Here is a 57,895-nt window from a genome sequence, read left to right as displayed (position 1 = left end):
TGAAAGCTGGAACAACATTATCAAGGCGCTGGGGATTTCTTCATAACGACCAATCTGATTCCAGTGTCTTCACCAACGGCGCAATGTGGGCACTAGTCTTCCTCATTTTTGGAGGGAATTTCGATTAATTACAGACAATCACTATCAAGTGTAGCGACAAATGCAGCTTGTTTGCGTGGCATTTTTTCAACTGAAATTTAAATGAATATTTCCCGAAAGTAGCATATTAAATTTTGGATTCATAAAAATACTCGTCTCGTTATGCGACAGTATCGGGTGATGATGGGCAAAGGGAAGTAACTCTAAATTTTTGTTTTCTGAACGAATAAAGAGGGACAACCGTATTACAAGTTTATTAAAATCCGAAAATGGATGTATTAAACAATAAATATATATTGGTTTAAATTAATAAAAGTTTCGAAGTTTTATCAAGTTTCAATCCCATGGACTTTTTTTATCCAGCTGAGAAATAATTCAAGGGTTCTACATTAAACGCTTAACCTAGAGACAGTCGTGTGATAAAAAGTTATCTGCATGATTTATGAAATTTTGATAGTAAAAAAAGTGTATAATTTTTCATGTAGAAAATACGGTACTGGTTCAGCTTTTCTGAAATTTTGCAACAACACATACATGCAATAGGAATATTTATAACATGTAATGCACATATAATGAGACTGACTCCGAACATTCTCTTTATGAAAGGTCACATATGTAGTCAATCATTTCTGTTTAAAGTTAACTAGAACGTTCAACCAAGTAACAATAAATCAAAAAAACAAAGGGGACATTACTGGCTGCGACATGCATTCAGATAATTGAGCGATCAATAGAATTCTGCCTATAAGATACATGGGCTCAAGACAATGAAGAAATCTTGAAAGTAAAATTAATGTTTCCTCCATTGCCGGAAACCCATGAATGGTCTGTTCTTTGTCATGTATCGGTTTCGCATTTGCAAAATAATATATGTAAAATATTAAAGACAATAAATAAAACGTTTTTGCTTACCGATAGTCTATATGACACAAATACAACTTTAAAAATGTAGTATTTTTTGTAAAATTTTGTCAAAAGACACACATTTGATGAATTTTCAAAATTTGTGACGAACTTGATGAATTAAGTACATTAATGTGGAATCCTATTCTATAGCGTTTTCCCTCTTTCATTTGACCGGTATGGTCAAAATATTTATATAGAGGTATATTTAAACAATAAAATGCTTTCTTTGGTTTTTCATACGGGCACATGTATATATGAAGGTAGCGAGCATTGCAGAAAAATACATAACCTGCGTTAATTTGGAAAATAATTGGACTCATCATAAAGAGTAAGTAAAGGTAATTAAATAATTGTTGATGTACATCAGTATATGTTAGATAGAAGAAATACATAGCCAATTTTGAATATTTATATACAACATGTACATGGGAATTTGAGTCTGACGTCATGATTATTTCGTGCAGTCCGTGAATTTTTAAAGGTTGCTGAACAGTCAACTGGTTAGAACTGGACTATGTAGATTTCAGTCCTGTCAGTTCCCATAAAGCTATGAATCGCAATCGGTGTTCTTAATAGATGAGAATATACTCAGTGAGTGTTGAGATATTAAGCATCATGATACAGCAATTTTGGTAAACTGGTGATCAGTCTTTACATATTTATATTTGTATTTTTTTAATGACGGTAATCTCTGATTACATCAAATGTAACAAACGTATTATTGGATTATACGACATATAAATAGATTACAAATCTTTGATTTTAATCAAGTTGAAATAAACTGAGAGGTATAATTATGAATAATGTCTCAGACTAACTTAACAGTAGTTATTTACTGGGTATGAGGACAAGATTAAACAGAGAAAAAACTTCCAACGGCCTTATTTGTTGGACATGATGACACAAATAATGCCAAAGGTTGAAGGCCTAGGCCAAGGCTTTTGTCCGAAGGTACAATCGTTATGATTCTTTGGAGACCAAAAACTGGAACTATCCATTTTTAGGGAATAGTAATGCATAATTTGAATGTACAGACATGCATGAAATAAATCAAATTAATTGATTATATTAGTTTAATAAAAACAATTTTCAAAAAGCCATCACTTATGAAGACCTTATTGCCTACAGATGCCGAAACTCTTCGTTAATTTCTTATTTGAGAAAGAAACCATCAAGTTCTTCTGGTGTATATTGTAGTCGCATTGATTTCTCATCCTTAGACACAAATCCATTTATTACTGTAAAGCGGATATTTTCCCCCTAAAACCTTTATAACGCCTTAATAATTACATGTATGTGGTTAAGAAGCCTGAAATATGCACAGGTACGTAGAAAGGCGTTTTAATAACATATTTCATATAGCAAATAACATCATAAGATTGTACCTGTGCTAAGCTTATAACGCTAATAGATTTTGGTAAACACTAAAAAAATTAAATTGATGCTTGGATTGATATACATACATGTATACTGTATACTTTTGACTGACCGATTTCTGTATATTATATAAATCTATGATATTTGTATATTCATATGCCATTGTTACAAAATCTTACAAAATCCCTCAAATTTCTATGTCAAAACATCATCATATTTATTGAAAAAAGCATGAATTTAAATATTTTAAGCATTTTGCTGATTTCTGAAAATAATAACACTAGTTTAGTGAGAAAAATTTGTTGTTTATTGCAATGTTTATCGAAAAAAGGATATAATGAAATTACATACAAAAAGTCACAGTTTTATCAATTTTAACTTCTCGTGGCAATAAAATATTGGAATGTGTCTGAAGAGTAATTAAAATTAATAAACTGTCCGTGAAAGGTCCCCATAAAATTACTGGTCAGGTTCACTGGCAGTTTAAGTGTGGCCCACACTCGCTGTCTCTGACCAATAGTGGCTGCATTGTTACAGATCAAGTCAGAATCAATCTAATTTGAAGCGCATTTATCAAAATTGATGCAGATTTTCTCAGCGGTATGTCTTTTAATTCGTGAAAACATCATATGGTATTTATTACAATTTTCAAAAATTAGTCTGGTCACCTTTTGTCTGGGGGGTAAAATATTGACACCCGTCCCCCGCCGTCTGGGGGTGATTAGTGAGTGCTGACCCGTGGCTAACGAGTCCTGGGGTACATTTTGATCCGGACAGGTCAAGTATGAATTCAGAAAATTGAGTAAATGTGTGGACTTAATCAAGTGTTCGCTTACTTTTACAAATGAACATGAATTAACGGACACTCAAAAACCTCATGTTGAGCCGACCGAGTTTGTTTCATTGTAAAATGAATAGACACGATGTGGTATCAGAATACAGAAAGAGATATGGTTTTCCATACTTGAGAAAAGACGAAGAGAATTTCCCCCAAAATATATGAATACTAAGAAAAAAAATTAATCCTCTCCTTCTTTAATCAAAGGGCAATAACTCTATTGACTCTTATCAGAAAAATAAACTTGGCTAGCGTGACTAACAGAGAAAATACTCCTCAAATTACAGGGTAAACAGATTATAGTAGATATTGTTAGCAAAAGTTTCCTGTCTTTTGCAAAATAATATTCATCCGCGTTTAACAAATAAACCCAGCACTAAAAATTCTTCGTTAACAATAGCTGGTTCAGAAGGATGTCTCAGTGGTAAAAACTATGACTGGCATAAAAAAAAAAAATTAAAATTGACTTCTGTGGTTGGAAAAACATTTTATCGTGATCTAATGACAGTTTTTAATTTTCTGATCGATTATAACTATCGTTAAATTTTCATGGATCAATTTGAAATCCATTATCGAAAAAAATATGATGAATTCTATAGTGGCTCCTCTTTGGCCTTTGAAGTTCGCCAAGGATTGGTTTTTTTAATTTCCAGAAATTGAAACGACATGATTTTAGAAAAAAAATATGTACAGAATGCATCAGGGTACGTTTTCATTAGTAAAGATAACACCGTTTTAATGTACAAACCATCCCGTTTCTCTTATTTATTTTAATAGATGTCAATACAAAATACCTTTTGACATTTACATGTACCTTGATCATACAGAAAAGTACATTAATATCAGTTTAAAGATTTACGCACATGGTCGTTAAAATTGTTGCTTTCAAAAATCGATCCGAATTTGCTTACAGAGAGATCGTAATGGCTAAAATATCAATACACTGATAGAAAAAAGAACATTAAGCTGAAATAAATAGTTATCTAGAGTTAAATCAAATTGATTTATTGTGTCTCGAGAGTTGCATAATGATTTTGAGAGATTCTACAAATTGTTTACTAAAATACTTATACACAAGCATATTCATTCTAAATACATGTATCTATGACTACTTCAGTTGGGCAGAGATTGTTGTATTTTAGCCTTATTTCAGTAACTGACAAAGTGGGCTAATTTAACGAAGACATCGGTCCGGTATTACCATGTATTTCATAACATAAATTCTTCAAAGTGTTTACAATCATCAACTGAATGGATCCATAATTAGCCTAATTCTATTTTGAATATAGAGGTTAATAGAGACCTCTATCTGTATTTCACAAACTTACAATCTGAAACTCGACCCGGGAGCAAGTAGCCTGGGGGTGGAGGTGTAGTCTTGTCACGTCTGACTCAGTCTGCTGGGGTTAATCCAAGTTGGAACTGGATCGAAAGTCGTGGCCATTTTGTCGAAAGTCTTTTGAGTTCTAATTGCAATGTATCATTCAGTTTTGAAAATCTAAGTAATCAGCGCTTGACAGTAATTTTGCAGTCATCGCGAGCAGCTATACATTTGTTTGAATAGAGTTCTAAATGGTCGTAGAGAAATTCTTCAGTAAATTGTCATTTTGCACGCACAATAATAATGGCAGTTTACTTTGAGTTATACAGAGATATGTGACCAGCAAGGTCAGGTGAGATTGTATGTATTGATTGAAAACATTAGACTTGGTCTCAATTATCTTGATATGGGGTACCCACTTTTCGGCACCTAAACACAAAGTGAGTTGAACGAAAATTGATGCACCTTGCTCCCAACCTTTAAGGATTTTATGTTTACTAATGTACAAAGAATGTATAAATTTTCTATATGATTTGAAAGATTAATTGTTGTTAAAAAAAAGAAGACCATATTTTGCGAAAATCCATTTTGTTTGATTTTACTTAATCTATAAAATTTATGCCCATAAATATTAGTAAATATCGCAGCATATTTATTTTTTTACATAATTTCAGTCAATCTGTTTGATGATATTTTTCACCGCCAATATCAGACAGAAAAGAAACAATAATTATTGAATTAAAGAAATTTTCAAATCTTTGACTGACTGAGGAATAACGCATGCATTATCGTCAATAGAGGTTTTTATCTTTGTGGGTTTTTTTTTCAAGTTTATCTTTCCTCCCTACATAAATAATTGAAATAAGAAAAATAATAATTCAATATATGTGTATGTACATTTATGTATGCGAAACTCACAAAATGAAATGCATCATGGGCTTCATTCATCATATTTGAAGCTTAAAAAAAATAAAATTTGGATAGAAATCCGACTCGACGTGTAAATTCACGAAACTGTATATCCTTAGTAACATGATATTGAATACTTTTTAGTTAGTTTTTACTCAATTTTATATCTTCATTTTGGCAGTGAGACACAAACGTATCCAACTCTTTGCAGTGTTTGCTATGAATTGTGGTTTTTTTTTCCATTTTTGTATTCAACGTGCAAGTCAACCTGCACTTTGATACCTAATTATCATCTTTCACAGATAAACTTGATAAAAAAGTCAGTATCAAAAAACATTGGTAACTAACATTTTACATGCAATGTTTAGCTATAGCCCAAATCCGAATCAGGTTCAAGTTATATAATAGAATCATTTTAACAAGACCTTTGACTTTCGGCAGGATTCAACTATCTTTTTCTTACATCAGAACAAGTTAAAATGACGCTGGTTTCAAGAGAAATGAGCATAGATTGCGTAGTCTTAGCTCAAAAGCCAGACAAATCTTGTTGTTTACAAAGAGCCATCGTCATGGCTGAGTGGCAAGCAATGAAATAGACGTCAAATTGATTTTTGACACAACTACCCAAAGTCCAAGCCGATATTTGTAGTATGTTCTTCTTTTTTTTTCTTATTTTGGCCAATTTGTTAGTCGGTGCGAAGTAAAGCAAGTAGTTTTCTGGAGATAGTAACTATCGTCGACTCTGAAAGTGTAATAATCAATGCATGTAAAATTGTACACTTGTGTTTTCAAAGTTGAGACAGTCATCCGGATAACTCCGTAAAAGCCAGGTTTGTCCTAATGCTGACCTAATAAACAGCTGCAGCTGATGTAAACTTACATGTACCTAACAAAGAAAATTAATAACAACCATTCAACATTATCATTGTTTTATTACAAATGTAATTACAAAAATATACGATTGCAATATTAACAATTCGAAATAGCATTTGGCACATAATGTATCTACGGATCAAAGATCAAGTTTTGTGTTTGTCCTTTGGCAAGCAGACCTTCCCGATACAATAACATCTGAAATCGACAATCTGATATGCAAATAATTGTTCTGCTGACAAAGTTCATATTTCCTCGTACATTTCCGACGAAAAAGAGTTAATGGCACTCTACACTGGATTCGATAGAAAAAATAGTCCGAAACCAGATTGCGTTTGTAATCAGATGAAAGCTTATTGCGTAGAGATATAAATCTTTATCACTCAATAAACAGGGAATAAATGAATGAAAATAAATATACAGAATTCTGAACACAATCGAACGAGGTTATTTGTTCTCCATCAGACAACACATTCCGGATGTAAGCTGCTGTCATCGATGTCATCCACGGTATAGCTACCGGAAGTAGTTGTACTGAGGTCATCGTCATCTTCGTTCGTCATCATACTTCCATCCAAAATGTCCGACATGGAGTTAAAATGCGTAAATCGTTTTGGTCTATACGCAGAATAAGGAATATCACGAATATCAACATAGTCGCCGTACTCGTTCACTCGTCGGTCTGCATACTTCCGATGGTCATTTTCCACGGGAATGTCTTTTCTGTTATCCCTGAATTTCGGTCTGATATCTCCCAAATTAACGACTTTGTTTGAACACTGTTTCAGTCTTAAATGCTCTTGCTTGTTAACATGCGGATACAACTGCTTTAACAAATCTGAAAACATACAAAGAAACTCCATTAAAAACAAATTCAAATGACTGTTGGCAGACAGGCCTGCACAGTATCTATGTAATTTGGAAATTACAATTTCATTGATCAACTGTTACTTGTTGAACAAAGAAGGCCAAAATAGAACATTTATATGCCAAAAAATAAAATTTGAAAATTACAAGTTTTATCAATGTTTCTGGTTTAATTTTACATGTTGACTAAACATGATCATGATAAAACATTTATTTGACAACAATTTAGAAATTGGAAAATTCCAATTTGATCAATTGTTTTGGTATCAATTTACATCTTGATCAAACAAGGCATCGATAAAACATTTAATTGCTGTGAGATCAGATTCTTATTTTACCTAGTTCCTGACACTGTGACAGACCTCCGCTACTGTGGATGTCACTCTCACTTCCGCCCCGCCCACTGTCAGAGGTGTTCGATTCTATAGAGGTCTCACTGTCGTTGTCACCATGGGGCTGCAACAAAAATGTCCATTTATTTACAAATTCACAATCATTAAATGGAAATGACAATATCTAGCCTATTATCATGTTCAATTTTATTTAAATTTATGAAATAACGGTATTCTTATTATTTATCAGATATTTTACTATCAAAGACAAAGTAACTGTTTAAATAGATATTCTCATATTGACATATATTTTGATACAAAGCTTTCCATCCTTCGTATTGATCCAAACTCAGGTAATTGTTGTTTTAACATACATGTATTGTCTAAACAATATAACAATACAGAGTCATTAGTCACAGATGGAGATAGAAACACGTGCTCACCTGATTAGAATGCATGTTGATGATGTTCTGGTGTAGCTGTAGCTTCCCCAGCTGTGAGTGAGGCTGAGTGTTGTATGAGGAGGGGCTGGGGACCGCCTTAACCTGGGCCACCCTGGGGTTCTGGGGAGGCATGATTGTGTCCAGAATCTGCAAAATGAAAGCATATCAATATAGTGTCAGTATATTATAGTAATATATCACTTATCATATGCAGAATAAAACCAGAAAAGTCAATATAGTGTCAGTATTATAGTAATTTATCACTTATTGCCCAAAAATCTCTTTGGAGGAGAGAAGGGATTTAGAATCTATCACTTTATCTCTCAAGTATCCCTTTTCGGGGTAGGGCTAGGATTGTAAAATTTATTCAGTAAGGGGTAATAGACAGAATAAGATGCATGTATTAAACGATACTCTGGGCTGAAGATCAGAGGATTTCTCTTTTAAAAGGAGGCCATGATCTTCTGTTGCGTTAACGAGGAAATAAAGATGCCAAGAATAATTCTATACACGAGCTTGGACTCAAGAGATTGCAGACAGAGGACATGATAACACGGGTCGTTTAGCTAAAAAGGATTGAAATTCAATACAGAACATGCTTAGGGTCCATCTGCCAACTCGGCGTAATTCCTCATTCAGTAATATTAACAGAGTGAGACTTAGATAGAGGTGTTTAGATAATTTTGAACAAAGATGCCCGGTTTCTTTTCAGGATTAGATGAAAAGCCTAGACGATTTGAAACGTCGCTTTCATTATCATGTAAATCTTCTCCGGAGGTACCGTATGAGCGAAAGAAAAAATGACACATCCATAATATCAATATTTACCCTTATCTAAAAACGAAGACAGGGTAAGAAACATGTCGTGCTTGTCATTTGTAAAAAATGAAAATATCTTAAAACGGGTAGGGGTGGGGGGTCCGGGGACAATGTATATCCACACATTCCAGTCTGACATGCGATTGTCGTGATCGAACGATATCAGAAAGTTATCGGCACGGGACAACCGGGCACTGTTTTTACATGTTGCCCTCGGTGGGTTTGTTGACAGGCTAATCCCACCCTGTCCACTACAGATTCCCCGTGTCAATTACGGACCCCGATAAGGGGCCACTTTATCTTTTTGAAGTTGTTTTGATCACGTGACCCCCTGACCAAAAGGTGTCGAGCGGACTGAAATCTTTTGTCAAAAATTGATAAAACACGACTGAGCCCACGATTCGGAAACGCTTAATCCTTTTAATATTTAATAAATGTGTTTGAAGTTTGCTGTCAAAAAATCTGAGTCATCTTATCCCAGTTGAAGTGTTTTTTTGTTTTATTTGTAATGGCCTACTGTTTCTCCTTTGCTTTTAGAACCCTATTCTCTTGGCAAACTTTAACAAACTAAGTAGTTTCTTATTTTCCAAAGTACATAGGTTTCTGTGTACAATATGTCACATTTAAACACGCGTAAATTGGTGTCCAAATTTTAAAGCTTTTACTATGAATGGTTCGTTATGGAATGTTTTATCAGTGGAGAGCAATCCTAGTTTACAAAAGCTGAGTCAATAACCATTATTTCTATTGTACGGGAACCCTTTGTCTGGATCCAGGGCAAGTGGAGAAGCAAAATAACTTTTCGGAAACACAGGCTAATTTTTAAATGAATGTTATTATAAAACAACAAATAATCATGGGCTAAACTTGTAGGACAATGCTAATCAAGTATAATTTTCAGAATTTTTTTAACAATGGCCACGCCACAACAGAACGCATTAGCTTTGTAATAACACTTAAAAATTTGGGTTAAAGTTATTGCAAACAATCAAAGAAAATATAAGTTATACCACAATTATATGTCAAGAAATACAAAGAGTGTTTAGCGATATATAAGTTTAAATGCTAAATAATGAGCAAAAATGTTTTAATTGCTGCCAAACGAAGTTCGTTTTCTATAAAGGCAAACAACAACTACTACAAAGAGGGAAGGTGATTAAGATACCTATGTTTACGCTAACTTAAGTACCGTTTCCCTTTCGAAGCCTTTTTTATCATTTATCACAGTTATTACTTGGTTAAATGGACTGTAACAGAACTCAAAAATAAAGTTCGAAGTGACATCATCGCTAACATAGCTGCACAAATGGATTCTATAGATTTTTTTCAAAACCACATATTTTTAAAACGCTATTTCACATTCGTAAAAATAGTTTTCCTAATTGATTTTCTGTTTCCAAAAAGAAGAGGTGATTTGTAACTTACCCTATCAACTTCCTGTTTGGGTGGGTTTTTCTGATACAAATGTCGTTCCATTTCAAGGGTGTCATATTTCTTTTCCTCATCCATGGAGAAACTAACACGTTTTTCTCCCCTTCCGTTCTTTCCCGCGTGATCAATGGCGTCGTATTGTTCTTTACCGTCGCTCGGCGTGGGATGGTTCCTGGATATTACTATGCCGTTGTTGTTCTTTTCCAGAGCTTGCTTCTGCATATCGTTGCGTCTGATGAGGAAGATGATGAGAATGATGCTTCCTGCGGCCACAACGGTTACACAGGCGATGATTACAGCAATCATCAAGTAATTATCATCATTGGGAGTTCGTGGAGCGACAGGGGCCAATATTTGATGAGACAGGACTATAATTGTTAATGAAACGTTTGAGGACAATTTGGGAACGCCTTGGTCCTCAACCATAACAGATATGGGGTATCGATTGACGAAATCGGATGTTAACGGTCTGTTAAGCTTCATTTCTCCACTGTCTTGGTCTATTGAGATGAAACTAATGGTTTTTGCAGCGAAAGAGTACACAAGTTTTGCATTGTTGTCATAGTCCCGATCTTTGGCCTCCACCTTGCCAATAATACTGTTAATAGGCAGATCAAATAAAAATGCAATAGTTTTATTCTCTGCGTTAGGGAATATGATTTCTGGGTAATTGTCGTTTTCGTCCGAGAGGAATACTGTCACATATCCGGTACTACTTAGAGATGTCGGCGTACCCTTATCAACAACCACCACCTTGAAATTGATTCCATGCGGATGAGTTTCCCGATCTAATGCTTTCGTGGAAACTATATTCCCACTTTTTGAAATCAAAAATGGTAGATTTGGCTCGTTATCTGTGGATGCTATGAAGTCAAACGTTCCATTATTTCCTAGATCGTTGTCTTCAGCTGTTAACTGCCCCACAAACAGACCTGATGGCTGGTTTTCAGGAATAGTAAATGTGAACAGTGGGTCTGTAAATCTTGGTTTGTTATCATTCACATCTAGAATGGTTATAGCGACATTTGCGGTGGATGATTTTCTCGGATTACCCTTGTCAGTTGCAACAACTTTAAAGTTAATTTCAGAGGTATTTTCCCTGTCTGTTACAAAGTTAGCAAATATGATACCAAATGTCGGGTCAATTCCAAAAGGAAATCGCCCAGTTTGAGAAAGAGAATATTCAATTTCAGCGTTTATACCAATGTCGAAATCCAAAGCTGATACTCTCAAGACCTCAACCCCTATTTCATTGTTTTCATAAAGTTCAGCATAGTAAGTGGTCTTTAAGAACGTTGGAGAATGGTCATTCATATCCATGACCGTGACCCTAAAGGTCGAGGTCGAACTCAATGGCGGGATGCCGGAATCGACACATGTGACGTTGATTTCGTACTCGTCGACTTTCTCTCGATCCAGCTCGACGTTGACCACGACCTTGTATTCGTTGACATCCAGTTTGTCGAGTCGAAAGTTCGGGTTACTGAGGGAGCAGGTGACATGTCCATTTCGACCAGTATCCTCGTCCGTGACGCCAACGTGCGCCACAGCTGCCCCCACACTCGCCGACTCAGCGATCCTGGCTTTGGGAGCATTGGACAGCAAATTAATGTTGATTATCGGGGGGCTATTTGTTGAATCTAGAACCTTGACATACACTGTTGCTTGAGAGATCAAAGGCTGATCAGCGTTATCAGATGCTTCAATTATTACTTTAAGAACCTCACCAGAATAGTAGGTTAAAGGTTTGATCAGACTCAGATTTCCATGCGTTTCATTGATAGAGAACATTTGCTTGATGTCGTCAGATTGGTAGGGACTTAGTCGGTACATCACTTGTCCGTTTTTACCCAAGTCTTTGTCAGTAGCACTCATGTTTAGAATCACTGAATTAGCTTCCACATTTTCCTCTATCGTGATGTTGTAAGTCAACTGACTAAACGTTGGTTTGTTGTCGTTGACGTCTGTAACGTCTATATGGACGGACAAACTTCCGGTTTTCTGAGGATTTCCGCCATCGACGGCTTCAATAACTAAATCGTAAAATCCAACCTTTTCTCGATCTAATGTCCTATTCAGAATAAGCTTCAAAGCAGAACTCCCTATCAAAGAATTATCATAGCTCAAAAGGAAAGGAGAACCCGCTGGTTTCAATAGGTAAGTCTGAATTGTGTTGTTACCACTATCCAAGTCAACAGCACCCTCCACGGAGAGTGAAGAGTTTGGAATGGATGATTCCGAAATCTCTAAGTTCGTTTTACTTTTGACGAAATATGGCGTATTGTCATTAATGTCCAACACAATGACTTTTACTTTGATGATTTCGAAAAACGTTCCAATTGTCGACTGGGCACTCACGTCCAATTTAATTTCACAAATATTTGAAAATTTACAATGTGAAAGGGATTCCCTGTCTATTGTTCCGTTGGTGGAGAATGAACCGGTTCTATCGTTGATGTTAAAATACACAGCTAAAGGATTCCCCTGGGAGAGGATGTTAAAACGGATATTTTCACGATCCACATTTATCGAGTAATTCCTCTCCAAAAATTTTAAATCGTCGACAATGTTTCCAATTATATAGTTTGATGGCAGTTCTTCGTTGATTCTGTATTCCATATCATGTCCTGTCGTGTCCGAAATAAAGAGATAGACGACAATGAAAATCGCCAACTCTCTGCCGCAACAGCCCTGCATCTTGTCGTTAGACAGCTGAACACTTTATGGTGACGAAATTGAAACGCTTCAGATGGTAGATTAACGCCACTTCAATCTATCCGACATCCTGAAATATAAAAAGCGCAATGATTATTTGAAAACCAAAAATATTTAAATCCTTAATGGAAATTCATTAAATAGCGTCCTCGTATTGAAATAACTTTAAGTTACCTATTCCAATATACGTAATCACTCTAAAATATCTTGAACCAAGACACCCTTTTTCAATTTTTCTTTCTACATTACCATTACATTTATGAGGTATGATATGAAACAATCTACGAGACTCGGGTAAAAACTGTTTTGACAGTCAATAATAGAATAGCTGAAGAACAGTAGCCCTTGTATTTCAAACACTCCGGTTTTAAATATACCTTGAAATGTGACTTTTATCCTTTTGTAATTATGTTCCTCCTGTAATCCTAATGTCAACAAAGATGACAAATCGCACAGAACGAAAACTTTCACATTTAATAAGTAATCCTTTAGTCAAAACATACATTAAGAACAAGTGTATATTGACATTCTCTAATGTAATCCAGTGAGCTATTTGATCAGTATATTACTTCGACATTTACATTAATATTTAGCGAGAGCGGAATCGTGGAGAGCTAAGCCCCGCCCCCCCTACACACTCCACTAACCACGGTCCTCAGAGACAAGATCTCGCCGCTCAGGTGTTGTTTCTCTTTTTTGTTGAAATTTCCGTTAAAAAAATGAGGCGGAAAGTCATTGAAAGAAACAGAGAGAGGAGTTCCGAGGCTGATCATAGGAGCCATTTAAAATAAAGAGAAGGCAGATACTATCTAATTTACCCGTGTGTTTTACAAAATCGACAACACACGTTGTCACTGTACTGTTTCTGATCGATTTTAAAGGAATGCAAGGCTGTTACGTTTATTTGTAACTCGATAAAGAGATGTTTCACATCAATTAAATAAAGCTAACAATATGTTTTAGATGGACTATATTTATAAGCTAGTCACGAGCATTTACAAAAATCCTTGGGAACTTTTTTACGGTATTTAAAACACTTAATTACATTATGTAACATTCTGCACAATTTACACTTTTTAATCTTTATTCTGTTAATTTCCATGTCTTTTAAGACGGGTATTGAAAATTAAAAAAAATCACGGTTTGGCGCCTATGGGGTATTTCTTGCACATCTGAATTATTTTAATTACATGGGAATTCTTTAGAACCCGTGTCTAAAAGAATGAACAGCTTGGGTACCTAGATATTACAAGCAATGATTTAGTTCTAAAAGATGACAAAGGACACTACACAAATGAATAAATTTTAATTCAAAACCAGTAAAAATTTGTAAAACTTTATTTGTAGGGATACCAGATGGCTGTCAAGAATTTATTTATGACGTTTTATTTACGCAAAGAAAGACTTTTTATCGAGGGACGAAGCAAAAGAGCCCTTTAGAAATTTGAAACTTACTGTCAGAAATAACAGAGTATTAAAATATTTATTACTTTTGCAATTTACATTATAAAACACGCAGTCAAATGGTTACTCAAAGAGAGTACACATTTCGTAAGGACATACGTACACTAAATTTGGGGTCCCCTTTTTTTTCTGTGGACGAGACAGGTCTTTTATCGTACCGATCGGCCTCTTGTTCAACACTTGTAAGCCACCGAGTAATTTACCCGGAAGCTAGCCAAAAATTATGTTAACTTTTGTATCTACTAATCAAAACATATGTAATCGTTTGTCGTCCATTTTTCATTCCATCTCGTTCCTCGGGAGTTCATGAGTCATTAGGCAGCGGTAAGCGTTTTTCTTCTAACACCCTCAGAGTGGTAAGCCCAAAAACCCGACCATTTGGAACCGACGTTCCTTGTTTGTGTTTCAGATCAAATGACAATGCTCGCCTAATTCCAAAACTTACATCACCTTCGATTTGAATGATTACACTTCAATGAGATACATAAACATGTATGAAGCGAGCCCCCAAACCCAGTCTCCAGTGATATGTAACCCCTTTGTACAACTTATCGTTGGAAAATCGGGGGAAGAAGGCAAGACTTGCTCAGTAGAATAGAATACCATTCCTTTGTTTTTCTTTCCTTAAGAATATTTAAACTCGGTGGTTAATTTTCTTTTTACCCCAGTTCCTAAACAAATTAGAAGTGAAATCATGGGCAACAGGGGAATCGTCTAATTCCATTCAAAACTGATCAACTATGTCGGAGATTTTGATAAAATCGGAATAGTCTCTACCCCCACTCCATTCAAGATTAATTGACTCATTCAGGTACTAAAATTAATGTAAACCCACAATATACAACTCGAGGTATTTGAAGATTGAACACTGAATTTGGCCTGTTGACATTTTTATAAATTTTACTATCCGAATTTCCAAATTTTCCTAGCGTTACAATTGACGTACTTTCCGGGTCACTGGATAGTGTTAAGACCCAAAGGAATTCCGTTAATTGTTAAAATGAGATTAAATACGAAACTGTTACAATATCAAGTGATATGATATTTGAATTTTTAATTAAATTCTAATTCATATTTTAATCTCCTTACCACTAAGATGTTTCAAAATATCAGCGTATTAACAATACAACTGTACCCCTATTTCATTAGATAGTGTTATATTCTGCTAGAATATCTAATTAGTTTTTTCCTCTTCTCTACTTTAAGTTACCGAAAACGCTACTTTTCAGTTATTCAGAGATCCATTTTCACTCCAGATTGCATGAATTATTACGGTTAAGTAAATGTCAGATGAGAACAAGGTCTATGGATTTCAAAACGTCTCAGAAATCCAGTACACAAAAGGAAGGCATGAATTTAAATATTTCTTTCAATTACATAAAGCAGCTATCATATTTACGACATGCAAAGTTTCTTAACTAAATCTCCCCGGCGTTCTCAAGCTGTAGTTCTTTTTCAGTCATTTGAGAAAGAAAATAAGATAAATTGTATTTTGATTCCCTTCCCGTTTCTCCGTTATTTCAGCCCCCACTTGGTTCCTATAAAGAAGCTATCTCAACTCTTTTACAAACATATCGTCCTCTACAAAAATTCCTTTAAAAGCTGTGCTTAAGTGAGGCTTTATAAACCTTTTCATCACCAGTATGCAAAATCAGTAAAAAAGGATAGAATGCTGTTAAAAATGATTAATGGCCTTCATAATTTTTGCCGGTGATTGTAGCTACGAGCGAGGCCTTTCTTTGCTGTGCTGAGCCGTGCATTGTGTGCACATCTTAGAGGAGTGATGGATGCACAAAGGATGGAGTGAGGGATAAAGAGGTGTCCTCACAATGTACGACGTGCATAGACTGAGCTGATTGATTATCAATTAATGTACCTTTAGTCAGGTGTTTAACACCAGATGCATCGCAATGGATCGTCTTATAATATCACTTCTTTGATTTTTTTTAAATTTCATTCGCATGCACACAGATCCTTTCATCTGAATATCCTTCTTCGAATATTTAAGACACATGTAGATGTTACAAAATTTGATATAATAATCAGATAGGTAGATTCCATACACTTGCAAAGTTTGGTTAAAACTCAGAATGAACAGAATCATGTCAATTTTGTTACATTTACCTAAAAAATTTATAATTTTCTTGCTTTAATTTATTGCTAATTAATGATATTTGATGATTTTGATATACGACGGCATCGCATTCGTTCAGGTATCGAATTTCACTGTCATTGTTAAACATGCATTATTACCTTCCTGAAATATTCATGATAACGATTACCTATGCAACTTCTACATGTTTCACTTTTCCGAGCATTAAACTAAAGGTTTTTTTTTTTAGTTTTTAATTTTTTTTTATATTTTTTTTGTTGCTTTTCTTCGAACTCAAAATATGTTGTTTATCATAAGTTGTTTCACGGATATAAAAACATGCGTGTTTACTTATCCTGTTAAACCTTAGAACGAATATGTAATATAATACTAGTATTATTATGGAGCGATTTTAAATGAAAACATTCTTCCAAATCATATAGCAAATTGTATATCAACATTCAATCCTACTACTTATCGAACATAAAAGATAGGTCTAAAAATTAAAAGTTTCGAGTTACTATATACTTACACGTGTTAAACAGGTCCTGTTTTCCAAGTACGGTTAAAATCTGTAAAGCACCGTAAACAAACTGAACGCACTTTTCCCTGTCTGTACAGTATCCGTCAAAGTCCCGACATCCTCTGGAGGCCGATAAATAACCGTAAATGTTAATCGAACTAAAGAAACATCATGTCAGACCAATTATCTCATGCCTTGTTTTCGCGGAACAACAAAAACCTATTATACATTCCCTTTGATTGACGCGTGGAACCACTAATTATTTGTAATAGATTGTCCGATACGCCAGCACTGGCACATAGGTAAGAATTGTCACCCTTACTCACGTTAAGTGCCGAGATGCCCCGAAGGTGTGGTTCGTTAAGCGGAATTGGCCGAAAGGGTGTCGGGTACCTGCTGATCACACCGTTGAACCGAATTCTTTCTGAATATTCTTTATTAATGTCTAACAGTTTGCCATCTGAATATATGACTGACAAGTTCAATAATATCATAGCTGATCTATAGAATAATACCATGTTGTCACAAACGATTAGATAATCCCATTATTTTGCTTTTCATGAAAGAGTCGTTATATATGTACCTTTGGCCACCGTTAGTTTTAGGTATTCAATATTTCGAACATACGTGTAGTTGTAATGAAATTTCGACGATCCCTTGTGCCGAAGATTTAAAAGTAATTCATATTCTTAAAGAACATGTCACAATAAAACGACTTAAACAGACATAAAGGGGTTATGTAACGTAATAATAACGTTCTGAAAATATTGTTCCATCTTGGGTGCTGATATCATTTTAAATACAATGAAATTTTTCTCGGTGAAAGAAATTTCAAATTCATTGAATCTGAAAGAAACACTGCAATCGGTCTTCACATGTTTACTGTTCACCCTTCATACCCAATGTCATTAAACGCTGCTAAATATGGCTGAATTTGTATCTTTATTTATGATACTTTTGTTATTATGTGTAATAAGCGCAATAAAATTAACAGACAGACAGCGATTTGAGGCAGATTTTCACTGATTGATTTGTCCGATATAGACTTAATAAAAATAACATGTAACAATGGACATTTCCCGATGGATATGTTGGAACAAGATGAGATTATTGATAATCTCCGGCGAGGCGAACTTTACTGAATTTTATACAACTTCAATAAGATCATCACACCTGCTTGATACCTTAGAGAAACATACAGCAGCTTCCTTCGTCAGTTAGTCACACCCGGATTATCTTGGGTAACACTATTAGGCGGACGGGCACTGATTTTGTATTCATCTTTAATAATCTCTTAATACCTGTTAGGGTAAATAAAGTCGTAACTTATAATTGAATCGCTTTGTTATTCGTGAATGTGAAAAAGCTTGGCCGTACCGTTACAGAATTCCTTTCTTTTACCAACAGCAAACGTACAAATATGAAGATTTGGTTGAGAAGGGCTAACTGTATGTTTTTTCTGTGAATTATGTTATCGTGTTCATCTGTGTCGTAGACTAAACTGGATTAAAGGTGAATAATGCTCAGATTTTTTATTGTTAGAAGAACGTGAAATAATTTCAAAATAAATAAAGGTAAAAAATACCCCAAGAGTTGATAAAACGGTCCCTTTCCTCTTTTCAAGATTTATGTAGAAAATTTATTTAATGTAAACCCCTAAAATTAATATGAAAATGATAGAATACCAACTTACATGTTTTTACGGAAGGTATATTTATTACCGTTCATTTTATTTTCCTTTTGTGTTATTCCACTTACTTGAGGCCACACGGAACAGATAAAAAAAAACAAGATTCTTCTGTATGACCTCAAACCAAAAGAATATCAAATTTTATTTAATTTAATTTGACTACTTGTTAACAATACTTGTGAAGTTCAAATAACTTTTTCATATCTTGCAAAATGGCGCTACAAGACTTTGAAAGTAATCTAGATAAAGAGACTCTATAGAATTTCCAAAAAATTATAGTGCAATTACAGGAAGTACAAATCGAACACCCTAAATGCATTTAAATTGGATTTTAAACCCCGGAAAAATTATCTGAAATGATGATCGGTTAGAAGTCCTACCATCTCACCATCTCACCCCTCAACTAATGGCTATCTAATTTACTGGGCACTGATTATGGTTAAAGATTCGAAAAAAAAAATGCTTAAAAGAAAAAGAGCGATGGAAGCCGTGACAGAGACATTAAAATTCGGGTGAGATTTAATAGATGCTATCGTGACTGGAGGTGATAAAGCCCCGGCCCCTTGTTTCGGGGGGCGATTTCGATGTATACTTGTACCTCATTCCTTTTTTTTCATGGTCCGTGATTTTCTAATGTCCGAGATTACCCGAAGATAACACATCAAAGAAAATCGTTTTATGATGCGTATCTACTTAAAATGTTTTTGATGTGTTTATGTGAGAAAAATTACAAGTAATTACATTAATTCGAGTTCCCTTAAACACAGATATGTTCAAGGTCTATTCATAGATGTATCTACGGATTGGGAGGTTTGAAAATTAAATTTGACATTGAATACATTGAGTGCAAGAATTTTAAATGTCATTGAATTTTCTTTAAAAAATAAAGAATAGAAAATTAGAAAAAACCATACACATAAAAATTCTTCTTACCATAACATGCACACAGTATATTATTATGTTGAAATTAAATTACTTGCATCATTTAATTCACTTGAATGTACACAGTACACCTTTATCTTGGCTGAGGATATCTTATTAAAATTTTTAAAAAATAAATGAATAAAAAGGAGCCACAACAAAAGCTATTTCAATAAAAATCATTTTTTAGAATTCAATCGTTAACATGCCAAAAACCCAACTGGTTTTGAATGGCCGTGCACATGACTGATTTGTGAAATATTTGAACGATTCATGTTAGTTCTTAACGACCCATGTCGACGCCTGTAGGAAAAAAATTAAAATCATTTCGATAAACAACCGATAACTATATAGATATTTATCGACGACTTAAAATGGTATTCTGACTTTTGGGTTTTAAATCGCCGTCAAAAATGATTTCAGATACTTTTGTATAGATATTATTTCAATGTTGCTGACAGGCGACATTGATTGGCAGAAGGTGATAAGTCATTGAAAGGTCATGGGTGAGCCTGACCACGCGCGCATACCGGAACTTCAAAGTCTTTAGAAATAGTGAGACAGCGACAAGCTCTAGACATCGCATCCCAATTGATGTATATCTGTATTTTGCTTTTATTCACGACCATTCTTGGTTCGTGACTTGACTGAAACCGGACGTATGCGCGTTTGGTATACTGTACATTGAAATCACCTGTACCAAATGCCTTTGATTGATGAATGAAATAGCCAAATAAATCTATCGTCAACATTTAAAAAAAGATCAGTTTTGATGAGGTGTATTTCTTGGAACCAGCTTTTTCCTGGGTGTTAAATAAATGCTTGCTATTATTGTTGTAATCAAGTTTGGTATAATAGAGATACTTTAATCAATTTGCGATTAAAATGAAAGAAGGAAATAATTTCATACTTTCGCTATTCTTACAAACATCTTGGAATGTTGTCGTTTGGCCCAATACATCAATGTTTTGTGGCAGCTGTCCATGATCTGTACAAAAAACGCCACAGAAGTTACATGTAAACATGATCTCTCCTGTTATTTTTCTAAAACAAACGAAAAACAATCAAATTCCATGGTACCGTCAGCAGAAAAACATACGTTTTTATCCATAAAAAATTAATAATGTACAATTAATCACAATAAATTAGAAATCCAAAAACCCCAAAACAGACCCAAATTTTGACTCAGACCTGAGGAGAACAGATACCACCAAACCACAGAAAATAATTTAATGAGTTATAAACCCATGAACATCCTTTTTGTGTTAATACCGTATGCTGTGTTGGAGAAGCGTGGATGCGTTAATTTAAGCTGATTGTACGGTAACAGGCGGGGAGAGGGAGCCTTGACAGGGTGACGTGAATTAGAGGGGTAATGAAAATGATTTAATAAAGTATCCCTATGATGAATGTACATGTAGTTCAATTAAAGGTCAGGCGTCTTTGGAAAAAAAAGAAGAAGAATTTTACACTATAGTTAATTTTTTTGTTTTTAGGTATAAATTTAATTTCCGTGTTTAAGAGGAGTGCACGGTGTGTACGTGTATATACTGGTACGTGTATATACTGGTACATGTATATACTGGTACATGTACACGTATGTACATACACAAGTAAAGTGTTTAGTATGAAGCACATAATTACATGGTATTTTAAGAACCTTAAACTAATGAATGCAAAAAAGTATAACGAAACCTGTATCATTTTCTACAAAATTCCTTAATGACATTAACAACTTTAGCCTTTATCAACTGATGTTCATAAGCAACAAATAGATGTATTAACACGTATGTCCAATGTAATTCAGCTTGCATTAGAAATAATTATAACTTCAATACAATTCCCTTTTTCAAACAGTTAACTAACTACAATGACTACAAAGAATCTGGACAATAAGAATTTTGAATGAGATAGGACCCACAGAAACAATGCTCCGTGGAGAACTTTGGGCCGGTATGACTTGGGTACTTCAGACTGCTATAAGCGTGCCCTCTTCAACCGTTAAACGATATCAGACACAGAAAAGGATTGTCCGATGTCATGATCATCGATATTTTTGATTTCATTGCCATATCTTGAACGAGCAAAATTTTGATTATATAAAGATCAAATCAAAAAGAAAGATAAATCAACACTTCAGCTTGAATGACTTTGGCATTGATTCGGCGGAACAAAGGCACTGCATACAGAAAGTCAGAAAAGTAATTTCTACACGATCGCTTTTGCCGTGTTTACTTTTCAGGGTTTTCTACTGTCATTCCTTGTTTGAATATAGAAGTCAGTTTTCGAAACAGTTTTGATAGACCTGAAAAAATCTATTGCTTGTCACTGAAAGACCTTTGGGAGACCAAAAGTCGTCAATGGCAGACAGGGCCATTGAAATGTTAAAAAAGCGACTTTATATTGCTTTTTATAAGTGGGTATTTGCAAGCTTAGACATCTCCGGTATTATTCACTCGTTCAATGTGTGTCATTTTATTACATAAAAAAGTTCTAGGTAAAAAATTGATCTCGGTGAAATGGTACAGACTATCCCCTTATTCAACGAACCAAACTGCTTAAAAATATGACACAAATTATACCAATGCTACCATGAGTGAAGTTGGATAAAAATGATTGCATAAATTGCGTCCTATCTTTAATTAATTGAGACGACACATCCGGCTTTATGGTTAGTCTTTTTGAAAATTGGATAGATCTTTATGTTGGCACTTCACACTTAAACAAATATTGAATGAGATACATCTAACACTATCTCATGTATTCATTTATACCCAGAGAGGTTGATGAACGAAACATTTCACCTATTGACATCTAAAACTAAGTCCCCAAACTTCATTGAGATATCTTTACACACGCAGGGTCAAGAGGAAAAATTCGATAATCCTCCTTTAAGATTTCATCATTGAAATATCAACAAAAGTTACATCATTAGAAATTTGATACTTAGTCAGTAAATTGTGTCCACATGTGTAGTAAATAGTATCACTTGATTTAAGTCAATACTCTTATCGCGCATTGATTCGCAATGTGTGAAACGGTCCCTCCAAAATTGATAGCGTCATGCTAGGCCCTGTTTACATAATCCATTGGCCAATCGATGACAAAACAATCTCTTGATAGAGAATCGAACACTGTGTTTGATTGGGTTTAACGGGGCCTGTATATTACATTTACCCGTGACTTCAACTGTGGTTTTTGGAGGGGAAACACTTAGCAACAAATTTATGGACGAATCTATGACCACAGAACCCGGGGACACTCCCGAAACGCCTCTCTCTCTCTCTCTCTCTCTCTCTCTCTCTCTCTCTCTCTCTCTCTCTCTCTCTCTCCAAGTAATGTACTCAGATGAATTTGTCATGTTAATTTTATTTTACATGATTCTTTGTTTGATATCTTGTATAAAAACTTGTTGAAATGAGTCTTTGACCTAAACGAAATTTTATTTGAAATACATATGATTTGGATCTGCAATAAAAGTGCACTTAACACACCAATTTCATCTTCAGTAAATGCACCAGGTTATGAAATGCATAAATAAGATCCATAAAAGGGTAAAATCTTCAATTATTGCCCAACTTAATCCTACAGTGATTATAAGATAACACATTTTAACAGTTTTGAAGTGCTTTTAAATGTGTTACAGATGAACGAAAACGTTTTAAGAATTTACATAATTTTATATAGATTCTTATTTGAAGAAGGATTATGTCATATTTCCGTTTATTCTTTTCACCAATGGGTTAAAGATATAGCTAGAAAATATCGTTTTTGATTTGATTTAAATACTTTCAAGATTATTTTTGTCAAACACCTTACTTCCAAATATTTGATCAAATTAAGTTTAAAAAATTCGAAATTTTATTTCCCAGAATGATCAATATTTACTTGAAGCTGTTTGGTTAAAAAATATGTTTATTGAAAAAAACCTCGCGACATCAGGTGGAAACTCAGAATTTTTTCTCATTTTAATTAAAATACAAAATGGCACTTCAGTGTCAAGAGGGGTCGCACTAATGACCCACCCAGTACAGCATCACCTGGAATTAAACTGTCATTATCAGCCCCTGAAAGAACTTCGCCACAGATTATAGGATCAACGGATGTCTGGACTGACGAGTTCAAGTGTGGGGCCCTTCACTAGCTCATGACAAGAAGTAAACCGGGCGTGTAAGACTGTTCTGGTTGTTAACTTTCAGAGTACGCCCTGACAAACTCTTTAAAATGCTCTCTTATGCATTCTCATGCACGCTTGTAATAGAATTGACAAAATATTATTAATGTGGAAATAAAGAGACTAGCACGTGACTTTTACAAAATTTGCATCCTAATCTAAAAAGAGGAAGAAAAAATCAAATTCATTCTGAAACAAAGTTAACACGAAATTACATCTTGGCACGTTTAATAAAGGACATGTTTTGTTTTGCTTTGCCTGTTTGTTTTTGTTTAGTTTTGGGGTTTTTTGCCGACATTAGCCACACATTTCTCTCCAGCTATATAACAGTTCAGCAGATAGGATCCTATACATGCTGGTCGTAGTTTACGTTGTCGTACTTCTCATAAGTGTTCTACATGACTTGTATTCAATTTTTTGATAGCAAGGTCTTGTCAGTCTCAATTACGTGATCTTACATGTAGGGAAAAATAATGAATTTATTTCCAAATTGAGATGAAAGAGAAAATGAATTACCCAAATTTACGCTTACTTTTTAAATTTTGAAGGTACATGTATTTTGTTCAATTTTTTAAGCTTTCATGTTCAATTTTTCTTATTTTCACATATTTTGAAAATGTTACGTATCAGATATCATGAAAAAAGAAAACAAACAAAATATATAGACTGACTATTCAAGAGAGAAGAAACTTATATTTGATTGTATTTCCTCTCATTAAAAACATTCAGAGAAAATAGTTCGCTGGATTGAGTTATCTTTCTTTGAATAAGTTTGTAGATTTCCAAGGTCGTTCCTGCAATTGTACAAATCTACGTTATTGAAAATGCCACATTAATGCATTGAAATTGTATTAAAATATCTTTGTATATACATGTAGTGACACTATTTTGAGGGTAAAATGATCTGTAAAATATGTATTTGAATAGTATCAAGAAAATTCTTAGAAATTAAAAAAAAAATTAAAATCCAAACACAGAACACCGACACAGGTCGATAAGATTTACCGGTCTTATAGTGCATAAAATTACAGTAAATATAAAAAATGGAAATGGGTATCATACGGTGTTTTTTTTCAATGTAGGTTTCATAAATCAATTTGCTTCATTTTGTCCCACCACCTGTGTACAGGTAATTGCTGTGTACTACGATGACTCCTTGTAGATCGCTATCTCCTCTCTCAGATCTAGATCTTTCTTTTTTATTTCACTTGATGCACCCCATGAGTTAATACAGTCGATCACTGCTCCCCACAGCTGGGCCGACACTTGAGGCCTGGGTACATGGAGGGTGTGAGAATGGCGGTCAATGTAGGTTTTCATGCACACTGGTGGTCATTATAATATGGATATACAGCTTTCAACAATGGTATCCTTGATGTTAATAGGACAGATACATGTAATATATTAAGTGATGTGCCTACACGTAATCCCTTCAAAGCTGTTCCATGTAACTCCCCGTATTTCTGTTTAATTTCAAGCATTGGATTGAATTAAACACAAAACCAATATCAACAAAGAGTGAGAGAAAAATATATAGGAAATCATTTTTGGGTAATTTAATTTTTTTTTTTTTAAATCGAAGACCTGATTTATATGAAAAATTATGTTAATTTTAAAATACATGATTGATATGGCAGAAAACTCTCAATATATTAATCATGTGCACCAAAGATAACTTAAAATGAATGTATGATCACAAACATACAAATTTTGTTTACAAATGCATAAAATACATGTTTTTCTGTTTATAAACAGTAAACTGCTTTTTTGGGTAATTCATGCAGGTCTGAAAATGGCAAGCATTGATGCAAGTACTGAACTCGCTGACAAGGGTTGTGTATAATTTTTTTTGTAACTCATCTTTAACGTAAACAAGTACCGGTATGTCAGGAGAAAGCCAATTCTTCCATTTTTGATAGGACAATCTGAAAGTCTGACGATAGTCCATGTATACAGGATGTGTCCTCTATGTAGCTAAAGTTTCAATCGATCACGAAATACTCCGCACATATCGTCAAACTCATAAAATATTCAGACGGTGTAAACAATTTTTTTTATCACTGTACACTTATTTAAACTATCAACCGATTTCTGCTTTATAATGCTACTGAAAACCTTTCAAAAAGTTCAAGATATGCGAAGAGAGATTACAATGTACTCGGTTTGGCAAAAGCCTGATGAACACAATCTGGTGTGTGAGATGAAAAATATGATAAAAAAAACTCTGTGGATGTAAATTTTAACATCGATGAACAAATTTTTACGCAAGTATCTCTCAGTTTAGTTTCTGATAATTGAGATGAAAATTCTAGCCTTCTAAGAACGACACTGTTTTCTATGCATGATGTCGAAGTATTCTGGCTGCTGGAAGCATTCGTGTACAATGTCATCCTTCATGTTTGGGTATCATTCCGCGCAGGAATTGCGCTGCACCGGCAACCCGAATGCATTCAACTCGGAACACATAAAATACATAAAACCTGATCCTAACCAAACAAATTAATTCGCGTCCGCTCCCTTCCAATCTCGTGACCAGATACATGTATAGAGGGAGTATCAATATTGGGATCAAGTCGGCCTTTTTTGCCTCCTAATTGCATTAGATCAGTCATTAATGTCGGCGGACGAGATTCTGATGAATGTAGACATGTGGCCTATAGGTTTTTTTTAAATATATTCATTGAACCCTGTTACCCAACATCTGCCGGATTGCAGGTCGAACCCAATAACTGTTTTTCTTTGTTACTGAGCGAGCAGACAAGATAATATACACTGAGAGTATCGCGATAATTACTTGTATTCACATCAAGATGGTGTTTTTTTTCCAGTGTTTTTGTATCTGAAGAATCCTTGAATGGGTAAATTATACCCACTTATAAAACGCGATGTATAAAGTGGGGTTAATTTAGGGTGGTTTGTGTTATATTGGTGAATTCAATTATTTCTATTTTCCATGTTCAAACCGAATGTCACGCTTGTTTTCTTTTCTATCATATTTTTGTAAATATCAAATTTCAAAAAGAATTATGACGGCATATATTTACAACATAACTTCTAATTTCTATTTTGAAAATGCTTAAAATGAAGAAAAAACCAGATGATAATCTATATTTTTTTGACTAACGTTCACTTTTGTCAATTATGTAATTTCTACAATACTTGTACCTACATATATACCTACAATTATCTTACTAGCAATTTTGACGATAAATACAGAACAATATTCTCATTAAAATGATTTCACAGTTCCATGACTTTCAATATCGTGGAATCTATAAGCGAATGCTTTCTATTTATTTTCTACAACTTGCTTGAGAAGTATAAATAGGTTTAGGATTGTAATTATGAGAGCGGATTATCGCCCCAACAGCTATGTTATAATCAGATTAACGGGTTAGCGACAAATACAATCGACTTTGTAATAAGATTATGAGAAGTCCTTTCACGACAGAGAGTCGGCTATGGCCAGTCAGAGTCAGTGCCCCCAATCTCTAGTATCTAAATATTATTCATGACGGAATACTATTGGTAGTGGACGGGATTTCTCAAGTACTCGTGTATTTAGTGTTACTGAAAGTTACAGACATGTTATGTAAAAGAGAAAATGTGACACGTACAGTGTAGGCTCGCTGTATTCCGGTCCATAGTTCACTCCTTGGTTCTGAAATCAATAGAACACATCATCACCCTAATAAAGTATTTACGACACTAGCTGTAATTTTTTCATTTCTCTTTTTAAGAAAAAAAAAAGGTGTTCAAACTTTATAAAGATCACCTCGCATTTTTTTTTATTTAATCGTACATTTTTTTTAAACATTTAATCGTTTAAAAAAAATGAAAGAAATAACCATAAATAATGACAGAATGGTATTGTATATCACACGAAACAAAAACCAGGATTTTGACATATAAATGATTAATGCTTGTATCCCTCAGAATAGTTCTCAACATCTCGGTCAATCTTCTATCTAAGTCTACTATAGCACTAGTATTTCATTGCAAAACTGCAAAACCTATTCAGTAAATAATGGAGTCAAGCATGAATGGCGAAAAATGTTGTTGTTTCAATTATAAATAAACCCATAATTTTGTAACAACCAAATATTGATATTGTAAAACAAAACAAGTTTAATTATAAATATGCATTCAATGTAAGTGTACAATCGTAAAACCTCACCAGTTTACTATGACTATGAGGGAGGGGTAGTTTTTACACTCGACGAGTTTTTAAGAGCTACATGTACATGTACTTTGCAAATAAACAAATAAAATCAATTGTACATGTATGCACGACGTATAAACATACATTCGACGTCTATTTTATTCTATTTAACAAAACGAAAGAAAAATATTTTGCATGTGAGCGATGATATTAATTTCCATCTCTTGACATGTATTCTATAATCCATCCATTGTTTGCTCGACTTAAGACGACGAACAGAGTCAGACAATACTAATCCCTTCTAAATTGAACTGTCCTTTCTGGCAGACTTCATGCAAGCCACACAACACGGTGGCAATATTCGCAGATAGAATGCGCAGCAATTTGTTCAGGAAAGCTTTATAGTGATGATCTGTCAAATTCAATAGCTCCTTCATGTAAACAGCATGACTGCAAATATTTGACATCCTCGATATATGTAGTTGTTTACGGGAATTAGCCGAACCCGAAACTAACAAGAGAAAGGATAATCCCATTGTTCTTGAGTAACGACACGATGATTAATGAGTAGGGGAGTATTATCTCGTAACGGATTAACGTTAATGGGGGGTCTATTACATGTACACGACAGGTGAATCTAATGAAGCACGTGCGAATGTTTTGGATGTACGTGCGCTTTCGTCAAAACATCTAATATGTACCTGCTTCTTGTTCTTAAGATTTGGTATCATAAAAAAAATTAAAGACGCTTTGCTAACTTGTATGTTTTAGAATCGACATCATTTTTTAAGAGTCGAATTTACGAAATGTATAGAGTTTCTATTGTACGAAAGTCTTTGGCAATATGTGCGGTAGTGCGATTAATTAATGATTTTTTTCTGTAAAAAAAAAAAAACACCAAAAAACACCGAAACCTTGTTCATGACTGCGCACATGCAATGTATATACATGTATTTATATAGGACATACCGGGGCACGACTTCATCATACGCTTATCAATGCATGTATAAAGCTATAACATTTCCATCGATTTTGAAATGTCCCTAAAGAAAATGTTATCCTTCAAATCAATAGCACTAAGCCTGCTTCACACTCCGTGTCTTTCAACTTTTTCAAAAATTTTCTGAATTGTAATCGATGGGATTTCGCTTTTTATAGATAACCAGGAGAAACAAAAATACCAAATTGTATACTTATCACGTTATTTGATAATCAATACCAATTAAAATATACAATTACATCCTTTTGAATGTGTCGAATCCCCATTACAATTTCTGATAAAAATCAAGAGAAAGATGATTAATTCTCGAATAAAGACTTCTGGTCGATGACCATACAATACTTTCGGACATTTACAAAGGTATTATTTACAAACATAAATCGCCGCTAATGTGGAACGTCCCGTCTACCAAATAAAGCACCCCATTTCACCGTCGTATCTCGGTACATTTCCTTTCAATTTCAAAAATCTATTATACCGACCGCTGCTCATGCCATAACGTCAATCTAAAAGTCACGCTCATTGGTTGGCATGAATAAATAGTGGGCGGAGCTACGCGCCAAACACGGTCTATTCTATCCGAAATAATTTAATGCGTTTATATATGTTTTTTAGAGGGAGTTGAACATCATTCGTGTGGTACAGTGTAAATATTTGCACGAAGAACTTGCAGTGTATTTATGTTTTTTGTCTAAAAATCGAATCTGACACAAATACGATTATTAAAGGGTAGTGTAAAAACAGTGTTCGTTAAGAGGAACTGATCACCGCGCAGAATTCATAGGTTGTCCGTTGTAGAGAGAGGAGGTGGGGACACACCAACATTTGTGTACATGATTAATAAGAACAATAGCGACTTGAGCTTGTGTTTATTCAGAAGGCACTAAGCTGTCAGAATTACCGTGCAGTTTATTGCTTTACAAATGTAATCAAATGGAATAGTAATGTACTCGTTCAACACCTTTGAAGATCTGCGAATGAAAGTCATCGCAAGTCAAGTGTGAGCAGACGACAGTTTAGGGAAAACCCTCGGTTATCCGTGCAGGTATCGTGCCATTTTCCCCATTGAAATTTTTTTATTTGTCAAATGCGTTTACAATAATTTTTTATTTCCTTTTATCAATTATGCTTTGAATTTTTGTGTTGTTGAATTATAATAATACCCTTTTTAAAATGTAAATGGTGTGTAAAGTTATAAAGAAAGATGTCTGTTTTGCAGCATTGTGTACATGGGACTGGAGCCAGGCGTTGACAAAAAGTCTGCATGGATATGAAGTCTAATTATGTTCATCTTCAGCATCGTTCTGCTTCTGCTGTCCCTGAGTATATTTGTGGACTGTAGAGAAGTGAGCTACACCATTGATGAAGAAAACATTGTAGACTATTTCCTAGGAAAAGTGGCCGAGGATGCAAAGTTATTGGAGCTCCTACCCACGGGCGATAGCTCTGACGTACAGTACAATATTCTTTTCTCCGGGAACAAGGACGCAAGTTGGTTCAGCATCAACGACAAAACGAGTGCATTGTTCGCCAGCAAATCAATTGATAGAGATGTGATCTGCAAATATTTAACCACTTGTGTTCTTGAATTTGACGTTATCGCCCAATCTTCTGGCAGTGGCTCTTTCTACCATAAAGTGTCCGTATCAGTCACAGTCAATGACAGGAATGACAACGCACCCCGGTTTCCAAATCCGGTGGTACGGCAAATCGTCTCCGAGGCGTCCGTTCCGGGGGCAGCTACGCCGCTTATGGGGGCCGAGGATCTGGACGCCGGAAGTAACGACATTCAGGCCTATCGATTATTGCCGGAAAAAGTTCCTTTCAACTTAACGGCGGAATATTATGCTAATGGGAGATCTCAGTTGCAATTAATAGTCACAGGAAAATTAGACCGAGAAACCAAAAATAATTACAACCTTCTTATTCTTGCCGTGGATGGCGGGCAGCCTGCTAAGACGGGTACACTGTCATTAAGCATCGAGATAGGTGATATTAATGATAATTCTCCTATATTTGAAAAGACCATGTACAATATTTCTATCGCTGAGGATGTGGCACCCTTAACGAGAGTGCTGACACTCAGCGCAACGGACGAGGACTCGGGTGAGAATGGCCGGGTAATCTACAGATTAAGCGACCATCAGGCCGATAGCATTCACAGAACCTTCAAAGTAGAAGCAACAACAGGTGAATTAAAAGTAATCAAAAGTTTAATAGAAGAACGAAGAGCAAACTATGAAATTATTGTGGAAGCGAGTGACAATGCGTCAAACCCTTTAATATCGCAGGTGCCCGTTTTCGTCACCATATTAGATACACAAAATACGGCCCCTCAAGTCATTTTGAATATCTTCCCAAGTGGAGGAAACAGTCTTGAAGTGTTTGAGAACGCAGCAATAGGAACCGTCTTAGCTTTAATATCTGTCAAAGACCCTGATTCAGGTCCTAACGGCCAAGTGGAATGTGCAATAAACGATAACAATTTTTCATTGAAAAAATATGATGACAGTGCTGAATATAATGTAATATTAAACAAATCTCTAGACAGAGAGAAGAAATCTGTTCATATAGTGACTATTACATGTAGTGATGCTGCTACCCCTCCTCTAAGTGTGACTACAGAATTTACTGTTCAAGTTTCCGATTCAAATGACAATCCGCCATTATTTTCACAGAATATATACGAAACGTCGGTCACAGAAAATAACCCTACCCCCATTAATATAGGCCAAGTTCAAGCTCAAGATGCAGATAATACCAAAAATATTACATACAGTATTGAATTCGATGATAGCAATATTTATTCTCAGTGGTTTGATATTGATAGTGAAAGTGGTGCAATATTTCTGAGTCACTCATTGGACAGAGAAACCTCGCCAGAAATTGAACTTCAAATCAGAGCCATCGACAATGGCTCGCCATTATTAACAGGAAGTGCAATATTTAAAATTAGTGTAGCCGATATCAACGACAACAAGCCAGTTTTCCAGTCCAAGACTTTTGAATACTGGGTCCCAGAAAACATTTCAGTTAACACGATGATAGCCTCATTAGGCGTTTTGGACGCTGACGCGGGTCTGAATGGCAAATTTTCTATTTCTGCTTCATCGAATGACGGGTATAATTCTCTGCCTTTCATGTTTCTGGAGAACGGATCTATTTTCACTTCTGAAGAATTAGACAGAGAAAAAATTGATAGATATCATATACATCTCACGGCTTTTGATCATGGAATCCCATCCCTTAAATCTACCGTTAATCTTACGATTCACCTCCTAGATATCAACGATAACCCGCCGGTAATCCAATTCCCCTCCTCTGATACTCCGTATTTGGAGATTCCATTCACTTCAACAGAAGACACGGTGATTATGAACATACAAGCGACTGACGAAGACGAGGGGGAGAATTCTCGAGTTAATTATATTCTGGAGGGGGACAATGTCACTGCTGACATGTTTTCACTGCATAACGAGACTGGTCAGCTTTCATTGAGTCGCGATCTAGGAATCAGCGATGTTGGTGTCCTGAGTTTCTTCATTATTGCAAGGGACAATGGTGAGCCCCCATTGGAAGCCAGAAGGGCGTTCAGCATTAAAATTTCTACACAATTAACTTCATCCCATCGTCAGGCGGAGGAGGAGTCAGTAAGATATTACGCAATCGCCATAGCCATCGGCTGTGTGACCGTCGTCTTGTCTGCCATCATCATCTTTGCCATCTGTTACGTCAGACGGCGGGACCGCCATAAAGCCGACACCTCAAACGGAAGTGTTACGTCTAACTCAACGCTGGAGACGGACCTCAGCCACAGTGAGATCCGGATGAACGGCGGGTACCACAAGACCTACACCCAACCCAGTGTCGCAAAAGCAGCATGGCGGCCTCAGCGTGAGAAACAGGTCTCGTTCAAAGAGACGACAGAAGTTAGGGAAAAGGTGAGAAAACAGACAAAACAGCTGTTTAAGATTTGTAGAGGTGATGATGAAGAAAGGAAGTTCTTCGAAAAAGGCAAATAATTAGCAATTAAGTTTAAAACATTTAAACATTTCCATTTCTTGGTAAACATTCACCCGTACCTATTTGATGCAATCTGTTTCATAATTTTCTTAAAAATTCAATAATCTATGGAAAAGGTGGGCTAAACTAAGCAAAAAGTGTACGTCAACACCTGGACAATTATATATAGAGATGAGTCGTCGTATATTTAAAATAAATTTTGATATCTTCTCAATCCAAGACCTGGAACAAAAGATAGAAAATCTCATACACGTAGTTTGATTTGAGAAGAAAATTATATTGAATAGCTGGGCCTCGTCCTCTAGTTGTTTGCGATCATTCAACTCCTTTAATTGATTTAATAATCATTCCCATATGAGCAACTTACATTGTAAATGATCAGTTAAAGGTGAAAAACCGGGGAAAATAGTATCAAACGGTGTGAGAAAATACTATAGTTTGTAAGGACAAGCTTGTGAGATACATGTACATGTATGTCCTGTTAACTTGTGCCTTTTTAGGTAATGTCAGTTGAATGTATATATCAAATTTACATGACGCCTTTTGAAAATGCTGAAAATAGCGATATTTAGCGTCAACATAAATACATAGGTAAATCAAGGCCATAATATATCATACATTAGTATATTCTCATCAATAAAAAAAATGGCATTGCCATTCAAGGAGTGAAAAGTTAATTTAAAGGCATTGACTACCTCTGGGGTTTTCTCAAGACTTTCCTGCTACAAATAAAGTCAGGGCAAATAGCATTAAATAAAAGAACACTTTTAGGAATTGGATAATGATGTTTTGAAAAATCTTGTTAAAGAGTCTTTGTGTTTAAAGCTATTTATGACGTGAAATTACCCGGTAAGCGGATAACTTGAATTAATTCGTACCTTAGAAAATGCTAATGATTTTTACCTTCACGGGAACACATAGAAAACCATATTATGTGTATCTGGACAATACTTGATATCAAATGCCAGACTATAAGAACATGGCCGCCACTGTAACAACTTGACCGCCACTCAAGACGGTTTCTCGCTGCGCTGTTGCGCTTTGACACTCGCCCTTAAAACTCTAGCGCCATTTAAAGCTGAAAAGTATTTCAGTCGTTTGTTCCAAACTTCATAATAAATGTATTATGATTTAATGGGACGTTTTTATTAGAAATACCCAGCGATATTAATATTCAAGACGCTTTATACAACTTTGTACTTTAAACCAAAAAATAAACTCCTAAAAGAAGTTATAAAACTCTTTATATTAAGAACAAGATCAAAAAGATGTTTATATACATTTAATTTGGTTTAACATCTAAATAGAAAATAAAATTTTTAACATCACTCATCGATTAAACTGGTTCGTACTTGGAATAAGCCTATCGTGAATATTTCTTCTACAAGACCGGTCGTCCATTGTATAAATCTTTGTCACGCAATAGAATTACAGTAACTGTTCTAATAAAAATTTCTATTGACTGTGGAAATCCCCATAGGCTGACTTCTTACTATGAAAACTTTAACGCATTGAAGAATCCAAGCTTAACACCAGATAATCTGAAAATATGCAAACACAAATACATGAAATAGGACAAAACAAGATTTAATATCGTAAAATAATCGATAGAATCGTGATGATAGAGATTGATAGAGAGAATTTACTTAATATTGTAAATGTTGAGATTCCTGAGATAATGAAAATTCAAAATTTACAATATGACAACTTTCAGTAGCTTTTGCCTACAGATCTAGTGCATGTTAAGTGTCGATTAGTGTCAGCCAACAGACAAAGCTAAGTTGGTATACAGGGAAGCATATCGTGCATGTTTGAGATAAAACATGCTTACGATCACGAGTTCAAACATGTCAACATTATTACACACAGAAGTCTTGGTTTCCCTGACCACTTTCAGGTGGTTTGTTTTTTATTTGTTCCATACTGATTGACATCAGTTTTATTTATGTAGCCCAAATACCCTTTTTTTTACAATCGCTTTTCTCTCTCTTTTTAAATGACCTAAAAAGTTCAATTTCAATTTCGTGCAAAGGCAAATTTGATAGAATATGCAGTGTAGTTTGGCAGGTGCCCCTGTCGCGTTATCTCATCTACGGGTGCCTGCGCATTAAAAGCGTGTAAAGATCATTCGTGCGGATTTCACGGCGATTTGGCTGCCCATAAAGTGTCGTACGAAATATCCTTCAAAAAACATCAACTCTGAAATAGAATATTGCAATTAATAAGTCATTAGGAAGCTGGTAAGAGCTAATTGCAGACACGTGCCCGTACATCGATAGATCCGTGTTCTACAACGGTTTTCTATAAAGCAAAACTACGGGGCATCTTGCGTTGAGTCGTAAAAACTTAACATGAAGTAGGATCGGTCGCGAGCCTCATGTCTTGTCCGTACTAACAAGACTATGTTTTATCTCGCCTTGTGGATGATAAACCATTCCCTGAACAAATATTTCGCTAATTAGCTTCATATAGAGAGATTGTGTAAAATACACAGAGAACACGAATTGCCGATTTGCCAAAATGTATTGGCGACCGCGATTTTGGATCAAGAAAATCTGTTCATACTAGCACCTCCATTATTTTGCTACAATAACCTGCCACCTGGTAATATAATGGAATAATTAGCAAAATAAATCAGAACAAATATCTGTCATTACAGAGATCCATGCGGCCTTTGATTTCTTCTTTCTCATGCATGTTTACAATCCAGTTTTCCCTTTAAAGTAATTCTTTGCCATCAATCGGTGACTTTAAACCTAAACCAACCATTAAAGAATTTCTACTCGTTATATCAATAGTGAGAAATCGTATATATCCGTTGATTTTATAAATAATCAAAATCGAACCTTTGAAAATTTTGAGTGAATGTGTTTCCAAAATGACGAGGATATTTGAACTAGTCTTTGCAAATTTGATCGCCAACAGTCACCGCTATTTTCTTCGTCTGTTTCCTGCCTGAAAATAAATATAAGTGTGTATAGATAAAGTGGTTCCAGTACACAATTTACATAGGTACTTCTGTGAGATTCTAAAATTATGTTACTCAATACAATAATTGCTATGAGTGGCTGGAATGTCTTTTTGATAACGTTCTTTAGCTTCATAAATCATTCCCATGGTTTGAATTCAATTCCCATGCTTGAATTCTATGAGTCTAGTAGGTTTTGAGAAGTCTCTTTACATATCTGAATGATAAATGTCCTAAAACACGCAACGAGTCATGGCCCAACTTTTCTCTATGCAGAGACATTAATTTTTTATCACAAACTCACAAACTCTCATACACTTAATAGCTAAATTAAACATAAATATCATGCGAAATGTACTTAGCCTGATAAAATCCATTTTTTTTATTAATAGAGCAATTTTAAACATATATTTTTTAAATTTATCATTGTAGATGAACAGAAGTCCTCGAGAACCGGAAATTGTATCTGATGACGTCGTTATTTGGGAGTATGGAAGTGAGGCTGGGGATTCCTATTATCCTTACAGTGACCCTTATGGCTCGTTACAGAAACCGAGACAGATTCCAAACCTTTACAGCAAGAATCAGATAGAATGGGCCTCGGACCAAGAGGGTGTGCAGTGGACTCCGAGCTCGGATGTGGTGAGAACACATTCTGAAACCGTTTAACAATAAAACGAGATTTCGTTGTTGATCTTACACCGATGGAAATACTAATCAAACATTGATTTTGAATTGTAAAAATATTTTTATAGGTCATTGTCAATATCAGTTAGCACCAGAATAAAGAACATTAAAAACGCAAACATTTGTACAAATAGCAGGTACTTTATTGACAATGAATTCAATGGATCTGGGTTAACAATTGAAATTTTTGGTTAATCGAGTGCTTGAGGTTTGAAATATACTGTGATATAAAAGTTTCGCAAATTAGCCAACGCTTTGAAGTAATAAGACATGCAAAACATTACTAATCCCCCGGTATTTGCCTTAAAAGGCACCTTAATCCTAACGAGATAGGGTCAAAACAACAATAATTCTTCATAAAACCGGCATCAGAAGAAATTGGATTCTTTTATCGAACTATCTTAAAGACCGTTTAGCGCTTTTGTTTGACGAAGAGCTATTCTTTATGATTTTTAAACCATTTTCACTTCTCCAAATAGATGTCCATTAATCGACCGCGCTTTATCGAAATCTAATCCCAATTTGTCCACCCCGTAATGACAGAGAACACTTGGCGTTATCCGCCAGTCGATTGGGTCCATATTTACTAAGTAAATGTAGTCTGACAAATCAGAAGTGTGAAACGAGACAGGAGGACCCGCTAAAATCTGCCAACAGCAAGTGAAATCATAAACTACCCAGCAGCTGTTAGCACAAATAAAGCCAAATGGTCTTATGAGCGATTTATCCCAAAATGTATGATTAAAAAAAAAAAAGAAGTAAAAATTCGTACAAATCTTTCACTCTTTTGCTGTAAAAAATATCTAAATACCGGTATATAAACTTTAAAATAGGAATAAACCCTTATATTTTTATACAGAGCTCTACTTAAAAAGATTAGAATAGTTTAAAAACAACCAAGACCAATTAAGTCCTCTTAAACCTTTCTGATAGATAATGCTTAAACTAATATGCGGTAAATTTTATTAGACAAAAGATTTTGTAAAATTGAAGTGTAGCATTCATGGTTTTGTACAGAATCACAATATTGTAGTTTTTGCTCAAGTAGAGCATCCTAATACATGTACACTTCTAAACAAAACCCTACATTTATTTCTTTCACTGAAATAGAAAATAACAATTTTGCTGTAAAGTATTCTGACATGGTAATTGCAGTTCATGATCACTTTCCTTTAAATTAAATACCTCTAAAAGGGACCAGACCTCTTTTTAAATGATATATACAATTTTCAAATATTGAATTTAAACTGTCATCGTTGAGAAAAGAGGCAATTAAATATATGCAACATTCTTTTTGTAGATGATTTGAGGGGAGAGATGGGTCACCATTCACCATTCAACCCACGATGTACTCCGTTATCTCATTTTGAAATGTTTGTGTGTGCTATTAAAAAAATTTCAGCATTGTGATCCGAATGAAACAATGGACTGCATTTTATATCCAGTGACTTTATTTTTAAATTAGTGAACATTTTCCTATCGTGGAATGATATTGCAAGGGATGTTGTGCTCAATTCACCAGGAAAATGTCTGACAATGATAAGATTTTCCTGTTTATTTGGATATTGAGTAAAACATGGAAACATATCGAGGAAGCGCTGCACTAAGGACCAGTTGCTGGAAGGAAAGGATCCAATTCCACATAGAAATAACACGTATTAATCATTGATCTCTGCCAGCGGCGAGCAGCATGCAATCAAGGTGAGTTTTTCTACCCGACCTCATCTTCTCAAAAAGCATCGTAATCAATACTATAGGTGTCTAATATGCATCTGTGTATAGAAGCTTTGTTAATTACACCTGTCTACAGATGTTGAGGATAAATTACAAGTAAAAAATATACATTTTGTCCCGCACTTGCATGAAAATGTACTGTAAGGAGTGGATGATATTGTTTATATTTTCTCTTCAGGCCATTCAAGAGTTTTTTTCAGTGAGATCGATTTATGACTTTATATAAAAAAACACAACGTATTCAGAACAAAGAGATTAGGGAGGAACTCAAACCCAGATAAAGGACTTATCCTTCAATAGCATTATTGACTTAAAAAGTCGAAATATTGATGTATCCTCGAGTGTTATTATAATGCACACACTGCCCTGTTCATAATCAACCGATGGTGCTTTAAGGCAGAATTCAAGAAGATAAAGCACCTATATAGATCTTTTAGAGGACGACACTGATAAACATCTAATATGTCTTCTCCTTCTATTCAAAACAGCCATCTTTTGTATAAAATTGCGTCACCACATCCTAATTCGATTCTTGAAAATCTATAAGAACGAATTCAAGCATTCATTTAGTAATAGTGTTGATCTTTTGTGTTTTACAGGTGTTCGTCTGTCGCCTACCTCAAGACCGACGTTTTCTATTGGTCAACGCCGGCCCTGATGGAGTCAAAGAACACGTGACCTGATGACAGTACAGCACGTGGCTTTATAAAGAACGCGTGGATATGGAATTAACGAGTCGTGCTTATATTAACTCTATGAACAAGAACAATTATACAGATGTACGAATTTGCCAATGTCTTTCATTTCATTGAGAAAAGAAAATAAATGTGACTTTTCCTGTTTACATGTATATTGATTTGGTGGTTTGTACAAAACTAAAGGAATCAATAAAATCGTTTTATTATTGATTTGTTTTTGGAAATTAATCTGTCTAGAGAGGCTTAGTTTTATATTTGGTTGACTCATCGTCATCATTCGGATGTGTTAAAGTTAGTATGACGATGATATCATAATCAAAATTTTAAAAATTAGAAATAAAAGTTGATCATCATTGCATTGTTTGCATTATGTTTTACTTTAATAAATGGAGATAGTGTTTTCATTATTTTGAATGACTGAGGTTCTTCTTAATTTTTATTAAACTACTATTTCCTCGGTTCCATTCAGAAGTAACAAGAGTGAGCTTAGTTTGTTATGTAAAAACATTTTTTTTCATTCATAAAATTAAAGGACATTGAGCAATTAATATGCTAAATATGACGTAAACGAGACAGAAATTTAAAAGAATTCGTTCTTATTTCTAGTAAAACTTAAAAAACCCATCAACTCACAATCATGAATTTAAACAGCTAAACATGAAAAATTGTACCTTCTGACATCCAAACTCTTATCAATATTAATTATGATTATGAATGTTTTTCATAAATGTATTCATTTCACTAAACTAATAATATCAACAGTACAGATTACAAATTTTGTCGATGGTAAAATGAAAGCAGTTATCTTATCCAACTCGTAACATATTTCGCTCGCTTACATATATTATTATGCCCTCCATATACTAGTAATAAAACTCAAACGTTCAGGAATTAAGAAATTAAAAAGTGAACGTGTAATAATGTTGAATTTTATGATTTTTAAAAAGTCAAAAGATCCCTCCTTTCTGGCCCGGGTATAAGAATTTTGGAGAATCCTCCATCTATTAGAATTCCTTTCTTTCTTTTTTTTTTTTAATACATTTATACCCAGGGAGAGAATATTTTTGAAAATACATTGTACATGTATTGTGGCTGTCATTCTAGCCAAATCAACATATATACTAGTATCTACATGTGTAACATTTGATAAATACCCGACTGGTGTTTGAACTGTTCATGATCAAAGCACAATATAATATTGTCATGTTGATTTTTTTAAAATTTACTGCTCGGTAATAAGCACAAAAACAACATTTCATTTATAAGACTATAAGAATAGCAATTTATAAGGAAAGTCTTAATTAATCAAATGGACTGATTACGATCGAATGTTCTTGAATTTTAATTTTTTTTTTTTTTTTTTTTATAAATAATCATTTATATACAGGATTTAAACTTTAAGTGAACAAAGATAACATTCTGGACTATACGGTGTAATTCTGACTTTACGGGCACTAGTAAATACAAAAATTATAACACGACAGGACCTTGTTTTAAGACAATGGTATAGGCACATGTACGTATAGTTAATACATGTAAGCAACATTTGCCGTTTTGTCCTATCATCAAGCCAATTCAGCGCACTAAAATTTAATCCAAGGTTTTAGGGAGAGAGCGGAACTTCCATACCAATCTAAATAATTGTGAAATCATATCACGCAATTACAGCCATCACGATGTATGGCCCTAGTGAGGACCCGCTATCGTTTTTTCATTAACGTAACCAAAACCATAAAATGTGACCCCTGGGTGCTTTGCACGGAAACATTAAGCCGCCGAATTATCTTCATCACAGGATAATAGGTAAAACTTGATTTTAACGTTGTCTTTTCCTTTTCAATTTACTCTCCCTGGAGTGCCTTTTCACCTGTCGTGTGCCGGGTCTCCACGACAACGCATGAACGATACCCGGTTTTGGCGGGAAATTGCGATAGTTAGCTTTTATCCATTTGCAGTAAAAATTGACGCAGCTGTCATCGATATCAGAGTAATTACCGATCATACGGGAGCCTTTAATGCGTTTTCATCGAATAAAAATCAAAGGCGAACCCCACAATCAGCCCATCGTCGCCCAATGGGGTTCTATTAGAAACCCCAATTTCATGATCAAAACATATTTTTTTCCTCGTGGATTGACGTTTCTAAAAAGCCGTAAACAATATAGCACTGCTGTGTAATTAAATTAATATTCAATACAGTAACAAGCTTGTCCACGGGTTAATATGATTTATAAGGCAGTGGAATCAATTGCGATGAGCTGCATCAAAGAATGCCAACGGTGCATCGCACGAAGGATTATCATACACATTTGGAAAATTAGCCATTAAAATATTGCGAATCTCACGATATGGGCCTCCAAGAAGAAAGAAATGGAACCGACCTTTAGCTATTTGATTAGTAAATTACATAAAAATAATGTGTGTGGGGTGGACAGAGGAGCCAGATTGATCCCTGTAGCCTCGTTTTGGTGACTGACATTTTCTGTGACACGTTCCCCATTCTCTCTGACTTAGGGACATAATGACGCATTACACTGGATAGCCTTTTTGTTGTTAATTCACCGAAATAACTGCATCAAAAGGGTCGAAAATAAATCGATTTCATCCGTGCTTTTACATTACAGTTGCAAAGCCCCCAACACTTCAACAATATGCATATGTTCTTCATCAAGTTTAAAAAAAATTACATATCTCCATAAATCAACTCTGCATCAAATGTGAATAATGACAAATGTGTAACCGAAGGCAAAAGTTGAAAGAATATTCAGTTTTTCATAGTTGTTCACGTATAAAATTCAAACGAAAACAAAACAATTCAAACAAAAACTATGCACTGCATGTCATCATGGTCTAAACCCAGATAATGCTATTTTAATGAAACCATTACACTTTAGGCCAGAGAGGAGGGATTTTTTTCGTCGGATAATCCAGTGGAAGACAAAGAACGGACTGGGCGACACCTCCATTTGTTTTACCAGCCGTAATGGCAGTCTTTGTGAATGTGCCCGCTTCCTTGAAAGTTATACTAAGAGGTGCTTTTATAAGAATGGTTCTAATTGGTGAAAGCGAGTAAAGTGTAGTTTTCATATTCATATCAAATATAAATGAACATGAATTTGGATCATTTTATTTTTTGTTTTGCTTTGTTTTGCTTTGATGGTTTTTTTTTTGTTGTTTTTTGTTTTGCTCTCAAATCAATTACCATTTTTACTCATAAAACATTTGCAACCCCTCAAGAGCGTTGTGTCAACAGAAAATCTAGATGAATAATCAATTAATCTTTACTCTCTATAAATAATAAAGATTTATTTACATATTCCAAAGTACAGAATTTAGGCAGATGTGTGCGAAGTTTTATATCTTGGGTACCCATCTCTGCAATCTCACGAAACGAAATGAATTCGTTTTACGATCCCGACACGAACCGTAGATCAGATGGTCGTCTGCATGCCCATGATAAGGGAGAAAAGCTTGGTGACTCCCGTCTACAGATAACTGCGAATTTGCATGCATTAAAAAGATCCACGTGACACACAACTGAAAGAGACTGTGAAATTAATTTGATACTGGACATTTCTATTTCCATATTCAGTCGTTATTAACCGCGAATAATGTCCGTGAAATGGCAAAAGATCCGCCGTCTTTTGCCAATGAATGTGGAAATTGAATCGGTGATTGTGGAGTTAAGCCATAAAGATATAATAATGCGATGATAACAAAATTTATCGGCGGAATGACCAGCGGGTTGAAAAGAAATACCCCTCATCCGGGTTTTTGTCAAATGTCGCAGACGATTTACGGGATGAAATAATCGTTAGAAATAGAATCTCAAAGGAACAAAGCATGCAGAACATTTATAACGGCAAATGGATGATCATTCAATTAATCATTCAGGCAGTTACATGTACATGTATAAAAAAATCGCAATTTACCTAAACAATAGTATATAAACATGCATAAAACATGCATATAACGCACCAACAATAAATAAACGTTGCGTCGTCATTATTTTTACTATTAAAACTAAAAAAATTCAATATATAAACAATGAAACGTGAATATCAGGAATGATGCATTCAGCTATGTAGGTACTATACCTGCATCAAGTTTGCTCAATATCTGTTAAAACTTATGCATGTTTGGTAGCTCAATATAGTTTCAATCTCACTTAGCAGTTACTCAAGCACGATGTAGTGGTTTTGTATGAGCTGTGTGGAGAAGCTGATTTACTTTAAAGATAATTCGTTGCATGTACATGTAAATGCATTCGCTGATAAAATACTGGGAAGTGTCGTAAGATCTTTTGTTTTCTCTATACAGTAGGTAGAAAAAATCAAAATAGGGAATTAATACATTGTGTACTTTGAATAAATCAGTAAAAGATATTCCAGCTTTTATTTCATGAGCATTATAATAACACTATAAAACGCACGCATGGCCAGTTCGGGGTTGATGGTCAGGACAAAACCCATAACTTTTTAATAGGTGCTGGGGTTTAAAATTTGATATAGTTTTATTTTGTATTTCATGCAAGTCTGTGTTGATTATGAGTTTGCAATGCATCATTATATTGGTAAAAAAAATTAACCCCCGAAGGGCACTGCTTATCCATGCTTTTTCTCTTTTTTTTAAACCGAAAAACCTGGAATGAAAAGTGCGATAACTCTCACGGGGTAAAGAGGACACTGATAAAACGAGACGTTTAGCTCCCTTTATAAAACTTTAACATATTTATACGCAATTGGTGTGTAAACTGCGTAAAAATGATTATTCATTGCGATACAGATTTAACTTCCCAGGAACTAAATGACCAATGTCAGCCATAAATGTACATGTTATTTTTTTTTAAGAAAACAAATGTCATTTTCAAGATACCTGCCTTAATAGAACCATTTTAACAAGACCTTGGACTTTCAGTAGGGCGTAGCTATCTGTTAATTCCTTGCGTCAAAACAAATTAAAAATGACGCGGTTTCAAGCGAAATATGCATCAATTGCGTAGTCTTAGCTCAAAAGCCAGACAAATCTTGTTGATTTCAAAGAGCCATGACTGAGTGGCTAGCAATGAAATACATGTAGACAGGCCTGCGTCACATTGCTGTTTGACACAACTACCCAAAGTCCAAGCTCTTGTTAAAATGGTTCTATTTTCAAATACATGCTATAGTGAACGTGCAAAATAATATATATGTAATATTAATCAATTGCAATCTAATTAAAACTATATGTCTCGGATTCGGAACATCTAATTTTAATTAAATTAGAAATAACTGGTAAAAAAAATAATTTTCATAGGCTGTTTTAGAAAAATATGGAGGTTTAATCTAATTGTAAGCGAATTCTTTGTACAAATAATAACAAGTTTTTATTTTTTGTTTTGTTTTTTGTTACCACAATGTTGTTGGGTCTCTCTCTCTCTCTCTCTCTCTCTCTCTCTCTCTCTCTCTCTCTCTCTCTCTCTCTCTCTCTCTTTTTCACCGATATGAACCACAGAACTCTTTTTTGTGACACAAAACTACCTATCGCTGTACAATAACGGTGTCACATTGAGCTTTTATAGCATTGAGCTGCACACGTCACGATATTGACCTCTCGGAATAATGTACCTCCTCAAGGACGTAAATTTGATGCTTTCTGATTAAGTTTATTCATGAAAACGTACACCACGGAGATATATAAGATCTAATTTACATACAGCAAGCAAACGTATGTAAAAAGGTTCACAAATCGAAAATTACGTAATATTTACAATATTTACAAAAGATGGCATTGATAATACTTCAGGATTCTTCAAAAGGATATCACCCGCCTTTTAAGTTGATATGATCCCAGAACTCGAGTTTCTCTCAAAAGAAAGTCAACAGCCTTCTATTCTCGTAGTTTAATAAAAAACGCTCTGTAGAATAATCCTAGTCCTTGGATTCAAAAGGTTTGTAAGAGAGGGATAGACAGATAGCTGGCTGGTATTGTGAGGGCATTGTGTCACTCTATGACTCTACATCTCACCACTGAGTCAGTGTATCTTACTACAATAGACTTATGACAGGAAATTCATATTTTTTTCGGCACTCGCGGTTAACAACAAATAATGCGCCTTTCAACCTTGTATTTGAAATATCGATTTACAAAATTCTGAGAAGTGAAAAGGATTCTTTTCATACATTAAGAAAGAAAATGGGGAAATAAAAGAATCTTTTTTCTGTTGACACAATTTTAATGCATTTGACAGCGCACTAACAATGTCCTTGTCCATTTCATGAGTTGATGCATTATGGGAAAAAACTTTAAAAAAAAAAATTAAAAGAATATTCAATAAAGCAAACCATTGTATATTGTAGTTTTGATATATACATGTATATGTACATTGAAAGTCTCGCCCCTTCATTAACTGATTAAAATTTTCAAACTGCCTCTACAAAAGGATATATACACCCAGATATATTAAAACATTTTCGTTATGCAATCCTTTGTTATTTTAAGCTATTATATAGCATAAAGTACTTGTAGATTTCAAAACAAATCCATTAAGTTACCTGTAAGTGTCCAATAAGTTTTAAAAAACTGTCCATTATTTTAAAGAATGGACATTGAAAACTGCCCAATAAAAAATAATGGATAGTAATTGTAAACTTATTGGACAGGTACAGGTGACGTGTAATAAAACAAATACCATGCAAAGCCATACATCTGAAAACAAAATGAAATTAAATTAAGCATGCTCTGAAATATGATAATCCAAATGAACTGATACATCTCTGAAAAATAATTCAAATGCACTTATACGCGAGTGGAAAATAATCCAAATGCAGTTGTATATATCTGTGGAATCAGGAAAATAGTATTCAAATCCAGATTTCACCGGTTATCCACATGTGTTTTAAGGATTTCAAAAGTTAAATTTGAAAGAAATATTTCCCTGCTCAATGTCCGTTTTCTTAGACAAACCACTCCGTATTAAGTCATCCAAATCCTGCTGATTCAGAGGTTTTAAAAACCTATCAATGCTCTCTACTTCTTGACTGGCGTTAATCTATCTTCATCAGAGATAACAGAAAAGACACAGATCTGAATTAAATCAAAATCTGGCCCAGCCTCTATATCTAAAATGTCACTTAGAACACCATCCGTGTTTGGATGATTTTCATTATCATCTTTGAATTTTGACTGAGTTTAAGAAAATGCTTTCTCCATCAGAGGAAGACATCTCGGTACTAAGACACAAGTAGTGTGAATGAATAAAAAATCATGCAGTTCAAGTTATACCTAAAAAGTCACCTGTACCTGTCCACTAAGTAGACAATAGAAACAGAATTCTACTCAGGACTGCTTTTTTTGTTAGGGGTGGTTAAAAATAGCTCTCTTTATTTTCATTGTCTACTGGTGTACCTGTTGCAGTCTATTCTTAAAACAAAAGAGGAGAATGTTTTAAGTCGGATATAAGCCTCAAACTGTCCATTCTGTGAGAGAAAGAACTGATCTCGGCCCTTCGGGCCTCGATCAGTTCTTTCTCTCACAGAATGGACAGTTTTTGGCTTATATCCTTTACTTAACAAAAATATTATGAAGACTTATTTGTATAAGGATGGGTTTATGGGTACAGAACTAGGGGGCGAGACAAGTTATACACCGTCAAAGATGTTTATTTAAATTTCAATAATAAATGGAAAAAATACGTATCCGAGCGTTTATCAACTTGACTTTGCAAATCAAATAAACACATTTCGCCCTGTTTACACACGAAATCTATAATTTACAACAGATATTTTATTTTTCTGGATGGGACCACATTTTGGCGACATAAAGAGAGAATCGCGCCATTAACGCTGAAAAGCAAATTGGTGTTTGATAGGGCGTTCGCCACACGGTATTAACCACCGTAATCATCTGCAGAAAGAATTCAATTTATTCCTGATAACGTCTGCTGGTCAAACATTAAAACGTGTTCGCTGGAGCTATCATAGCACTATCTGCGACGGGCATCGGTCCTCGGTCGACATCAAAAACTCCCGAGGATACTAACTGTCCGCGGTTACGCGTCAAACTGACCACTCGCTGATGTCTCTTTGAATATTAAGGTCGTATGGGACACCTTGAGATATAAATGTAAATGAAAGTACATCATATTCAAAATATGTTTTTAAAATTGAGATTATTTTACCATGAAATACATTTTACAGGTTTAAGCAAAATCATTAATATCCCTAGAAGGATTCGAGCTCATGAAATGTAGAACATAATCTTCAGCTTTAACCCATTCGGCCACATGTACAAATGTATATATACACTGTTAGAAATCAAAATTGTACATTATGTGATATGTATAAACTATTTGTAATATAATGCTGAAATTTAGTTGATTTTTTTCATCATAAGAAAGTACGTCACAAAATAAATAAAGGTGCCTCCTTCATGAACCCGAATCCGGCCCTCCTATTTACCCCAAATCATTGAAATCATTAAATAAATTTAGATGGCCGCTTAATGCATTTTAAAAACTCAAATTACTATTTAAAATTTGGCAACATCAATAAAAGAAGCACTGTTTAATTTTTTATTATAATAATTGTTTGCTACTTTTAAAATTGCTATCTGCCATACGACACGTGGGATTTGCATCGTGCTTTATTGCTATACATTATGCATGTAGATTTTGAAAACGATACGATATCATTAGAACCAGTTCTATAAATTAGATGCTAAATCGGTGATTATATACAATTTCTGTTTATGGTTAACCGTGTCTGTGCGTGTTTTGTCTTGAATAATAATTCAAATTAACAGTCTTTATTTCATTATTTCCAACTACAGAGTTTTCATTAAACCCTGTTACATTTGCCATGTGTTTCGGTATCAGATTGAGAAACTGCTAAAAATTCAAAACCGGATATCGAATTTTATAATTCTGTTTAAAATTCTGCCATTCAGTTATCTTCTCAAATGAACTTGAACTGGCATAAACTCATCGAGACCAATTTTTAAACCTTTTAAATCTCCGATGGAGTCGTTGAAGATATTTAAAGGTATCAAAACAAGAAAGATACGGTGTCTTGAGAATGTACATTATCAGAAAAATAACAAGCCTAGGGGAGCGGGGTTTCTCTTTTCCAGTGTCTACTCTGTAATTCATTTCGGGTTAATGTCACCCAATTTTCAAAAAGATCAAGCAGCGAAAAGACCACCAAATCTGATCCCAAATCAGCGTAATGAGCACGCTTTTGTACCACTTGTATAGAGGAGATTTACGGGCCGAGGTGTCTGTGCTTAGTTGCTGGATAATTACAACCTATTCACGGCATACATAGCAATATTTCATGTTTATTTAACGTTGTTGGTCCAGGAAAACATACATCCGATATACAAAATTTTACTTAAGTTGTATGTACTACAAAGATGGAAAGCTATATTTCATTCAATCGGTCCCAACTTTCTCTTTAATGAAAATTCATTCTCTTTGAATTCGGTGATTCAACATTTTATCAAACCTAACAAAATGTATCCATGCATGCGTGGAAGTAAAATTAGAAGTCTTGTGTGCATTAATACATAAAGCAATTTTATGATAAAATTTTAATCCAATTTCATAACAACATATAGCACCATATTATCATAACAATACAAAAATGCCATCAAAAATTTAAGATATCGTCCTATCGCACAATCACAAACAATTTTGCGAAAAATGTCTCAATTATTGCAATAAAATGTCTACTTTCATCCATTAAGGTCCTACGCTAAGCCTTTGGCACACAATTTACATGTAAGCAGGAAAGATAATTGTCTGTTATTCCATTAGAAACTTGCTTCGTCTGTCGGTTTGGTTAAAAGCCGAAATATTCCGATTCCCATGCGGTCCAAAATATCCCATTTCCGGTTTCAATACTTCAGGGTAGATTTAGCATTTTCGACCTACAAGAAATAGAATGATTAATAAAGTTATTCTTATAAATTAAATTGACAGCAGAATAAAAGTTCGTTGAATATAATGACATGTCAATGAGTACATCAACGAAGCAGGGGACTTTCTGAATATCAAAGAGAAAGGGAATTAAATCGCCGAAATGAGTTTTGATAATAGTATTTATTATTGTCACAGAAGAGAAACGCACGCTCTTAAGCCAATATTTATTAAAAGTTTGGGTAAATGACAACAGATTAGTATCAACTGTCGACTCTTTTAAATAACAATATACCACACACTTATGTTTAAACATTGACCGATGTCTGATGGCGTATCAAACAAATTAAACGGTAACAGTTATTCATCGTTCACTACTGAGAGGCCTTCATTTCAATATATTTAACAAGGATGTGTATACACGTGTACTTATAAATACAGGTATACTGTATATCAAACTGATTTTAGCTGGAAGAATTGAAAACTGAAGTAGTTAATTAGGACCTTCAGAGAGTATAAAGGGTTAGAAAATGACACCTGAACTCGACAGAAGTTATTTAATTAACCACTAAAGTGCTATTCACTTCTGCTCAAGTACACCCAACTTTTAATTTCGAAAATAAGTGGTTTTCGATTTTTGGGCATGTAATAACATGTACTGTATTAATTCTAGAGTAAGATGTAGTATTTCTTGTTGTTTATGTTGTTCTCAAGATCAAGTGTGACATATAAAACACTTGAGCTGCCGCCATGTCAATTTCCAAAAGAGTAATGGGTTGACAAAATCTTTAAGCGATTATCTTTTAAAAGCGTTTTTCGCTTTGCATTTTAAAATTCACAATCCCTGTAAACTTACGATTATTATTCGATTGGCTGGCATTTCTGCAGGCAGCTTTATTCGTCTTTTCTCGTTCCTCGATAGTCCGGTTCGTCGCGTGCTTACACAAGATCGGCTTCCGTTTTTATCCGCAGGAGAAGCTTTTGTTCCTTGTATAACTTTAGTATCAGTTTGTAAAAACAGGTGAATCAATATTGACGTAGAGATTTTTCTCAGTTTCTCGCCATATTTACACAGTCCAATAATCCCCCTGTTAATATATTCACTGTTAGTTTATTTCTACTGAAAGAACTCCCCCAAAGGGGGAGGTATATCTAATTAATGCTTTTGCTCCTTCAACTGCCGCTACGTCAGATTGTCTACAAAAAGAAATACAAAATAGATTAAGGCCACGGCTTAAATTAACAACAAATTGAACCATAACACAATAGTATTTGCTCTACACGATGGAAAATATTGTACTCGAAGTAACTAAAGTCTGGATCAAAGGATTAAATTGATATCCACAAAGTGTCGGAAACCTAATGCATTTGTTAAAATAAAACAAACATGTATCAATTACTTGCAATCGTGCTTCACCTAGAGTTTTAATTTGTTTTTATAGAGTGAGCACGTTGCCTTTTAATAAAAAAAATTTTCTAATCGAATTGACAAACTTTTCAGTATTAATTGCACATTTCCGGATCCCTTAAGATAAAGGCAAACACTTCGGTGTCAATTATTATTTACTAAAAGATTTTACTCTAGCAAGGTCGAAACTTTTGTAAACGGTATTCTTTTCATGCAGCTCAAAGTAGAATATGTAAAACTGTAGCTTTTGTGCGTGTTTATAGAACGACAAGATTTGTACAAATAGAGCAACTTGAACACTATCATAGATACATGCTTTGCCACGGCTTGAAATTTGTTTGAGAGTGAGGCCGGATAATTTAAAAAACTTTTTATTCCTAAATCAATATTTCTAAAATGTAGAAATCAAAACAAAATTGTCATAATAACTGTTCACTATAACCGAATTTTCTTATCTACAAAAAAAAATTTCTTTTTACCATAAACTTTAGTATTAATATTATAATGTTTATTAAGGCTTAAATTAGCATCTAATTATATACGTCATTTCAGGAATAAAAATCTTCAAATCACAGTTTAGAGAAGTGCATGTAATTTTATATAACTTTACACATATCTAAACTACCACCCCCCCCCCCCCAAAAAAAAAAAAAAACCAAAAAAACCAAAAACAAAACAAAAACAAAAAAACAAAAAACAAAAACAAAAACAACAAGCAAACAAACAAAACAAAAACCAAAAAAACATCACAACCAAACATACCTCCCCCCCCCCCCTTCAAAAAATTTGCTCACCGAGTTTGATCGTTTAATACTCTGTATCCTCATCAAGGATTGGTGGTACTGCAGGGTCATTAGCTGGTTCCGATTTCTCTCGTTTTCGTTGACACTTTCACACCCTTCCCACAAAGAGGGGTCACTCGGGACCTTAGGGAGAGGATCTGCCTCTGGAATCGTCGGTGGGATCTAAAAAATATAATTGATTAAGATATGTTACAAAATGCAAAGAAAAATACAATCCGAAGGACAATGTATAACGGAGCGTGCACAGTGTACATCTAATTTCTTATTGTGCGAAAAAATGTATAAAACTAAATAGTTTAAGTGAAAAAGTTTTTTTTTGTCGAGGTATTTTTTTTTCAAGATAAAAAAGGCGAGGAATAATGAGTGTGTAAACATTTAAATTCGTTATAAAGATTTTCTCAAACCTAGAGTTTTTGGTAATTACTTTGCAAATTATTGGTATAATTACATGTATATGACTTGGCAAAACTACAGTTTATTTAATTTACAAATGAATAAAAAGCTTTCCGTGTTGAATCGAATTCAATATATATTTATGGTTTTAAACGATTTGGTTGGTAATTATTTCAATTTAACGGAGATTTATGCCTGAATTTGTATCACAATAAGTCTCAAATTCAGATCTTTTAACAAAAATGGCAATTATGTTTTTCAGTAAACCGAGGCTCTTCGTTGTAATAATGTCGAAAAATTGTGGCGATTTAATAATAATAAAACTGTTATTCCGCTTGAAAATATATTTAAAAGCTGCGTGTTCATTATAAATTTGTATTTAAAAGTACTACTATTATAACAACAAATTGTTTGTCTGGTACTAATGGAAAATGTTGTTTAAAACCCACTTTAGAAGACATTTTACTAAGGAAATCTTTGTGCCGCGCCATATTAATTTTTGAATGCAGAGATTATTTCGCACAATTGATATAAAGCGAAAGTTTTACTCTGAATCAACAGAAGTTTTCCCTTTTCATCGTGTCACTTTTCAATGCGTCACTAAGAAAACAGCCGAGATTAAAATCTAGATCAGGAATAATTTTGATTTCATTGGACAAGGTCTTTTCATGTTGACTTTGTTGATAATTACATCACAACATATTGGGACCAAACAGGCTCCGTTTTAAGCAAACATAACCCCATGGCACTCAAGGTGACCACTATAAAAACTAATAAATCGAACCCCCGCCGAGATTAACCTAAGTAGTAAAATCTCTAAGTATTTGGTCTGCATGTTGGGAGTTGCTTGCGTGAGTAAATCAAATCATAGCGATGACATGTTATGAATAAACTATACACAAACTAGCCGTGTTTCTCTTTGTACATTTAAAACTCTCCGTAAAATGATAGGATAAATATCAAAAGCCAGTGATTTAGCAAAAAGACACCACAAAAAGGCGAGCTTAAAGGTAGCAACTATTACTCGATAATGATCTTTACTGAATAAATCTAAAGAAAGTGGGAATCATAGATAAGGGACTGTTTTTTAACCCTTTTCTGCAAAAAATAAGATAAGGAGATGAAGAAGAAAAAATCAATAGGATTGATGAGAAATAGATTGCAATATCAAATGTTGATTTGATTAACCAACATACCTGGACTGAAATGGAACGATCAATAGGGAAAAACTGTCTGTTGCCCAAGTCATATCCGGGTGGATAAAAGACCTCTTTATGGACGGGGGGAGAGTTGTCATAGCAATCTGGATCCTCCACATCTTTACTCACTATGGCAACGGTAGAACGGGCGCTGTCGTAGCGTTTCCTTTTACTGTCCTCTTTTCTTAATAAACATATTGCAACTATAATCACAATGGCTAACACAACCGTCACTGTCGACATACTGATAGCAATGACGTAATACCGCGAGAAACTCGATTCGTCTGCTACTGAGTCTGCTATCACATTGATGAGTAGAGTTTCTTCAGCACTTAGAGGATTGCTACTCCAATCTTGAACTTTGACCTTAAACACATACAAACCAAGGTCATCAGAGTCAAGTGCGCGCGCAACTATAACTTCGCCTGTAGCACTATTGATGACAAAGGTTTCAGTCATATTCTGGTCGTCTGTATAATATCTCAGCTGAGCGTTAACATCTGTATCTCCATCACTGGCGGTCAAGGTTGCAACCACCATATTCTGTGCAGTTGATAATGGAACGGTAATGGACCGGTTAGCTTCGCTGGGGAAGATGAAGATAGGTTTGTTGTCATTTGTGTCCTCCACTAAGATTTTTATAAACGAATAGCCAGTTTTAGCAGGAGAACCTCTATCCATCGCCATTATTTGTAACTCGTACAATGCAACAGTCTCTCTGTCGAGGGATCGCGTTACAAGTACTGTTCCATTTTCTTTCACTTCGAAGGGAGGCAACTCGCCAGTATTCGAGGTCATCAGATAATGCCGAACTTCTGAATTGATTCCCTCATCCTTGTCGAAAGCTGAAACAGTTCCTATTACTCTGGGTGCGGCTATGTTTTCAGTTACAACGAATGTGGAGATTTTATCCGGATACGTAGGTGCATTGTCGTTTGCGTCTTTCACAATTATATTGATTGTGGCTGTTCCGGTAAGGGGAACATCCCCTGAGTCTGTAGCATATACATAAAATGAAATCTGACTGTGTTGTTCCCTATCCAGAGCTATCTTTAACCTCAAACTACCAGAAAGCGCATCGATGCTCGCTAAGTTCTGGGCTTCTTCTGATACGGAGTACCTCAGATCAGCATTAACCCCAATATCGTCATCTGTCGCAGAAACCGCCAAAAGGCTAATATCAATATCATTATTTTCCAGTATATTAGCATTATATGTTTGTCTTTCAAATCGTGGAGGATTGTCATTTTCATCGACAACAATGACAGGAAAAGTAAAGTTGGTTTCTCTGGGTGGGCTTCCCGCGTCTCTGCAATTGACAGTCACTTCGTAATTATCCCTCATTTCCCGATTTAACGACGCGAAGACCACAACTTTGTACTCGTTTTCTTCAAACTTTTGAATTTTAAAATAGTCGCTGATAACATCACACGTCACCAACCCGTTGGCCCCTGTGTCGGGGTCTTTCACTGCTACGTGCGCTACCACGGTGCCCTGACTGGCGTGCTCGGAGACCTCGGCAGTATCACTGCCAGACAAAACATTCACATTGATCACCGGGAAGTTATTGTGATTATCTTGCACGCGCACAAAGACTTGTGATTTTGATATCAATGGCTGATTACCCAAGTCAGTAGCCTCTATCAGAATGTTGTAATTTTCCCGAGAACCGGAAATGAGCGACTCTTTGAGATAGATTTCGCCCGTTGTTGAGTTCATATGAAAAATTTGAAAGATGTCCTCCGTTTGGCGGGGATCTAAACGGTATTGCACCTCTCCATTTATTCCTTCGTCTTTATCACTTGCAAATGTTTTAACAACAACAGATTCTACGGGGAGGTCATCCATTATGGTAACGTTGTAGGAGGGTTTTGAGAATATCGGGTAATTATCATTAATATCCCCTACAGTAATGTTCACTGTCATGGATCCCGTTTTGGGGGGAGTTCCACCGTCGTAAGCCACCACTTGAATCAGATAGCTGGGGTGGGTCTCGCGGTCTAGTGTTTGCTTGAGGATGAGTTTTAACATAGATCGGCCATCAGAGAACTTGTCCGCCGCGGTATGGAATGGTGAGTCGTGCGACGGGATCTCGTACCTCTCCACGGAGTTGTTACCCGTATCTAAATCCACGGCGCCCTCGAGGGAATATGAAAAATTGATAGCAGTGTCTTCCGATATCTGTAAACTGACAACACTCTTTGAAAATGTTGGCGAATTGTCATTTATGTCTATAATGTTGACGTATATTTTAATCTTGTGGAAATCCCCATCTTCAGTGGAGGCAACAGCCACCAGATTAAGAACACACTGGTCCTGGAATTCACAGATAGTGTCCCTGTCTATAGTAGCGTTAGTGTGGAGTTCGCCCAGGTCCTCGGTGATAGAGAACCACTTGGCCGCGGGGTACCCGGCCTGAAACAGGCTAAATGTCGGATTGTTGACATTTGACAGTCCAGCATCCTCTGCAACATTTCCAACCAGAACCCCACGTTTTGTTTCTTCTTCCAGGTTGTAAGTCACTTCCAAAGCATGCACTTGCAACACAAGCAACATAAGGCACCAACACTGTACGCGTAGCAATTTCATGGTGTAAGGTGAAGACACAAACTTGGATATATCAGAACGCGCACCTGTCGTGATAGTCAATCAAACTCCAAATGTCGTTCCTCTTTCCATCGAGAAGTCGAGAGGGCCCAATGCCTTGAAAAAACTGTTTACGTTAAACATCAATAACCGATACTCGTAATGTCAAATCTCGTGGAAGAAACGTGAAATAAATGAAGACTCGCAATAGAAGTCAATTTATTTCGTTTACAAGTAACAATCTCATTTCCATGCCTAAATAAATCATCTTTTGACGCTTTAATCCGCCCGTAATTAAAAACGGTATAGATCTGTAGCAGTGTTGATCAATGTTTTCCAATCGATGTTCTTTAGATTTGTCCTAATCCGGCGTAATCGGCCCGAGTCAGGGGGATTCTCACACCTTTTGTCCAAATCCCTCCAGATAAATTCTGCAAACTCGAGTAGCCGTAAAATAACGTCCAGTCATTGTCACTTGAAACAAAAACATAGCACGTTTTTCGTTGTGATCTTCTTGTCTTTGAGCCTGCAGAGAAAACGGACGTTTCTTGACGCGCTATCATCTGATAAGTAGCTTCGCAGTGTTATTTAAAAGGTTTAATTTTTAAAAGTGACCTGTTTACAACGAAGACTCCGCCTTCCTAGGCGAGGAGAAACCCAATAGAAAAACAGCGAATCACGCGGCTTTTAAATAAAATTAATCGAGCAGTAGAAAAATCCATAATTCATGAACTTCTTTCTGCAGATGTAAAAAGCCTTTGATGCTGATGCGCTTGAGGTTGCACAATAATAATTTCTGTTGATCATTTATTTCAGTTTTGAATGTAGTCGGATCATTGGTTATATCTTTTGATATATTCTGCTAAGTACTGTTCTTAGGATTTCAGTTGAGAGCAAACATTAACTTCAATGTTTACGAGAGATTATCAACTGAATGTCTTAGGTGCCATTGCATTTATTTACTAATAAAAATGACATGCAATAGAAAACAAACGTGAACTTTTCAAAAAGAAAATCAATTTTATTGTGTCACTTTTGCATTGATGTCATTTATCTTAATTATTTGGTACAACTTGAACTCTATTTGAATTTCAATTTGAACATAATTTGCTCAAGGAAGCGTTTACAAATATCGCATTAATTTTCGACTTATTGTGATTTCAATTTCCAAATGAGGGTTTTCCTGGGCCAACTTCCCAGTGATAGCACGCGTACACATGTACCTACATAAAGATGCAAGACCTGACTGCAGAGAAGCCATCTGCCATGATCCTTAGATATTTATGTTTCCGTTTGTCGCCGCCTTGATTTCACCAGATTTATTGACTATGAATTAGGAAGATTGTGAACAAGCTCACCAAACTTAGCCTGTACTCTACATTGCCTAATATCGATATCTTTTTCAATATGCGCCTTTGAAATGATCAAATTCGCGTATTTTATTTTTCAATAGGGCCTTAAAAAGGGCAAATGATTTCTCTGTACAAAGAAGATGGGATCATAATTGAATATTCTTCACACTTACGCTCGAATTTGAATGGTGTGGATTTTAAACATAGAGAGAAACACTATCCTTATTTTATATTTCAAATAACACATGTCCAGGGGGTGCATTGATAGAAAAATATGATAAAAAAATCGGCGGTTTCAATGAGGTTTTAAATGGGAGATATTAACGGGGTCAAAATAAATTTCTTCTTGGTTTTGACACTTGTAAAGGCTATGTAATGTTGTTGGATATTGTAGAAAAATGAACAGCAATTTGATCTATATTAATTTTGATCTCAAAATTAATGACGAATTTTTGTAATGGCTTATATGTTGTAAATATTTACCAAACATGATAAACAGTTTGCAAAATGAATATTATCCTATAAGAAAATTCGTGTTCAAAATACATACTATGTAACCATACCCAGGTGATCACCAACTCTCCTCAAGTCAATACTCAGCCTCAAGTCTGAGTTTCGATCTCAAATTTATGCCCTTTTTCTTACAGGATTTGAGTTGAGTGGTTTAAAAATATTGGTGAAGATGGGGCCAGGGTGTTAAATGCTTGATGTATATTGAATTTTCAAAAAACCTTAATTATGAAAAAAAAATTCTGTATCGTTCTGAGCTTTATTTGAGAACTAGTGTCCTTAATATCTTTGTAAGACACGAATTTGCCACAGATCCGTTAGGATCAGCCGATTAAATTCTAATTCAGAACAAAAAACTGAAAATCTTTCTTAAGGGGAAATTCAACACCGATGGCTATCTTGTTAATTTCTCTGTATTTTTCTCCCTTTTTGTTCAATCATTTTGATGCTCCGCTCGTAGACTGCTGCAATTAGCCAACGCGAAGACCGTAAACTCAGATTGGAGAGAAAAAAATAAATAAAACGAGATTTTGTTGATAAGAAAATAGCTTTGCGACACGAATACGTATACATTGTACATCTATTTTATGGTTTTTGACACATAATGTATACAATTATGATAAGTTTGTGAAATAATATCTAAGCTCTTTTATACGGTGTGAAGTTAAATTGTTCGTATGTAAT

The 57,895-nt window shown here is 35.0% G+C and overlaps 3 protein-coding genes across 5 annotated transcripts; 1 reads left to right on the top strand and 2 right to left on the bottom strand.

Annotated features, from left to right (window-relative positions):
• Positions 1-6,362: 6,362 nt before the first annotated feature.
• Positions 6,363-17,345, bottom strand: LOC128155339 (protocadherin gamma-A4-like). Of its 3 annotated transcripts, none has more exons than XM_052816994.1 (5): positions 17,019-17,345; positions 10,210-13,000; positions 7,966-8,112; positions 7,529-7,646; positions 6,363-7,161 (listed from the first exon to the last, which is right to left on the bottom strand). In XM_052816994.1, exons 2-5 carry the CDS (start codon positions 12,910-12,912, stop codon positions 6,785-6,787), a joined length of 3,345 nt encoding a protein of 1,114 aa, XP_052672954.1. In that variant the 5' UTR covers positions 12,913-13,000; positions 17,019-17,345; the 3' UTR covers positions 6,363-6,784. The 3 variants fall into 3 exon arrangements, with proteins under 3 accessions (XP_052672954.1, XP_052672953.1, XP_052672955.1); XM_052816993.1 differs by lacking the exon at positions 17,019-17,345 and adding an exon at positions 13,308-13,597; XM_052816995.1 differs by lacking the exon at positions 17,019-17,345 and adding an exon at positions 13,105-13,245.
• Positions 17,346-29,541: 12,196 nt separating this feature from the next.
• LOC128155348 (protocadherin gamma-A11-like) lies at positions 29,542-39,274 on the top strand. The gene is made up of 5 exons (XM_052817020.1): positions 29,542-30,001; positions 30,176-32,897; positions 36,380-36,589; positions 37,935-38,335; positions 38,968-39,274. The coding sequence occupies exons 2-4, from the start codon at positions 30,240-30,242 to the stop codon at positions 37,941-37,943; spliced, it is 2,877 nt and encodes a 958-aa protein (XP_052672980.1). The 5' UTR covers positions 29,542-30,001; positions 30,176-30,239; the 3' UTR covers positions 37,944-38,335; positions 38,968-39,274.
• Positions 39,275-48,617: 9,343 nt separating this feature from the next.
• Positions 48,618-55,945, bottom strand: LOC128155349 (protocadherin-11 Y-linked-like). Its single transcript, XM_052817021.1, has 4 exons — positions 52,761-55,945; positions 51,163-51,333; positions 49,817-50,157; positions 48,618-48,971 (listed from the first exon to the last, which is right to left on the bottom strand). The coding sequence occupies exons 1-3, from the start codon at positions 55,350-55,352 to the stop codon at positions 50,149-50,151; spliced, it is 2,772 nt and encodes a 923-aa protein (XP_052672981.1). The 5' UTR covers positions 55,353-55,945; the 3' UTR covers positions 48,618-48,971; positions 49,817-50,148.
• Positions 55,946-57,895: the final 1,950 nt, after the last annotated feature.

This window comes from Crassostrea angulata, chromosome 7, assembly GCF_025612915.1.
Source record: "Crassostrea angulata isolate pt1a10 chromosome 7, ASM2561291v2, whole genome shotgun sequence".
In the NCBI taxonomy this organism is placed as follows: domain Eukaryota; kingdom Metazoa; phylum Mollusca; class Bivalvia; order Ostreida; family Ostreidae; genus Magallana; species Magallana angulata.
Note: the sequence above shows the minus strand (reverse complement) of the source record. Positions and strands in the feature narration are given on the sequence as shown.

What these genes read in the sequence shown, in the direction of transcription:
- LOC128155349 (XM_052817021.1), bottom strand. Translation starts at nt 55,352, where the DNA reads ATGAAATTGCTACGCGTACAGTGTTGGTGCCTTATGTTGCTTGTGTTG. An exon ending in ATCGTTCCATTTCAGTCCAG is followed by an intron (nt 51,334 to 52,760) that starts GTATGTTGGTTA and finishes TATATTTTTTAG; the next exon opens with ATCCCACCGACGATTCCAGA.
- LOC128155348 (XM_052817020.1), top strand. Translation starts at nt 30,240, where the DNA reads ATGTTCATCTTCAGCATCGTTCTGCTTCTGCTGTCCCTGAGTATATTT. An exon ending in CGACAGAAGTTAGGGAAAAG is followed by an intron (nt 32,898 to 36,379) that starts GTGAGAAAACAG and finishes TTATCATTGTAG; the next exon opens with ATGAACAGAAGTCCTCGAGA.
- LOC128155339 (XM_052816994.1), bottom strand. Translation starts at nt 12,912, where the DNA reads ATGCAGGGCTGTTGCGGCAGAGAGTTGGCGATTTTCATTGTCGTCTAT. An exon ending in CCAAACAGGAAGTTGATAGG is followed by an intron (nt 8,113 to 10,209) that starts GTAAGTTACAAA and finishes TTCATTTTGCAG; the next exon opens with ATTCTGGACACAATCATGCC. An exon ending in GTCACAGTGTCAGGAACTAG is followed by an intron (nt 7,162 to 7,528) that starts GTAAAATAAGAA and finishes GTATGTTTTCAG; the next exon opens with ATTTGTTAAAGCAGTTGTAT.